This window comes from Pelophylax lessonae (assembly GCF_965119305.1).
Source record: "Pelophylax lessonae genome assembly, chromosome: 5".
NCBI classification, from domain to species: domain Eukaryota; kingdom Metazoa; phylum Chordata; class Amphibia; order Anura; family Ranidae; genus Pelophylax; species Pelophylax lessonae.
In genome coordinates, this window is record NC_138772.1 from 190,116,393 (window position 1) to 190,188,481 (window position 72,089).

Below are 72,089 nucleotides of genomic sequence, written 5' to 3' on the forward strand. Positions count from 1 at the left end.
GGAGTTCGGAACAGGCAGGAGGCAAACTGAAGCACCCTGCAATCCTCGGCGGTATGAGATGCGCCCCAAAAATTGGAAAGGTGTATCTCACACGTACCGATACAGACTATCCCGCAATTTAATTCTTTTTACCCCAAAGGGTGTAGATTGAATAGCGGAATAGAAAATATGATATAAAATTGGTGATTTTTCAATAGCACATGTGAACACAGCAGTGTCTTATATCAGTCAGCTCTGATGCAGGCTATGAAGGGGAAAAAAAAAGAAAATTCCCCTTTAAGTTTGTAATTTTTAAATAGATTCGTACAGACTATGCCACAATTTAATTTTTTTTAACCCAAAAGGGTGTATATTGAATAGTGGAATAGAAAAAAGTGTATACATTTTAAAATCACTCAATAATAGCACATGTGAACACAGCAGTGTCTTATCACAGTCAGCACTGAAGCAAAAACGCTGCACACAACTGACTGATAAAAATAGATTTTTTTCTCCCTCCTCCTCAGCGGGCAAAAAGATTGTGTTCACTGCACCACCCCACACACAGCAAAATCGATGTAGAACACTGACCCTGCCTATTCTCCAGCCTCGCCCTAAAATGATCGATAAGATCATTCACTGGCACTGCAAACCCCCCACACAGCAAAATCGATGTAGAACACTGACCCTGCCTATTCTCCAGCCTCGCCCTAAAATGCCCTAATAACTCGCCCTGCCTGCACTCCGACCTGACCCTGCATTCTTTTCGGACACAATATCATTTTTCACTGTCTGTCCCTAATCAGCAGCCAGCACGTATGATGTGTGCTCTCTCCCTAAACAACAGCAGAATGAAGCAGCGCGCTGGGGCTCTCGAACTTATAAAGACATGGTCACATGCTTCAGATGGCCAATCACAGCTAGTAATACATTAGTAGGCATGGCTGGGATGGCTTAAGGCACACCAGTTAAACGCTTGTTGATTGGCTGTTGAAAGCCCGCCATTAAAAGCGCGCCATTACATACAAACCCGGAAATAAAATGACCGAACACAGATTTTAAACCCGAACATACAGTAAAGTTTTCGGGTCCGTGTTCGGGTAACAAAAATCCAATTATTCGGTACGAACACGAATAATACAGTTCGCTCAACACTAATTACCACAAATATCACAACAAGCACGAGGTGGAGCACTCGAATTGAAGATTCATTTATTATATGTTTTATGTGCCATAGTTTATCACAGACTAAATAATCACTATTTCGCACAAATTGTCTATTATTATTTTTCACTAATGGTAGTCACCCATTTTTCACAAATATTGTTACAACAGTGCATATTTATATTTTATTGTATTGCTTGGATTATTATTGCATAACTGCAGTTATACATTGGCCATCCTTGAGCCATTTAGGAGGTACATTTAGTCAACTAGAAGAGCACTGTTCTTTTGCGTGAGTTTATTTATTATTTGGATTCTATCTATTTGGGTCACTGTATATATATGTTTTCCATATTTGTCATACCCACAGAGGTATAAAATTAACATATATTTTGCATGCAACCACACAATTGGTGTCACATATAATTTCCCACATTAATGTTGCACATCCAAAATAACTGTAGCAAATACAAGCAAATATATACCTTAAAATAAGGGACCCACCAATACCAGCGCCTTCTTCATATATTAATATAAATGTATGTATAGCTGTTATTTGTCATGAAAATAAAGGAGTATGTATTGTAGTAACATAAGGTGTGCACAGGATTCACCAGAAAGCTTCTTATACCAGTCAGTAGCTTTGACTTGCATACGTGGCATTCTGCTCAGATTGAGCCTACACTGCTTTAATGTTTCCCTGCAAGTGGAATTTTTGTGTCTGAACTGAAATTTGCAAGCCAATTATATGAAGATAACGAAATAACAAAGTAATGCTTGCTTCTCAATAAAAAAACATCCACTAAAGGGTTTTTCAATTTAAAATGAAAAAAAAAAAAAGGCCAATATTTGCCAGGAGCTCCTGCTAGTTAGCATTAGTGATGTCGCGAACCTAAAATTCGCCGTTCGCGAACGGCGAACGCGAACATCGGCAAATGTTCGCGAACCGGCGAACCGGGCGAACCGCCATAGACTTCAATAGGCAGGTGAATTTTAAAACACACAGGGACTCTTTCTGGCCACAATAGTGATGGAAAAGTTGTTTCAAGGGGACTAACACCTGGACTGTGGCATGCCGGAGAGGGATCACGCAAAAAAAAGTTCTTAAAAATTATAATTTTTTGATAGAGAGCCAATTATTGGAAAAATTAAAAAAAATAAAAATAAAAAATTTCTTTGGATTTAGCATCTGGGGGGTCTAAAAGGTGTACCTGTGAAGTTTCAGCTCTGTAGCATGTCCAGAACCCCTAAAAAACAGCATTTGTCTTATATTTTCAGGAATATGGCTTCTCTGCGGCTGGCTTTTTCTCTTGTAGGCATTTATCGGGCATTTTTTTAGGCAGGCATGTCATTTTTTGTATTTAGCATCTGGGGGGTCTAAAAAGTGTACCTGTCAAGTTTCAGCTCTGTAGCATGTCCAGAACCCCTAAAAAGCAGCATTTTTCTTATATTTTCAGGAATATGGCTTCTCTGCGGCTGGCTTTTTCTCTTGCAGGCATTTAGCGGGCATTTTTTTAGGCAGGCATGTCATTTTTTGTATTTAGTGTCTGGGGGGTCTAAAAAGTGTACCTGTCAAGTTTCAGCTCTGTAGCATGTCCAGAACCCCTAAAAAACAGCATTTTTATTATATTTTCAGTAATACGGCTTCTCTGCGGCTGGCTTTTTCTCTTGCAGGCATTTAGCGGGCATTTTTTTAGGCAGGCATGTCATTTTTTGTATTTAGTGTCTGGGGGGTCTAAAAAGTGTACCTGTCAAGTTTCAGCTCTGTAGCATGTCCAGAACCCCTAAAAAACAGCATTTTTCTTATATTTTCAGGAATACGGCTTCTCTGCGGCTGGCTTTTTTTCTTGCAGGCATTTAGCGGGCATTTTTTTAGGCAGGCATGTCATTTTTTGTATTTAGTGTCTGGGGGGTCTAAAAAGTGTACCTGTCAAGTTTAAGCTCTGTAGCATGTCCAGAACCCCTAAAAAACAGCATTTTTCTTATATTTTCAGGAATACGGCTTCTCTGCGGCTGGCTTTTTCTCTTGCAGGCATTTAGCGGGCATTTTTTTAGGCAGGCATGTCATTTTTTGTATTTAGTGTCTGGGGGGTCTAAAAAGTGTACCTGTCAAGTTTCAGCTCTGTAGCATGTCCAGAACCCCTAAAAAACAGCATTTTTCTTATATTTTCAGGAATACGGCTTCTCTGCGGCTGGCTTTTTTTCTTGCAGGCATTTAGCGGGCATTTTTTTAGGCAGGCATGTCATTTTTTGTATTTAGTGTCTGGGGGGTCTAAAAAGTGTACCTGTCAAGTTTCAGCTCTGTAGCATGTCCAGAACCCCTAAAAAACAGCATTTTTCTTATATTTTCAGGAATACGGCTTCTCTGCGGCTGGCTTTTTCTCTTGCAGGCATTTAGCGGGCATTTTTTTAGGCAGGCATGTCATTTTTTGTATTTAGTGTCTGGGGGGTCTAAAAAGTGTACCTGTCAAGTTTCAGCTCTGTAGCATGTCCAGAACCCCTAAAAAACAGCATTTTTCTTATATTTTCAGGAATACGGCTTCTCTGCGGCTGGCTTTTTCTCTTGCAGGCATATATATCAGTGGTGGGTGGGCAGTGGCACAGTACACTCTCTGTGGACCTGACAGCAGTCACTGGCACCCAGGCAACTGCAATTTAAAAAATATATATATATTTTTTTACTTTGCAAGCTGCTGTGCCACTTTATATATCAGTGGTGGGTGGGCAGTGGCACAGTACACTCTCTGTGGACCTGACAGCAGTCACTGGCACCCAGGCAACTGCAATTTAAAAAAATATATATTTTTTTTTACTTTGCAAGCTGCTGTGCCACCTAATATATCAGTGGTGGGTGGGCAGTGGCACAGTACACTCTCTGTGGACCTGACAGCAGTCACTGGCACCTAGGCAACTGCAATTTTAAAAAAAATATATTTTATTTTACTTTGCAAGCTTCTGTGCCACCTTATATATCAGTGGTGGGTGGGCAGTGGCACAGTACACTCTCTGTGGACCTGACAGCAGTCACTGGCACCCAGGCAACTGCAATTTAAAAAAAATATATTTTATTTTACTTTGCAAGCTGCTGTGCCACCTTATATATCAGTGGTGGGTGGGCAGTGGCACAGTACACTCTCTGTGGACCTGACAGCAGTCACTGGCACCCAGGCAACTGCAATTAAAAAAAATATATATTTTTTTTTACTTTGCAAGCTGCTGTGCCACCTTATATATCAGTGGTGGGTGGGCACACAGTGGCACTGCAGTGGGCACAGTACACTCTGTGGACCTGACAGTAACTGGCAGCCCAGGCAACTGCAATAATAAAAAATATATATTTTTTTTCAATTTATTGCAACAAGATGCTGTGCCACCGTATATATATCAGTGGTGGGCAGTGCACTGCAGTGGGTACAGTGCACTCTGTGGACCTGACACAGCACTCACTGCAATTATGACAGAGGAAAAAAAAAATATTTTTTAAAATGCAAGGTACTGTGCCTGTGCCACCCGAAATGAGTGTGGTGTGCACACAGTACAGTCTGTGGTAGGTCTGTGGCCTCTCACACACAGCGGGCAGGCAACTGCAGTGTACAATAGATATATATATATATAAAGAAAAAACTCTATTACCTTACCAGCCCTTAAAAGGGCTTTTGGGGACACTATATATATATGTATATATATATAAATAAAAAAAATCCTCAATTACCAGCCCTTAAAAGGGCTTTTGGGGACACTAGATAGATATATATATATATATATATATATATATATATATATATATATATATATATATATATAAGAAGAAACAACTCAATTACCAGCCCTTAAAAGGGCTTTTGGGGACGCTAGGTATATATATATATATATATATATATATATATATATATATATATATATAAAAAAACAAAAAAAAAACAAATACCAGCCCTTAGAAGGGCTTTTTGGGGTGCTGATATTACAGCAGTAGTGGACCAAGAACCCTGCAAGACCAGGAACACTGACTAACTGTCCCTAGCTTAACAGCAGCAGCAGCTCTCTCCCTACTCTCACTACACACACTGCTTCAGAATGATCTAAGATGGATGCTGCCCTTGCTTATTTATAGGAGGTGGGAGGGTGTGGGAGGGAGGTATGCTGATTGGCTGGAAATGTGTCTGCTGACTGTAAAGTTCAGGGTCAAAGTTTGCCTCAATGATGTCTTATGGGGGGCGGACCGAACATCGCATATGTTCGCCGGCAGCGGCGAACGCGAACATGCTAAGTTCGCCGGGAACTGTTCGCCGGCGAACAGTTCTATACATCTCTAGTTAGCATTCAAAATTCCTAGGTTATCTACAGTATATGCGAGACCTTCTGTGTTTAGTGCTACCCAGATCACTATGAGGACATATCTTGCAGAGAGATAAGTGACTGTGGATCCCTTAGTGGATGCCGTAAATAATAGTTATTGAAGTTTATTATAAGTAAATGTTGAACAACCCTAAATGCAATCTATAAACTAGTATGATCAAGTCTAACGCCTTATGTCTATCACTTTTTGCTAGTGAACTGCGTAATGCTTTGCTTTCCATTGTGTGGATAAAAGGAATGCTTAGTTGCCCTTTTATATCAATTACTGATACACATACAGATTCATATACTAAAGGAGTAGGGTCTATTCACTTAGCTTAGTAAATTAGATGAAGCTGTGTTTACCTCAATCAGTCAATCATTTCCTAGTATATGTGCCACTGTGCATCTTGCTCCGACAAGCTATCATACTCAATTTGTGTTGTTGGTGTTTGGATGGTCGTGGCCCCTGTTTCTCCTCGGGGTGGTCCAGTGCCCAAAACACCGCCCAAGCAGATATGCCCTGTGTGTGATGTTTCTTTGGAGTTTAGCAGTTTGTGCAAGCCTGATATATGTGGCAATGCCTCCGCAGTATCCCTGATGAAGCAGCTGTAGACCACAAAACGCATTGGAATAGACCAGCGGGGCGGTGTTTTGGGCACTGGACCACCCAGGGGAGAAACAGGGGTCACGACCAGCATCTGAGCATCTATTTGTACTTTATTCACACAATATATTTTTAATACACTGCTCAAAAAAATAAAGGAACGCTTTCTAATCAGAGTGTAGCATCAAGTCAATTAAACTCCTGGGATATTGATCTGGACAGTTAAGTAGCAGAGGGGGTTGTTAATCAATTACAGCTGTTTTGGTGTTAATTAAATTAACAACAGGTGCACTAGATGGGCAACAATGAGACAACCTCCAAAACAGGAATGGTTTTATAGGTGAAGGCCACTGACATTTTTTTACCTACTCATTTTTTCTGACTGTTTTTCACTAGTTTTGCATTGGACTAGGGTCATTGTCGCTACTGGTAGCATGAGGCAATACCTGGACCCTATAGAGGTTTCACAGGCAATCCAACTCCTCCAGAATAGCACATCAATACGTGCCATTGTCGGAAGGTTTGCTGTGTCCCCCAGCACAGTCTCAAGAGCATGGAGGAGATTCCAGGAGACAGGCAGTTACTCTAGGAGAGCTGGACAGGGCCGTAGAACCCATCTGCACAAAGCAAGGTTCATAAAGACATGGATGAGCGAGTTTTGGGTGGAGGAACTTGACTGGCCTACACAGAGTCCTGACCTCAACCCGATAGAACACCTTTGGGATGAATTAGAGCATAGACTGTGAGCCAGGCCTTCTCATCCAACATCAGTGCCTGACCTCGCAAATTCGCTTCTGGAAGAATGGCCAAACATTCCCCATAGACACACTCCTAAACCTTGTGAACAGCCTTCCCAGAAGAGTTGAAGATGTTAAAGCTGCAAAGGGTGGGCCAAATAAAAAATTAACCCTACAGACTAAGGCTGGGATGCCATTTAAGTTCATTTTGCCTCTAATGTGGTACAAAGCGTCTAAAGTCCACTCCTTGTAGAAAGAATTTCCCTTTTTTGGGGTTCCATATCCTAGAATAAATCCTGTTTTTTAACCACTTTACCACCGGAGGATTTTCCTGCTAAAAGACCAGGGGGTTTTTTGCGATTTTTTTACTGCGTGACTTTAACGGACAATTGCGCAGTCGTGCGACGCTGTACCTAAACGAATTTCACATTCTTTTTTTCCCACAAACAGAGCTTTCTTTTGGTGGTATTTGATAACCTGTGCGATTTTTTGATCACGCGCTATAAACAAAAAAAGAGCGTAATTTTTGCAAAAACAACAATATTTTTCACTTTTTTTTATATGAAATTCCCCCCCAAAAAAATGTAAAAATCTAAATTTTTAACATTTTCGGGCCAATTTGTTTTACGCTACCTATGTTTGGTAAAAAAAAAAATCGCAAAAATCGTATTTTGATTGGTTTGCGCAAAAGTTATCGCGTTTACTAACAAAGGGAAAGATTTTTGTCATTTTTGGTGTTTTTTTTTTAACGAGTAATGGCGGCGATCTGCGATTTTTTTTGCGGTACTGCGACATTGTGGCGGACAGATCGGACCCTTGACTGACATTTGACACTTTTGGGGGTACCAGTGACATTACTGCAGTAATCAGTGCTATATATATGCACTGTTACTGCAAAAATGACACTGGTAGGGAAGGGGTTAACAGTATTGGACAGGGAGGGGTTAAGTGTGTCCTAGGGGCGTGATTCTAACTGTGCAGGGACAGGTCTACTAGTGTAAAAACAAAGATCAACAGTTCTACATAGTAGAACTGTCTGATCTTCACTTTTACACAGGGAGAACTGACAGGCGGCTTGTTTACATAAGCCGCTCTGTCTTTCTCCCGCTGTACCGGCGATCGTAGTGTGACCGGCGGACATCGGGTCCGCTAGTCACACTCCCGCACTCCTCCGTGAACGAGCCGAGGCGGGCGCGCGCCCGCCCGCTATTGGCTCTAGAAGGAGTGACAGGCGAGCGACGTAGACCTACGTCACTCTGCCTGGCCGGGGCTGACTGCCGCAGTAAATATACTGTGCGCAGTCGGCAAGTGGTTAATTTACTTCACAAATGATTGGGTATCAAAGTGAACACAGGTTCACCTGATTTACTTACATGCACTTAGTAAAATTATAGCTTTTTCTCTTTTAAGTCAATCCCATTGTACTTATCATGATACTGTATATTGAGCTGCTAATATTTATTTTTAATGTTTTTTTTATTTAAAGTGTAATTTCTTTCAGTTACAAAGCTCAACTGTGCTCAGGAGTGTCCTGGACGGTGCAGGGGACCACTGCCCAGCGATTGCTGTCACAGTCAGTGCATAGCCGGTTGTACAGGACCCAAAAACACTGATTGCCTGGTAATGTGTATAACTTACACAATTTTTTTTTTTTGCTTTTTTTTTTTATACTTTGACATCTGTAAAGTATTTAGTCTTTCTGCTAAAGCCATTACAAGGAAGGCTCACTTTCCCTGATTCTGTTTACTTTGCATTAATAAGAATACAGTAGGAAAAGTGAGAGACTTCATGTTGGAAGATCAAAGTTGGGAATTATGTCAAGAGTTTTCCACTGAAGTCCCTGAAAAATATTTTTTTAAGTTTTTGGAGGTGGCAAGTCTCAGTGTTTAACCAAACACTGTTCATATCATAAATATCCTATACTTTGGTTGAACACTTCCTTTAAATAGAAATGTTGTATGGCTCTTTTCATTTTAACTGATATACAGTGCATTCAGAAAGTATTCACAGCGCTTCACTTTTTCCACTTTTTCCTATGGTACAGCCTTATTCCAAAAATGGATTAAACTAATTATTTTCCCTTAAAATTCAACAAACAATACCCCATAATGACAACGTGAAAGAAGTTTGTTTGAAATCTTTGCAAATTTATTAAAAAAAAAAAAAATCACATGTACATAAGTATTCACAGCCTTTGCTCAATACTTTGTTGAAGCACCAATTACAGCCTCACGTCTTTTTGAGTATGATGCTATAAGCTATAAGCTTGGCACACCTATTTTTGGCCAGTTTCTCCCATTCTTCTTTGCAGGACCTCTCAAGCACCATCAGGTTGAATGGGGAGCATCGGTGCATAGCCATTTTCAGATCTCTTCAGAGATGTTCAATCGAGTTCAAGTCTGGACTCTGGCTGGGCCACTCAAGGTCATTCACAGAGTTGTCCCGTAGCCACTCCTTTGTTATCTTGACTGTGTGCTTAGGGTCATTGTCCTGTTGGAAGAGGAAACTTCGCCCCAGTCTGAAGTCCGGAGCACTCTGGAGCAGGTTTGCATCAAGGATGTCTCTGTACATTCATCTTTCTCTCAATCCTGACTAGTCTCCCACTTCCTGCTGCTGAAAAACATCCCCTACATGATGTCACTACCATGCTTCACTGTAGGGATGGTATTGGCCAGCTAATGAGCGGTGCTTGGTTTCCTCCAGACATGACAATTGCCATTCAGGCCAAAGAGTTCAATCTTTGTTTCATCAGAACAGAGAAAATGGATTTTTGTAAGAACTTACCGTAAAATCCTTTTCTCTTAAGCTCATTGACAGACGTAGTCTTCTTGATTCTCAAGAGCTGGGTTATGTTGTCTCCGCAGGAGTAGGACTAGGCAGAATGACAAAACGTTCTGGCTCCACCTTAGGGGCAGTCCCTGAGGGTATATCCTCCCTCTCTCTGCTACAGGGAATCAGTTCTGTTTAAAGCAGTACAGAGAATTTAACCCAACCCAACTCAATGATAGAGGGGCGGGTACTACGTCTGTCAATGAGCTTAAGAGAAAAGGATTTTACGGTAAGTTCTTACAAAAATCCATTTTTCTCTATCGCTCATTGACAGACGTAGTCTTCTTGATTCTCAAGAGCTGGGACATCCAGAAGCAGTGCCACAAATGAGGGGTGGGATTGACAAAATCAAATCCAATCTAGAAGGCCCAACCGGTGCCAAACTAGAAGTTTTAAAGGCTCATTATAAACAAAGAATGAGACTAAAGAAAAATTTTCCAACGGAAAAAACCCTCGAGGTAGACCACTGGTCTCCTCAAATTGCGGCCTGCAAAACCTTGCGGCCAAACGAGGCATCAGATGATGCCATTACATCAACTTTATAATGTTTAGTAAAGGTATGCACCGACGACCAGGTAGCCGCCTTGCACACCTGGACCACTGACGCCTGATGGCGAAAGGCCCAAGACGCACTAAGTGCCCGAGTGGAGTGCGCCTTAACAGGGAACGGGGGCTCCCGACCCTTAATAGAATAAGCCTGTACTACCGTCTGTCTGATCCATCTGGAAATGGTCGCGGCAGATGCAGGCAACCCCTTTTTGGGTCCATCTGGGATCACAAAAAATGAATCCGTCTTGCGAAACGAGTCTGTCGTTTTCAAGTATACCCTGATCGCCCGGACCACATCCAAGGAGTGTAACGCAAACTCCCGAGGATGACTGGGCTTAGGACACAGGGAAGGTAATACAATTTCTTCATTCAGATGAAATTCTGAAACCACTTTTGGTAGGAAGGATGGATTCGGACGAAGAACCACCTTATCTCTATGAACCACCAGATATGGTGAACGACAAGATAATGCGGCCAGTTCTGACACCCTGCGTGCAGAAGTAATAGCCACCAAGAAGGCCACCTTCTGGGACAACGTGGGTAGAGGAATCTCCCTAATATCTTCAAAGGGAGGTTTCTGAAGAACCGACAACACTAAATTAAGATCCCAGGGGGGTAACGGCGCGTGCACTGGCGGAGCCAGATGTCGCACCCCCTGGATGAAATTCCGCACCAAGGAATGAGTAGCCAAAGGCTTCTGAAAGAAGATGGCTAATGCTGAGACCTGACCCTTGATAGTACTCAAGGCCAGTTTCTGCTCAACCCCTTGTTGCAGAAAAGCCAATATTCGACTAATCGAATAAGACCGAGGACGGAACCCCAAAGGTTCACACCATGCAATGTAGGACTTCCATGTGCGATGATAAATCTTTCTGGAAGTCGCTTTCCTTGCTTCAACTAGAGTAGGAATAACTGAAGCTGACAAACCTTTGTCCTTCAGCACCTGGGTCTCAATAGCCAGGCCGTTAAAGCCAGCGATCGTAAAGCAGGATGGAAGATCGGTCCCTGAGACAGTAGATCCTCCCTGAGAGGAAGTCTCCACGGGACGTCCGCCACCAGTCTGACCATGTCGGCGTACCAAGCTCGACGAGGCCAGTCCGGAGCTACCAGGATTACTGGGATTCCTTCCTCCTCTATTCTGCGAAGAAGTCTTGGCAGTAACGCGAGAGGAGGGAAGGCATATATTAGCTGGTATTGCCCCCACGGGGCGATCAGTGCGTCTGCGGTTTCTGCTAGAGGATCGCGGGAGCGAGCCACGAATCTCTGAACTTTCCTGTTGAATCGTGATGCCAACAGATCCACATCCGGGGTGCCCCACCATAGGCACAACTGGTGGAAAACGTCTGGATGGAGGGACCATTCCCCTGATCCAGGGTCTGACGGCTGAGATAATCTGCCTGCCAATTCTCCACCCCCGGAATGAACACCGCAGAGATTGCTGGAACAAATCGTTCCGCCCAGCGAAGAATGCAAGCCACTTCTTTGGCCGCTCGGGCACTCTTGGTGCCCCCCTGGTGATTGACATAAGCCACGGCCGTGGCATTGTCCGACTGGATCCGAACCGAGCTGCCCTGGAGCTGCTCGGTCCAGTGAATCAGACAAAGTCTGATCGCTCTCAGTTCCAATACATTTATCGGTAACCTGGATTCTTCCGGGGACCAAAGTCCCTGGACAGATAACTGACCGAGAATTCCTCCCCATCCGGATAGACTGGCATCCGTGGTCACTGTCGTCCAATATATTGGCAGAAATGACTTTCCCTGGCTGAGCATCGGAGACCGAAGCCACCATACCAGAGACTCTGGTCTGTTTGCTCAATCGGATCTGATTGTCCAGGGATTCCGGATTCCGATTCCATCTGAGAAGAATCTCTTGCTGAAGAATTCGGGTATGGGACTGGGCAAATGGGACGGCTTCGAACGAAGCCACCATCAACCCCAGAACCCTCATGCAAGTCCGAAGGGAAGACCAGCTGTTGGACAGTAACAACTGGACTGCAGATTGAATCTTTCGGAGTTTCCCTACCGGAAGAAAAACTCTTGTCCTGACTGTGTCTAGAATTAGACCCAGATATTCGAGCCTCAGGGTGGGAACCGGAAATGACTTTTGCTGGTTCACCAGCCACCCGAATTCCTGTAAAGAAATCATAGTAATTTCTATGTTTTGTAGCAAGGTCTGAGGAGACTCTGCATGAAGCAGAAGATCGTCTAGGTAACCTAGAATCGATATACCTCTTTGGAGCAGAAGTGCCAACATTGGGGCCAACACCTTTGTGAAGACCCGCGGAGCCGTGGCGAGACCGAAAGGTAACGCCACAAACTGATAGTGGTTCTCCTCTACGGAAAAGCGTAGAAAACGCTGATGTCCTGCGAAAATGGGAATGTGAAGATAGGCGTCCTTGATGTCTATGGACGCTAGGACATCCCCTGGATGCAGGAAGGCTGCTACCGTGCGAATGGACTCCATTCTGAATCTTCTTATGTTGACGAAAGAATTGAGTGCTCTTAAGTCCAGAATTGGACGCACTTTGCCCTCTTTCCTGGGTATTGTAAACAGGTTTGAATAAAACCCTTGAAACCGTTCTGTCCAAGGAACGTGGACTACCACTCCTTGTTGTAGTAAATCTGTGACTGCTCTCCGCAGATCTTCTAAACGATCTGCGGATAGTCGGATATTGGAAGGGAAGAATCGCGCCGGTGGGAGAGATCGAAACTCGATCTTGTACCCTGACCTTATGACTTCGCAAACCCATTTGTCCGGGATTCTGGAAAGCCATGGATCCGGGAACCGGCGAAGACGTCCCCCCACCCCAGTTATGGGTGGGGGCGCACCTTCAGGCTTTGGATGGTTTATCTTCAGGTCTGGAGGGGGCGGGCTTTTGCTTGCCCGACCAACGACCCCTGACGCCTCCTGCAGGAGCTTTGGAGGACTTAGTTTTTTCACCCGCTGGACGAAAAAACCTCTTGTGAGCAGAAAAAGAAGGCCCTCGTCTTTGACGAGTTCCTCTACCTTTAAAATTTTGCGGTAAAAAGGTGCTTTTTCCACCTGTGAGATCCTTAATGATCTCATCTAAGTTGGCTCCAAATAGACGCTCTCCTGAAAAGGGGATATTAGCCAATGCTTTTTTGGAACCTTGGTCGGCTAACCAACCTTTTAGCCACAGTGTACGCCTGAGAACCACTGCTGAGACTGATGCTCGCGCCATTAATGGAGTGGCGTCTAACGCCGCATCACATACAAACTGTAACCCCTGTATCATTTGTTCCAACAAATCTGATACCGCCTGAGGGACTTCTTCTAAGTCCCGGCGTAACCACTTGGTCCATTCAGTTACAGCCTGCGAAACCAGACCAATAGCAATTATTGGTCTGAAAGCTGATCCAATCAAGGAAAACATGGTGCGAGACATAGCTTCTATCTTGCGATCCACTGGATCTTTAAAAGACGGAGCGTCTTCTAAAGGAATAACCGTGGCTTTATTCAATCTAGCAATAGGTGAATCCACCACAGGTGGTTCTGTCCATTTCTTAATAAGGGTTTCCTCAAACGGATAACGCCTGTCAATGCGTTTAGAAATATTAAAAGTGCGTTTTGGCAGACGCCATTCTTCTTCGATTGGATTGCCAAAACATTTGGGCAATGGAAAAACCTTCGCCACTTTGATGCGCTTTTTAGTCCCAAAAGGGATCTCAGTTTCAGCTATTTCTGATGGAATACCCTGTAACCTTAAAGTCTCTTGAACAGATACAATGAGTGCGTTTACCAACGCTTCCTCTCGGGCTATGGCGGATGCCGAAACATCCTCCTCACTGTCTGAAGAGACAGGACCCGAGACACCAATACCAGATGAAGTACCTGCAACTGCAGAAATAGGCTCAGAGTCTGAATCCGAGGTTTCAGATAATAAGGGGTTAGGCGGGGGTCGCTTTCTTGCGCCCTGTCCCTGACAAGCCACTTCCACCCGGGACACAAAAGTTTCCATAATAGCTGACAAAGATTCAATTGTCAATGGGGTGCTGGAGGATCCCGCAGACCCCTCGAGGGGATCCGGAGGAGATACATGAGTGGCAGGGTCCATGTTAATACAGGACACCTTTGCCAGCAAAACAAAAAAAAACTTTTTCTTTTTTTTTTTTTTTTTTTGTGTGTCTCCCCCTAGCGCAATAGCGCCCCTCAGAGTACCTGCTTCTCGATCCCAGAGAGAGAGAGAGGGACCCCCAGGGCTCACCAACCGATGCAGTGCAGTTTCCAACAAACTGCAGTCAGCGTCTGTCTACACAGACTGGAAGGAGCTGTTTGCTTTTTCCCGGGCAGAAGGCGTGGCTCCGCCCCCTGTGTACGCCTTCCGGCGTTCCCAGCCCTCCACGAGGTAGCTGGGCTCACAAAACATGGCCGCCCCCATAGAAGAGACATAAGACTCCAAAAACATGGCGGCCGGCGTGACCTGAGGACATACATGCATTCGGTCTACGGCAAAATGGCGGCGGACCGCCGATATCGTCTTCCCAGCACATCCACCTGCACTCTGCTAAGAGGTGACATATGGATCTACAGAGATACACTGCACATAAGGTAGGATTATACCTCCTATGTCTGCTGTAATGTTACAGTCTGCTGGGTAGAGTGTTAGCTCTTGAACCAAGTCCACTTCCCACAAACACATGCTGTATTACAAGGGGGACTTGTAAGTATCAGATATATACTGACCATATATGGAGGGGCCCATAATATATACTGCCTCATAATGAGGAAAAAAGGGAACGTTTACTCACCATACCGAACCGACAGGCACCCTCTCTTCACAATACCCTCTCCACCGGGGTGGGGGTTTGTGGACGCCTCGACTCTCTGGTACCTGGCGTCCAAGCGAGACTTTTAACTCGCAAAGTCAGTCCCTTTACTGGGACTCCGTCGCGGCCGACCCAGCGCACTGGTCTGCACGCGCTCGTAGGCAGAAACCGGGGTGACCACTGGATCTCAACATCCAGCCCGTCGCCCGGCCCCGCATACTTACTTGAATATGTCGCGGCCGACCAAGCGCAATGCCATGGTCTGCGCGCGCTCGTAGGCCGGCTGGGGTGACCACAAGTGTCGCCCAGTCCGGCATTTTTTGCTTGAAGATCTCACAGGAAAAAACCACTGGAGAAAACTACCTAAAAAATGTCTTTTTCTTAAAGAAAAAAAGTCTTGCCAGGACCAAAAGATCCCAGCAAGGAACTTAGGTCCTTACTCCTGACTAGACAGAAAAAAACTGATTCCCTGTAGCAGAGAGAGGGAGGATATACCCTCAGGGACTGCCCCTAAGGTGGAGCCAGAACGTTTTGTCATTCTGCCTAGTCCTACTCCTGCGGAGACAACATAACCCAGCTCTTGAGAATCAAGAAGACTACGTCTGTCAATGAGCGATAGAGAAATTTTGTTTCTCATGGTCTGAGAGTCCTTCAGATGCCTTTTTGCAGGCTGTCTGAGGAATGGCTTCCGTCTGGCCACTCTACCATACAGACCTGATTGGTGGAGTGCTGCAGAGATGGTTGTTCTTCTGGAAGTTTCTCCGCTCTCCACAGAGAAAAGCTGGAGCTCTGTCAGAGTGACCATCGGGTTCTTGGTCACCTCCCTGACTAAGGTCCTTCTCCCCCAATTGCTCAGTTTGGCTGAGCAGCCCGCTCTAGGAGTCCTGCTGGTTCCAAACTTCTTCCATGTACCGATGATAAAGGCCACTGTGCTCATTGGGACCTTCAATGCTGCGGACATTATTCTGTACCCTTCCTTAGAGCTGTGCCTCGATACAATCCTGTCTCGGAGGTCTACAGACAATACCTGGGACTCCAATCAAGGTGGACTCCGATCAAGTTGTAGAAACATCTCAAGGTTGATCAGTGGAAACAGGACGCACCTGAGCTCAAATTTGAGTGTCATAGCAAAAGCTATCAATACTTATTATGCACATGGGATTTTTTAATTTTTTTATTTTTAATAAATTTGCAAAGATTGCAAGCAAACCTCTTTCACGTTGTCATTATGGGGCATTGTTTGTAGAATTTTGAGGAAAATAATGAATTTAATCCATTTTGGAATAAGGCTGTAACATAACAAAATGGGGAAAAAGTGAAGTGCTATGAATACTTTCCGGATGCATTGTAAATTACATCGTAGGAAATTTTTAGGTGAGACATAATTTATGAGTCTCTTCTTATATATGTTTACCTATTTACTTATAAAACTGGTGTTTGTTGGCTAGATTAGTGTAAAACAAAGTTATCAAAAATGCATAACTGCACAGTAACAAATATTTACAGTTGAACTCCAGGCAAACAGCTAAATATGCAGATGATATACATATGATATGATATACAATTTATCTTCCAAAGGATTTGTATTTCTGCTGTTCCAGTCCTGAGATTTACAAAGAGCTGCCACACCACACAAGCATGTCTGGTAGGGGAAGTAACACTTCAGATCTCCTCTCTACCCCACCTCTCTACAGTGAAAGAAGAAGCAGCACATCAATATGCTCATCTTGCATACTTCTTGCACTATAGGACAACTAATTAGTTACTTGTAGTGCTGCTTCCTCCTCCCCCCTGTCTAAGCTCTGCTGTTCAGTGATTGCAGGATGCTAATGCCATAGAGATGCATTCGTTTGTTTTTTTTTTTTTTTATCTGCCTTCTGTACAGCTTTAACATTTCCCTGAATAGTCTTCTTCAGCCTATTCTATTTTATCATTTTAAAGTATACAGTCAGGTCCATAAATAATGGGACATCGACACAATTCTAATCTTTTTGGCTCTATACACCACCACAATGGATTTGAAATGAAACAAACAAGATGTGCTTTAACTGCAGACTTTCAGCTTTAATTTGAGGGTATTTACATCCAAATCAGGTGAACGGTGTAGGAATTACAACAGTTTGTATATGTGTCTCCTGCTTTTTAAGGGACCAAAAGTAATGGGACAATTGGCTTCTTAGCTGTTCCATGGCCAGGTGTGTGTTATTCCCTCATTATCCCATTTACAAGGAGCAGATAAAAGGTCCAGAGTTAATTTCAAGTGTGATATTTGCATTTGGAATCTGTTGCTGTCAACTCTCAATATGAGATCCAAAGAGCTGTCACTATCAGTGAAACAAGCCATCATTATGCTGAAAAAACAAAACAAACCCATGAGAGAGATAGCAAAAACATTAGGTGTGGCCAAATCAACTGTTTGGAACATCCTTAAAAAGAAAGAACGCACCGATGAGCTCAGCAACACCAATAGACCCGGAAGACCACGGAAAACAACTGTGGTGGATGACCGAAGAATTCTTTCCCTGGTGAAGAAAACACCCTTCACAACAGTTGGCCAGATCAAGAACACTCTCCAGGAGGTAGGTGTATGTGTGTCAAAGTCAACAATGAAGAGAAGACTTCACCAGAGTGAATACAGAGGGTTCACCACAAGATGTAAACCATTGGTGAGCCTCAAAAACAGGAAGGCCAGATTAGAGTTTGCCAAACAACATCTAAAAAAGCCTTCACAGTTCTGGAACAACATCCTATGGACAGGTGAGACCAAGATCAACTTGTACCAGAGTGATGGGAAGAGAAGAGTATGGAGAAGGAAAGGAACTGCTCATGATCCAAAGCATACCACCTCATCAGTGAAGCACGGTGGTGGTAGTGTCATGGCGTGGGCATGTATGGCTGTCAATGGAACTGGTTCTCTTGTATTTACTGATGATGTGACTGCTGACAAAAGCAGCAGGATGAATTCTGAAGTGTTTCGAGCAATAATATCTGCTAATATTCAGCCAACTGCTTCAGAACTCATTGGACGGCGCTTCAAAGTGCAGATGGACAATGACCCGAAGCATACTGCGAAAGCAACCAAAGAGTTTTTTAACGGAAAGAAGAGGAATGTTATGCAATGGGCAAGTCAATCACCTGACCTGAATCCGATTGAGCATGAATTTCACTTGCTGAAGACAAAACTGAAGGGAAAATGCCCCAAGAATAAGCAGGAACTGAAGACAGTTGCAGTAGAGGCCTGGCAGAGCATCACCAGGGATGAAACCCAGCGTCTGGTGAGGTCTATGCGTTCCAGACTTCAGGCTGTAATTGACTGCAAAGGATTTGCAACCAAGTATTAAAAAGTGAAAATTTGATTTATGATTGTTAATCTGTCCCATTACTTTTGGTCCCTTAAAAAGTGGGAGGCACATATACAAACTGTTGTAATTCCTACACCGTTCACCTGATTTGGATGTAAATACCCTCAAATTAAAGCTGAAAGTCTGCAGTTAAAGCACATCTTGTTTGTTTCATTTCAAATCCATTGTGGTGGTGTATAGAGCCAAAAAGATTAGAATTGTGTTGATGTCCCATTATTTATGGACCTGACTGTATGTGAAACCCTCACCTTATAAAATAGCCCATTCTCTTTAAAATGGAAATTAAAGGCAAAAAAATTATGTGTAGATCTAAAAAGATTTACAAATACTTCCCCCCCTTTTTTTTTTATAAGTGATTACATACTCTATATTCTCAGCTGCATAAGGAGTTCAGAGAGCTGGGGGAGGAGAAACAGCAGAACACTGGTATTCCCACTGCTGTGCGCTGGAAAGGGGGGGCATGTCATTGAAAGAGAGCAGGCTGAGTTCCTAGCACAGAGAACTGACAATGCTTTGCTCTCTTGCCTAGTATGGTCTGTTTTTCATAGGAAAGCAGAGGGACTGGTAGAATTACCAGGGATTTCACACAATGGAAGCAATACAAAGAGAACAGGAAACTATCAGGAATATGAAATGTTGGGTTTAAATATTCTTTAAACTATCTTACAATCTTTTTTTTTTTTTCCTAAAAGTTTTGCCGCAAATTCCGTGATGGCGACACATGTAGGGAGAGCTGTCTTCCACCTTATATATATAACCCAATCATGCACCAATTGGAACACAATCCTGGAGGAAAGTTTAGTTTTGGGTACTCCTGTGTTTCTAAATGTCCATGTAAGTAACATTCTGAGATCAGGTAAAATTCGCTGCCTCACTTTGCCACTGAAGTGAAGTAGAAGATATGTTCCTAACAGTGGCGGCTGGTGCTCAAAATTTTTTTTGGGGGGGCGCAAAAAGAAAAATGTAATAGGTATTGCAAAAAACGCTGTAAAAATTGCGTGACTTTGAGGTCATGGTACAGGCATGGCACAGGTGATGGTACAGGCATGGCACAGGCATGGCACAGATGATGGTATAGGCATGGCACAGGTGATGGTACAGGCATATCACAGGTCATGGTACAGGAGAGGGTATAGGCATGGCACAGGTCATGGTAAGGGCATGGCACAGGTCATGGCACAGATGATGGTACAGGCATGGCACAAGTCATGGTATAGGCATGGCACAGGTCATGGTACAGGCATGTCACAGGTCATGGCACAGGTCATGGCACAGGTCATGGTACAGGCATGGCACAGGTCAAGGTAAGGGCATGGCACGGGCATGGCACAGGTCATGGTAAGGGCATGGCACAGGTGATGATAAGGGCATGGCACAGGTGATGATAAGGGCATGGCACAGGTGATGATAAGCACATGGCACAGGTCATGGTACAGGCATGGCACAGGCATGTCACAGGTCATGGTAAGGGCATGGCACAGGTCATGGTACATGCATGTCATAGGTGATGGTATAGGCATGTCACAGGTCATGGTAAGGGCATGTCACAGGTCATGGTACAGGCATGTCACAGGTGATGGTATAGGCATGGCACAGGTCATGGTACAGGCATGGCACAGGTCATGGTACAGGCATGGCACAGGTCATGGTAAGGGCATGGCACAAGTGATGGTATGGGCATGGCACAAGTGATGGTATGGGCATGGCACAGGCATGGCACAGGTCATGGTAAGGGCATGGCACAGGTCATGGTACATGCATGTCACAGGTGATGGTATAGGCATGTCACAGGTCATGGTAAGGGCATGTCACAGGTCATGGTACAGGCATGTCACAGGTCATGGCACAGATCATGACACAGGCACGGCACAGGTGATGGTAAGGGCATGGCACAGGTGATGGTAAGGGCATGGCACAGGTGATGGTATGGGCATGGCACAGGTCATGGTAAGGGCATGGCACAGGTCATGGAACATGCATGTCACAGGTCATGGTAAGGGCATGGCACAGGTCATGGTATAGGCATGTCACAGGTCATGGTAAGGGCATGGCACAGGTCATGGTAAGGGCATGGCACAGGTCATGGTAGGGGCATGGCACAGGTCATGGTAAGGGCATGGCACAGGTCATGGCATAGGCATGGCACAGGTCATCATACAGGGCTGGCACAGGTCATGGCACAGGTAATGACACAGGTCAATGCACAGGCATGGCACAGGTCATGGTACAGGCATGCCACATGTCATGGTAAGGGCATGGCACAGGTCATGGTAAGGACATGGTACAGGACATGGTAAGGGCATGACACAGGTCATGGTAAGGGCATGGCACAGGTCATGGTATGGGCATGGCACAGGTAATGGCACAGGCATGTCACAGGTTATGGTATAAGCATGTCACAGGTCATGGTAAGGGCATGGCACAGGTCATGACACAGGCATGGCACAGGTCATGGTACAGGCCTGGCACAGGTCATGGTAAGGGCATGGCACAGGTGATGGTATGGGCATGTCACATGTCATGGCACAGGTCATGACACAGGCATGGCACAGGCATGGCACAGGTCATGGTACAAGCATGGCACAGGTGATGATAAGGGCATGGCACTGGTGATGGTAAGGGCATGGCACAGGTCATGGTAAGGGCATGGCACAGGTCATGGCACAGGCATGTCACAGGTCATGGTAAGGACATGGCACAGGCCATGGTAAGGGCATGTCACAGGTGATGGTATAGGCATGTCACAGGTCATGGTATAGGCATGTCACAGGACATGGTAAGGGCATGTCACAGGTCATGGTACAAGCATGTCACAGGTCATGACACAGGCATGGCACAGGCATTGTGCAGGTCATGATACAGGCATGGCACAGGTGATGGTAAGGGCATGGCACAGGTGATGGTAAGGGCATGGCACAGGTGATGGTAAGGGCATGGCACAGGTCATGGCACAGGTCATGGTACAGGCATGTCACAGGTCATGGCACAGGTCATGGTACAGGTCATGGTAAGGGCATGGCACAGGTCATGGTAAGGGCATGGCACAGGTCATGGTAAGGGCATGGCACAGGTCATGGTAAGGGCATGGCACATATCATGGCACAGGCATGTCACAGGTGATGGTATAGGCATGTCACAGGTGATGGTATAGGCATGGCACAGGTCATGGTAAGGGCATGGCACAGGTCATGGTACAGGCATGTCACAAGTCATGGTAAGGGCATGGCACAGGTCATGGTACGGGCATGGCACAGGTCATGGTACGGGCATGGCACAGGCATGTCACAGGTGATGGTATAGGCATGTCACAGGTCATGGTAAGGGCATGGCACAGGTCATGGCACAGGCATGTCACAGGTGATGGTATAGGCATGTCACAGGTCATGGTAAGTGTAGCGGAGAAGTAGTTCAATCTACAGGGTCTCCGCTGGTAGACAGGAAAACAGGTAATATTCCAAATAGGCAGGTACAGCATGCAACAATCCAGGTAGCGTTATACCATTCTTCCCTCCCAAGGACTAGACGACACATACGCTGGGAGTCAAAACTCGAATGCCGTGTTTATTGAAAACACAAGGGATCTACACTCTGCCAAAACCCCTCCCTCTTCGAGACATTCCACACACAAAGCTGAACATCCCATAATAACCTTACTCTGCCAGACAGGAACAATAGGAAAATAGAATGCAGGTATTTAACAATAACAAACCCCCACCCATCTCCTGAGGGACACTGCTCCCTCACTCTTTCAACACAAACCCCACTCTTAGTGTCCATTCTGCTACACTGCTCCCCCTTAACCACAAGCCAGCATACACAGTCTGATCCATAACGGATCGGCTTGTGGATGTCCAGGGAGTACTCACAGATCATTTTTCCAGTTCAGTCTGTCGCGATAACCCGTCAGCATTGCCATTCTGTTTTCCGGGGCGGTAGTGAATAGTAAAGTCATACGGTTGTAACGCCAAACTCCAGCGCAACAATCGGACATTGTCCCCTGCCACTTGGTTTAGCCATACCAATGGGTTGTGATCCGTGAGTAGGGTGAACTGTTGTCCATACAAGTAGGGCTGAAGCTTCATTCCCTGGGGAGAAGCTCTCTGCTCAAGTAGGTTACGGGTTGTTCTCCGCCATCTTCTCCAACCGGGCTTAATACTGTTCTTAATCCAAACATTGAAGCGTCTGGACCTCCAGTAGGTCTCTGGGATGTTGGCCTGGGATCTGGACTGGCAGGAACGTTGAGGGCAACTGGCCTAGTTCGTTCCCCAGTAAGATGTCTGTGGGGAGATCCCGTATCAACCCCATATGAATCAGACCTGACCCGGCACCCCAATTCAAGTGGACCCTCGCAGTGGGTAGTCGTTGTACTGCTCCCCCTGCCATCCGTACCACTGCTGAGCCTCTGGTTCGGGCGGCATCTGGGACCAGGTGTCACTTGACCAAGGTGAGAGTGGCTCCCGTGTCTCGGAGACCTTGAGCGGGCATTCCATTTAACTGGACCGATTGTAGATGGTGCTGTTGGTTCTCCGTAGCGGCTTAGACCGGGTTAGCTTCATGAAGGGTACCCCATTGCTCCTCGGTGTGTTTGAACCTGGGTACGACTGGGGGAACCTCTGTGAGATAGTAGGGGACCGTTGTCTGTGCTGAAGGGGTGACCCTGGTCGGATCCATGCAGCTTGGTTCCTGCTCTGGATACAGTCTCGTCGATAGTGCCCAAACTGCTTGCACCTGTGGCACTGTACCCCACTGCGGGACAGGTATCTGGGTGTCTGGTGTCTGGAGGAGTTTCGCCCCCTCTGTGGTAGTAGTGGTCCTGTGGTGCGAGCCTGCTGCCGGGTCACAACCGGATAAGCTTTGTGGATGGTAGATTGGGGAACAAAAGCTGAAGTCATCTCCCCCAGGTTGTTGCCCAAAATAACATCTGCGGGTAAATCCTGCATAATGCCCACCTTCACATTCCCATTCCCCTCTCCCCAATTCAGGTGTACCTTGGCAGTGGGGATCTGGTAGATCGCTCCCCCGGCTACACATACTGCCACACACTCCCCTGTGAGGTTGCCCTTGGGTACTAGGTGGTTGCGGACCAGCGTTATAGTAGCTCCAGAGTCTCGCAACCCCTGTACCTTTCTCCCCTCCATCTGTACCTCTTGTCGGTGCCCTTGGCGGTTGTCAGAAGCCGCTTGGATAGGGTTGACTTCATGTAGCGTACCCAGAGGTTCCTCGGTGGAAGCTGGGATCTCGGGTACTCTGTAGGGTTCCGCTTGGGCACAATGAACCGCTGCTCGGTTGTTGGGTGCCGGGGTATTCCAGCTGGGCCGGGGTCGGTTGCGGGGGCAGTCCCGCTACATATGTCCCTGCTGGTTGCAGGTGTAGCATCGTATCGGGGGGCGAGCCTGATACCTGGGGGGTGTAGGTGTTATCGCTTACCCCCGGGCGTGCTGGGACGGCTGCGGTTACAGTTGGTACTGGTGCTGTAGGTCCATAGGCTGCTCTTGGTTGAGTGAGCTGTTCCTGGTATCTTGGAACTCATCCACTAACTTGGCTGCGTCTTGTAGAGTGCGTGGTTTCCGATCTCGCACCCAATTCTGCAGATGAGCGGGTATCCCGTTAAAGAACTGCTCCATTACCATTAGCTGGAACAGGTCTTCTAGGGTGTTGACTTGGGTGGCTTCCAACCATCCTTTTGCCGCTCATTGTAGACGGTGCGCCCATTCTGTGTGAGTGTCTCTGGTGAGCTTTTTAATGTCTCGGAACTTTAGGCGGTAGGCCTCTGAGGTAATCGCATACCTAGCTAGAATGGCCTGCTTCACCTTGGCATAGTCTGTACTGTCCTCGTCCGGTACGGCACGGTATGCCTCTGCTGCGTGACCAGATAGTCTCCCTGCCAGTAGGGGTACTCGATCCTCCGCACTGATATTGTGCAGGTGGCATAACCTTTCAAAATCTTGTAGGTAATCATCTACCTCGCCGTCGGTTTCGGTATAGCTTTTAAACGCCTGGTATGGAATCTTGGGCTTCCCCTGGGTAACGTGGACAGGCGTTGGAGCTCTCTCCCCGGCTCGCTGACTTGCTTGGTGTTTGACCACCAGGTATTCCTGTACGTCCGCCATCAGCCAGTCGAGTATTTCTCTTGAGTGGGGCTCTGGGTAGTAGGCCAGTCTGCTCTGTAGCTCCTTGTCAAATGCGCTGCGTTCTGCCTCCTGTGGGCCCGCTGCAGGGATTGCTCTGTCTCTCTCCATGAGCTCTGCTACAAGGGTCGCTTTTGTTTTGTGGCTGGCGTTTCCCCCTCTAGCTTGCAATAATTCCTTCAATGTAGTTCTTTTCAATGCTGCATAGTTCACCTCCATTCACCAAGCGTTCGTATACTTTGACATATTTCCCGAATGCTGGTTTTATCCGAATGGCTCGTTCCGTTGTGCTGCTGCCTCTCCTCTTTGTTTGGTAGTTACTGCCGATCGTGGATCTGCTGTGCGGTTTGCAATCCCGTCGCTTGCCACCAGTTGTAGCGGAGAGGTAGTTCAATCTACAGGGTCTCCGCTGGTAGACAGGAAAATGGGTAATATTCCAAATAGGCAGGTACAGCATGCAACAATCCAGGTAGCATTATACCATTCTTCCCTCCCAAGGACTAGACGGCACATAGGCTGGGAGTCAAAACTCGAATGCCTTGTTTATTGAAAACACAAGGGATCTACACTCTGCCAAAACCCCTCCCTCTTCGATACATTCCACACACAAAGCTGAACATCCCATAATAACCTTACTCTGCCAGACAGGAACAATAGGACAATAGAATGCAGGTATTTAACAATAACAAACCCCCACCCATCTCCTGAGGGACACTGCTCCCTCACTCTTTCAACACAAACCCCACTCTTAGTGTCCATTCTGCTACAGTAAGGGCATGTCACAGGTCATGGTAAGGGTATGTCACAGGTCATGACAAACAGGTTACATATAGTTACATAGTTAGTGAGGCTGAAAAAAGACACAAGTCCATCCAGTTCAACCTATGATGTGTGTGTGTGTTTGCTTTTAACCATACATTGTATACCCCTGTATGTTGTGGTCTTTAAGGTGTCCATCCAATAGTTTTTTGAAACTATCAAGGCTCCCCGCTGATACGACTGCTTGCGGAAGAGAATTCCACATCCTTACCGCTCTTACAGTGAAGAACCCCTTACGCACTTTAAGGTTAAACCGCCTTTCCTCAAGTTTTAGTGAGTGGCCACGTGTCTTATTGTATTCCCTTACTCTGAATAGTTTGTTCCTTATGCTAGGGTCGCCAGTACAGTATTTGTACATTGATATCATATCCCCCCTCAATCGTCTCTTCTACAGAGAGAATAAGTTCAGTGCTTGTAGTCTTTCCTCATAGCTGATGTCCTCCATTCCCCTTATTATTTTTGTTGCCCTTCTCTGGACTTTCTCCAGTTCCAGCACATCCTTCCTGAGGACCGGTGCCCAGAACTGGACAGCATACTCCAGATGTGGCCGGACCAGAGTTTTGTAGAGTGGAAGAATAATCTCTTTATTTCTGGAGTGAATCCCCTTTTTTATACAACCCAGTATTCTGTTGGCTTTGCTTGCAGCGGCTTGGCATTGCATGCCACTTCCAAGCCTGTTGTCTACCAGTACCCCCAGGTCCCTTTCCATCCTAGACTCACCCAGAGGTTCCCCCCCTAGTGAGTAGCTTGCTTTCTGGTTACTGGCCCCCAAGTGCATTACTTTACATTTTTCTACATTAAATCTCATCTGCCATGTAGTTGCCCACCCCGTTATTTTGTTCAGGTCTGCTTGCAAGATTTCCACATCCTGCATAGAAGATATTGGCATGCCTAATTTAGTATCATCTGCAAATACTGAGATTGTACTAGATATCCCCTCCTCTAGATCATTTATGAATAAATTAAACAGGATTGGTCCCAGGACAGAACCCTGGGGGACCCCACTTTCCACACCCGCCCAATCCGAGTACTCCCCATTAATCACCACCCTCTGGACTCTCCCCTGGAGCCAGTTCTCTATCCAGGTACTCACCTTATGGTCCATACCTACCTTCCTTAGTTTGTACAGTAAGCGTTTGTGGGGAACGGTGTCAAAGGCCTTTGCAAAGTCCAGATACACCACATCCACAGGCTTACCTTTATCTAAGTGGCAGCTCACTTCATCGTAGAAGGTTAATAGATTGGTTTGGCATGAACGATTTTTCATGAATCCATGCTGATTACTACTTATAATACCGTTTTCATTACTAAAGTCTTGTATGTGGTCCCTTATCATCCCCTCCAAAATTTTGCAGACTACTGATGTTAGGCTGACCGGCCTATAGTTACCCGGGATATATCTCGGCCCCTTTTTAAATATTGGTGCCACGTTGGCTTTTTTCCAATCAGCTGGCACCATACCTGTCTGTAAACTATCCTTAAAGATCAAGAATAATGGTCTGGCAATCACCTGGCTGAGCTCATTAAGAACCCTTGGGTGCAAGCCATCCGGTCCCGGGGATTTATTTATGTTAAGTTTCTCTAGTTTAGCTCTAAGTCTATCCTCTGTTAGCCATGGCGGCACTTCCTGAGGTGTATTATTTAGTTCGGCCTTACAAGCTGGGTTCGTGTAGCCCCCCGATTCCTTTGTGAAGACTGAAGAAAAGAAATTATTTAACACTTCCGCCTTTTCTCTGTCCTCAGTGGCCATTTTTCCTTTATCATCTTTTATGGGGCCAATGTGTTCTGGCCTCGCTTTCTTAATGTTTATATACTTAAAGAACTTCTTGGGGTTCTTTTTACTCTCCTCCGCTATATGTCTCTCGTGTTCTATTTTAGCCGCCCTGATTTCATCTTTACATTTCTTATTACACTCTTTGTAGTGCTTAAATGCTGCCAATGACCCCTCAGTCTTGTATTTTTTGAAGGCCTTTTCTTTAGCTCTAATATACATTTTTATGTTGGAGTTTAGCCACCCAGGGTTTAGTTTTGCTCTTTTAAATTTATTTCCCTGTGGAATGCACTGGCCCACCCCCTTGTTAAGTATGCTCTTGAAGCACTCCCATTTTTCCTCCGTGTTCTTTGTTCCCAGGGTTCTATCCCATTTGATATTTTCTAGCAGCGAGCGCAGTTTAGGGAAATTGGCAGGCATGTCACAGGTCATGTCACAAGCATGTCACAGGTCATGGTCATGTCACAGTCACAGGTCATGTCACAGTCACAGGTCATGGTACAGGCATGTCACAGGTCATGTCACAGTCACAGGTCATGTCACAGTCACAGGTCATGGTACAGGCATGTCACAGGTCAGGTCATGTCACAGTCACAGGTCATGTCACAGTTACAGGTCATGGTACAGGTATATCACAGGTCAGGTAATGTCACAGGTCATGTCACAGTCACAGGTCATGGTACAGGCATGTCACAGGTCAGGTCATGTCACAGTCACAGGTCATGTCACAGTCACAGGTCATGGTACAGGCATGTCACAGGTCAGGTCATTTCACAGTCACGGGTCATGTCACAGTCACAGGTCATGTCATCGCGCTGCAATCACTTACCTGCTCTCCTGGGCTGCCTGCGAGACGTCCACGCTCCTCTCCTCGAGTCCTCTTCTTCCTTCTTCTGATGGCGGCGGGATTCGGGAACCGGTCTGGCGGGAAGGTGACGTCCACGGCACGCTGCTCCTCTCCTCGTCCTTCTTCTTTCTTCTTTGATGGTGGCGGGCAGGCAACACTGGTCCGGCGGGAAGGAGATCGGGCGGTGACGATGCGTGACTGTCGCACGCACTGGCACCGCCCCCAATGACGGGGTCAGGATGTCCTGAATGATGATTGGTCCAGGCTGCCACTGGTTCCTAAATTGATTCCTCTTCAGGGTCCTAACTTGGCACCCCCTTTCTCACTTTCCGTGCATGCTAGCCCCTGTCCACTGACTCTCCACTGGAGTGGTCTCCTTCCTGGGCAGACCCCCGGCAAGCTTCCCGGTACTCAGACACCGTTTTTCCCAGGGTTGTTCTGCCTTCAGCTTCACTTGTCAGTAACCTGAACCTCCTGGCTCAGCATCACACACTTGGTCCACTAGGCCGACCACCTGTAACCACCTTCCACATCAGACAGGAGGAGAGACAGCCGTCACCCTCCTCCTGGGACCTGGCTTCCCGCCAAAGACACCCTGTCACATGTGCCCTTGGCTTTTATGACCTATCCCAGGATGCACCACTGTTGTGTCAACCCACTGGAACAGCCACAAAAGCCTGTGTGTCACTGGCTGGGTTTCCTCTACTGTCCAACAGGCTCCCCTATTGGATACAGTGGGGACACTCCCTTAGACCAAATGAATCACACATGGACACATGCAACAGGCCTAACTACTGATCAGGCTGCCCTGTGAAGCAGGCAGAGCAAACTATACTTTTTCCTAGCACCTACCTAGGAGGGTGCGACAACCACCCCCCACCAAAATGAGCCATATCCCCATTGACTCTGGGGCAGCCGCCCCCTACAAAAAAAATCCCTACTGGAAAAACAAAGGAGTATCCAACAAACCTGGAGAGGTGGAAAAGAGAGAACAAATGTACCTAATAAATTACGTTGAAAAATATAAATACCCTGTTTGTACAAATATGATACCATTTTGGGGTTCATTTAAAACAATGCACCCCCCAGCAAGCAAAAATCTGCTCTGGTGAACTAACATGGCATCCTAACTATCTGTCTCTAACAGTTCTAGACAACCTGCAGAGGGAAAAAAGAAAAGGTGAGACACTGCATCATATGTACACTTACACAACTATATACCTAACTTATTTTAAGATGAGAAGAGCCTCCCCTCGAAGGCTCCCTTCTCATCCAGCATCCCTATCTAGATAAATTAGTAGACATCCACTTGTCAGTCTTGACATGACGCTCAGTATTGCTCCTTCAAGGTTATCCTGAACCCTATCACTGACTGTCTACTAATAGTCCAACGAAACGGGTGTCTGCAATGTTCTCTTCACTGCAGTGGTCAACACTCATTTTCCCCCCTATCAGATACTTGGTTGCCGGAGCCTGGACAACCCATCAGTCCCGCAGGGGTTTGTAGATAGCTTCCTCAGGGGCCCCTGGCACCAGGGCACCCCCCACCAAAAGGCTCCCAGGGTACCACCCACTTCTTCCAGGCAGTTACCCTCAGAGTTCCGCTGTAGGCCCATTGGTCCAAAGATAGTTCACTCGAGACTCTGAACATATTGTAATCGATGATCCCAGCTTGATGGCTCAAGGGGTCTCCGGAACAGCATACTACAGTCTTTTTATTTCTCCTGAGAGGGTCTGCCCTCTAGTACAAGTCCACTAGCCATTGGTATCTTGAATTGTCCCCAGCCCCTTTCTGCAAGGATAGAAGGGGAAGGGGTAATGGACATAGAGCAGAAGTCCCAACAATAACTGGACTTGAATGTTCCTTTGCTGTAGCATATATTGTCTTCTTTTTCCAGATACTAAGCATAGGCTAGCCGGCCTTAATTAAACTTGGTGTATATTCTTTAGCAGTAGAAATCTGGATGGGGAATCTTCCCATCCTTTTCCTGAATTCGGATCGACCAGGCCTGACCCGATTCATATGGGCGGCGAACCTCCACTCTATCCAAATAGATCGCCCGCCCATGGTTCCATTGAGCTTTCACAGATAGGAAAGTCTTCCACAAGTCCAGCCTGGACTGATTGCGGTATGACTTGGGTACAATTAGGAAGTCCCATAAAGCTTCATCACACCAGGACTCTATTTTGGCCTCTATCTCTAGCATGACTTCCCGAGGAGCATAGGGATAGTCTTACCCATACTCTAAGGCCACCTTTCTATGTATCCACCTCTGCATCCTGGAAAATCTGCGGTGGGTCTTCCGATTACCTCTCCCAGCTGGGGAGTATATGGTCTCTTCTCTTTTGATGAAGGAGGCATAGGCCTCATTTTGATCCCGAGCCTGGGCATAGTTCCTAGGTGGGGATAGATCTGGGACCCGATTAGCGTAGGCCTTGCAGAACCCCAGATTCCTGGTGCACTGTCCCCACACTACCACACCATTCAGTCTCTTCCTCAGACTTCCAAACATCCAATCCCTCCTCCAAGGATCTGAAATGATTCTGGAAGCTGGAAGACCCCACATCAATGACCCCGGCCTCCTCCTCGCTGCTCACACTCACACTAGCAGCCCTTGTCACCGCTGGCCATTTTCTCTCCTCTGCCTGTGTGGGAGCAGACTTCTTCTCTGCCGCTGCACTTTTCACTCCACCAGGTGGCCAATCCCCGGCCCGCACTACTTGCATGCATCCTGGCTCGGACATTTGGGTCTCCTTCCATGTGCACGCTGGACCACTGACAGACTGCATGGACTTCAACTGCATCATGAACCACAGCACTCCTCTTCCACGGCCCAGGAGAGGCCCCGACTTCACAGCCGACAGAGCATGAGTGACCCGGTCTCCCATGTCACACTCAATTTTCTGGGCCGACCTTCACTCTTCTCTGCCCGCAACAGCAGATTGTCGCAGTGCCCGCACTGGCCCCAAGCTTGCATCCGCATGGTAACACTCAGAAACTGACTATTTACCAGACCCAAGTGCTCTATGCCTCCTCCGGTGCACAAAGCCAGTCTTCCGCCGGGCACCATCCGCACCCCTGTATCCCACAGGGTGGGTTTCTTCGGCTCTCCGGTCTGCCATCACCCTCCTCCTGGGACCTGGCTTCCCGCCCGAAAAACACCCTGTCACATGTGCCCTTGGCTTTTATGACCTATCCCAGGATGCACCACTGTTGTGCCAACCCACTGGGACAGCCACAAAAGCCTGTGTCACTTGCTGGGCTTTCCTCCACTGTCCAACAGGCTCCCCTATTGGATACAGTGGGGACACTCCCTCAGACCAAATGAATCACACATGGACACATGCAACAGGCCTAACTACTGATCAGGCTCCCCTGTGAAGCAGGCAGAGCAAACAATGCTTTTACCTAGCACCTACCTAGGAGGGTGCTACATGTAGATGATTTTATTGTTTCTTCTCAATTTAAAATATTCCATGACACCACCCAGCACATTTTTTTATTTATGAAAACTGTCCAAATCTCATGACCTCATTAAATAAAAAATCTGTATACCTTTCTATAAAGGAAAATGTTTTTTTTCTTGCATGTGACCAATCCTGCTCAGTACACCCATTTAGTAGGCAGCCAGAGTCCCACACTAAGCCCAAGAACTGAACTGGTCTGTCCTTGGGCTTTCAGACCTTGCAATCCCCTATAACTGTGCTCTAAAGAAGTACAGTGCAAAACAGAGGGGTTGATTTTCTAAAGGATTAGGGCTGATCGTCCAGCAAAGTGAAATTTCACTTAGCAAAGTGAAATTTAGAAAATAAGGGGAGTTGTCGTCAAATTAAGTACACAGTCATAAGCAAGGGAAATTTAAAATAAGTCAAGAGTTTTGCTAGCACATGATTTGGTAAAAACAAATGCGGACTAACAAACTTCAGGTGAGAAGAAAAAGCACTCTAAATTATCAACTCTGATTCCTACGTTTACACAGTTATGTCTGCAAGAGATCCATGTCTTTATGGACCTTGTTTGTGCACTGGTGCGCAGTCATGTTGAATCAGGAAGGGGCCATCCCCAAACTGTTCCCACAAAGTTGGGAGCATGAAATTGTCCAAAATGCCTTAGTATGCTGACGCCTTAAGGAGGAAGTAAACTCCTTTTTTTTGTTTTTTTTCCCCCCTGCAAAGTAAATGCTTAATGTGCTAGTATGCATCGCATACTAGCACATTATGTGACACTTACTTGCAAACGAAGCCCGCGTTGTCCCCGTTGCCGGCCGCATCCATCTTCACCCGTCTTCCTTCTGGGTCATTGGACTCCGGCTGTATTACTGGCCAGAGCCGTGTGACGTCAATCTCGCGCATGCACACAAGAGCCATCGGTCACGGTACAGGGCTCTGAAGAAACGGCACAGGTGGCCGTTTCTTCAGAGCACATGCGTCTAAGAGGTCATTGGCTGCATGAAATGCAAATATCTCCTAAATGGTGCAAGTTTAGAAGATATTTACAGCACCTATAGGTAAGCCTAATTATAGGCTTACCCATAGGTAAAAGTCATCAAAGTGGGTATACAACCACTTTAAGGGTTCCCTTAACTGGAACTAAAGGGCCAAGCCAAAACTCCTGAGAAACAACCCCACAAACAACTAATGAGTCTTATATTTTGCTTAACCACTTGGCGCTGAAAGACAGCTACAGCGCAGGATTAAAATGCCAGGAGGGCGTACATGGATATCCTTCCATTCTTGCGCTGCTTGCGCGCTCCCTTGGGACTCGGCTCATCACAGATCCGGATAAATGGTCAATCGCAGCGGGCCCTTTACCACATGATCAGCTGTCAGCCAATGATAGCTGATTACGGAAATAAAAAGAAGTCAGTTATTGGCTTTTTTTCCCCTCACGCTGTCAGTGTTACCCGGCTTCTGTTAGAGGGACATCAGTCCCCTTAGGGCCCACCAGTGCTGCTAATCAGTGCCCTCCAGTGCTGCTAGTCAGTGCCCACCAGTGCCATCTCTCAGTGCTGCTAATCAGTGCCCATCAGTGCCTCATCATCAGTGTCACTTATCAGTGCTGCCTACCAGTGCCTATCAGTGCCCATCAGAGCCACCTATCAGTGCCCATTCGTGCTACCTATCAGTGCCACCTATCAGTGCTCTCTATCAGTCCCCATCAGTGCCATCCCAGAGTGCAGCCTCATCAGTGATAACAATTTTATTATGGGTACAGTGTTGCATGACTGCGCAATTGTCATTCAAAGTGTGAGAGCGCTGAAAGCTAAAAATTGGCCTGGACAGGAAGGGGGGTATAAGTGCCCACAAAGAAATGAAACTTGTATGATATTGTTTTAATTAAAAGGCTTTGTTTAGTGGGGGGGGGGGTTATAAAATGTGTTCATTGTCAGTATTAGTAAACGATGAATGCAACACAGACTGGAAGCAATCCAGTGCGCTGTTATAATTACATGAAGCTTTGTCACATTTTTCTGCCTTAGGCTCAACCTTGGCCAGAGTTTTTTGAAACTTTGATGCCCAGGCCAAGTTTGTCAGCATCAGCATCCTTAACCATGCAATTTGTGCCATCTATATGTCTTTCCTTTTGTGTTATGTGTTTACATATATTTAAATGCTATAAATATTTATGTATGTGTGCATTTATTTATCTATTCATTTAATAGATAATTACCTAGCAACAGATCTTGGGTCTTGTGTTAAGACATGCCAATCGGGTTCATATGAGGTCGAAGAAAATGGTGTCCGCAGATGTAAAAAGTGTGATGGAATGTGTGCAAAAGGTAATACATTTATGAAACATTTATCATATATAGATTTATCATTATTATATATCATTTAAAAAAAAAAATATAAAAAAAAATTGCAATTCAGAAAAAAAGCTAAATACCTGGTAAATACAGGGCCAGCCCTACCATGGGTCCCGCTCGGTCCATTGGACCAAGGCGGTACTTTGAGAGGAGCGGCAAATTGAAGCCCAAGATTTTTTTTCCAGTAGTTTTGTGTGTCATTGGTTTGTAGCACATTACAGGCTGCATTTCCCCATCTCATCCTGCTGCTCGTAGTGCAAACTGATGAGCATGTTAAGGCGGAGTGTCTCCTCCAGAGAACGTCGTGGTCCTCGCGTGATCGTGGTGTGCGCAATGATGTCAGACATCAGTGCACTCCATCTCATGCAGGGCAGGCTGGATCCTTTAGGGCTGTGGCCGTAGCAGACACAGGAATGACAGGAGGACTGAGGACAGACAGTGGGTGTTTGGTGGACCAGTCCAGGGGTGAGTTATAAGATAACAGTATATATACTTTTCTAAAAACTTTTATTTATATATATTTATATAAAATAATGGATGTAGGGTCCTTTTGGTGGGCGTGATTTTTATTTTTTAATTTTTTTAGGGGTGGGGGGGGGGCAGCATTTTATTCTTGAAACCAGGCAGCACAATGTCATTGGCCAGCCATATGTTTACACCTTTATCTGTTATATATTTTGTAATTATTTTATATCAGTCTCATGATAAACCCACCTCTGCCACACAACCAGGAAGGTGACACCCATATTCCTTGGTTGGTTTGCATTTTTTTTTTTTCAAAAAGCTTTATTGAACAGGTACACAATAAATAAGAGTACAACAGTTGGATCATTACTATCAACATTCTCGGTGATCCAGTAGTAACTGAATTGGTAACAAAACCAAAGATACATACTATAACATAACAAGGAACTTATCAGGAAGAGAATTCAGAAGCAAATGTATCGGGGTTGTTGAGTTGAATCCATTAAAGGATATTATGAATTTCAGTAGAATTGTTTTCCTCTGTAAAGTATAGGTGGATTATATTTATAGAATCTCTATGTAGGATCGGATCACTAAAGTATCACGGAGGTAATTTTATATGGAGCTTTATGTAAAGGAAATAATGGGGGAACATGCCCGCATGTTCCCTGGATGGAGGGGGGGGGGTAGGTGAAGGAGGGAGGAGGGAAAGGGGGAGGGGGGTGGAGAGACAAGTAAGGATAGCATCTGCGTCAGATTTATGAACACTTGTCACATGCGAATGCACAAAGACGTATATTCCATTAAAAGATCATTTTGATTCTATTCGGATGATTCAAATATCTGGGAGTATGTATCTGTATTTTTAAATGTTAACCAAGGTTGCCAGAGCTTAGCAAATTTGAGTGGAGTGTCGTGAGCAATTGCGATGAGCTCTTCCATCTCGGACAATTTTTCAACTTGTGACAACCATTCTCTGATGGAGGGAGTAGTAGCCGTTCCCCAGTGTCTAGGGATACATAGTCTTGCAGCATCAATTAGGAAAGTAGTCAATGATTTATAAGATGGAGGATTGTAGTGATGATGTTGGTGTAGGAGAAATTTATTTGGTGAGCAATCAACAGGAATATTCGTAATCTGGAAGAGTAGCTTGTGGATGTTTGACCAGAATTTGGCAATAAATGGGCATGACCACCATATATGTAGCAGGCCCCCTCCCGATTGGAGGCATCTCCAACATTTGTCGTCTGCGGTGATATTAGCTTTGTGTAAGAGGTGAGGCGTACGATACCAGCGGGATATTAGTTTGTAATTGTTTTCTTGCGTTGTTACATTAATGGACTCTTTGTGGACTATATGAAATATCATCTTCCACTGACACCTGGCTAGGTTAATATGCAAGTCTGATTCCCATTTAGAGCAAAAGAGACTATCATCTTCTTTGACATTAACCCAGAGCAATGCGTATATTTTTGAGATCAAGTGTGATTCAGGGTTAGCGTCAAGACATAGTTTCTCAAATTGAGTTAGTTCAAGCGCGTTTCTATTATCTTTGATGAAAGATGTGGTAAAATGACGAATTTGAACGTAGTCCCAAAAGGAAATATGTGAGGTTTGTGGTAGAGCTTTCAGCGATTCATATGACAGTGCTTTACCTCTGTCAATAAAGTGTGAAATTCTTAAAGATTTGATATGTATAGACTGGTAGAGGTGTTGGTCATTAAGGCCTGGTAAGAAGTCAGGGTTGTTTAGAATGGGTGATAGCAAACCCGGGTTCGAGGAAATTTTGCTTGTAGAGCAAGTATGTTGAAAACACTTGAGTAGCTCCAATTAGTGGGTGATTTGATACATCTGGTGAGATATCTTTAGATCTAAGCCATGGAAAGACAGAAATGGGGACATTGGAGAACAAGTTCTCCAATATAACCCAATCTTTGGACTTGGCATGTGTGTGCCATTCCACCACTCTTTGAAGATGAGAGGCTTGATAATACTTGTACATATCTGGCAATCAGATTCCTCCTTTCAATTTAGGTTTCGTGATTTGTTCAAATTTAATTTTGGGAGCTTTGCAAGCCCATATGAAGTGTCTACATAGAGTTCGAATTCTCCGAAAAACATGTAAGGGAATGTGTACAGGGATCGTCTGGAACAGGTAGAGTAATCTAGGCAACACATTCATTTTAAATATCTCTGCCCTTCCGAACCAAGAAAAATGAGCTTTGTGCCAATCTCGTAAATCTTGGTCTATTTTTTTCAGGAGCGGGGTAAAATTGAGATCAATAATAGAATTGAGCTTGGAAGGGAGCTGTATGCCAAGGTATGTGATTAATTCTGATGTCCAGTGAAAGGGGAAGTTTGCTTTACAGAGATTTATTTGGGTGGTGGGAAGAGTTACATTAAGAGCTTGGGATTTGGAGTAGTTAATTTTTAGATTAGAGATCTGATTATATAGGTTGAGTGTTTTTAGAAGGTGTGGCAAAGTTATGTGAGGATTTTTTAGAAGCACATCGTCAGCAAATGCGGCTATTTTATATGTTCACTGTCCAATTTCAATTCGCTGAATGTTGACATTGGAGCGGATGGAGCGGAGAAGGGGCTCCAGAGTCAGTATAAAAAGAACTGGGGACAATGGACATCCTTGGCGAGTGCCATTTGTGATTAGTGATGTCGCAAACCTAAAATTCGCCGTTCGCGAACGGCGAACGCGAACATCGGCAAATGTTCGCGAACCGGCGAACCGGGCAAACCGCCATAGAGTTCAATAGGCAGGCGAATTTTAAAACACACAGGGACTCTTTCTGGCCACAATAGTGATGGAAAAGTTGTTTCAAGGGGACTAACACCTGGACTGTGGCATGCCGGAGGGGGATCCATGGCAAAACTCCCATGGAAAATTACGTAGTTGACGCAGAGTCGGGTTTTGATCCATAAAGGGCATAAATCACCTAACATTCCTAAATTGTTTGGAATAACGTGCTTTAAAACATCCAGTGTGTGAATACGATCAGGTATGATGTTTTATCGGTCAAGTAGTGTAAGGGTTACGCCCGCTTCACAGTGACAGACCAAACTCTGACAGACCAAACTCCCCGTTTAACAGTCAGTCAGTCCATTTGCACAACCGCAAACTCCCCATTTGCACAAGGTTGGATACCAAGCTAGCCATGTCCCGTTCCTTGTCCTCACTGACATCATTGAAGGTCTCTTCCTCCACCCAGCCACGTACAACACCAAGGGTCCCCGAAAGGTGAGAACAAGCCCCCTGGGACGCCTGTTGTGGCTGGTATTCCACCTCCTCAAAGCCACCTTCCTCCTCTGACTTCTCTTCTTCAGACTCCTCTCTCTGCGTTGCCACAGGTCCAGCAATTGACAACGACAAGGCTGCTTCTGGTGGTGATGGGGACCACAACTCTTCCTCTTCATGCTCATCTACAGCCTGATCCAGTACTCTTCACAGGGCACGCTCCAGAAAAAACGCATATGGGATGAGGTCGATGATGTTGCCTTGGGTTCGACTGACCACCAGGGTTGTCACCTCCGCAAAAGGACGCATGAGCCTACAGCCATTGTTCATGAGCATTCAGTAACGCGGCCAAAAAATACCCAGCTCCGCAGAAAGAATGAAAGAAAATGAATGTTTTTTCTATGAAAAATTATCCTGCGGATCGCTTTTGGTCTGTTCACAATGAAGCAACGACCTTATCATCTGGGGTGTGCCAACACACTCCTAGAGGTGATCGCTTCATTGTGATATGCAAGCCCCTTCACCACGACAAGGTAACGATCACGAAGGGGAATTGACACATGTATGTGCCTTTTTTTTAGTTTTTTGTTTTTTTGCAGCCACAGTGTAGCACCAGAGGCCAGAAAAATTAGGCATGTACACATGCATGAAAAAGTAGGTATTGTTGCAGCCGCTGCTGTAGCAGCGGCCTGAAAAATTGAGGTTTTCAAGGCAGAAAGTGCACTAAAACATTGCGGCTTGAACCGTAGTTGGTGGCGGAGACGTCACGTAAGTCATCCGGCATGCAGAGAATGATTAAATACATTAAAAATTTTTTAGCCCAAGGCATCTCAGTCATCACCAGGCCTTTTTTAGTCAAATGCATCCCCCACTGTCAGTCCCTTCGGGATCCATGCCTCATTCATCTTAATAAACGTGAGGTAATCAAGACTTTTTTGACCTAGGCGACTTCTCTTCTCAGTGACAATACCTCCTGCTGCGCTGAAGGTCCTTTCTGACAGCACACTTGAAGCGGGGCAGGCCAGAAGTTCAATGGCAAATTAGGATAGCTCAGGCCACAGGTCAAGCCTGCACACCCAGTAGTCAAGGGGTTCATCGCTCCTCAGAGTGTCGATATCTGCAGTTAAGGCAAGGTAGTCTGCTACCTGTCGGTCGAGTCGTTCTCTGAGGGTGGACCCCGAAGGGCTGTGGCGATGCATAGGACTAAAAAAGCTCCGCATGTCCTCCATCAACAAGACGTCTGTAAAGCGTCCTGTCCTTGCCAGCGTGGTTGTGGTGGTAGGAGGAGGATTACTTTCACCTCTTCCCCTGTTGGATTCCCGTTGTGCTGTGACATCACCCTTATATGCTGTGTAAAGCATACTTTTCAACTTATTTTGTAGCTGCTGCATCCTTTGCGACTGCCGGTAATTGGGTAACATATCAGAGACTTTCTGCTTATACCGGGGGTCTAGTAGCGTGGCCACCCAGTACAGGTCGTTCTCCTTCAGCCTTTTTATACGAGGGTCCCTCAACAGGCATGACAGCATGAAAGACCCCATTTGCACAAGGTTGGATGCCGAGCTACTCATGTCCAATTCCTCGTCCTCACTGATGTCATTGAAGGTGTGTTCTTCCCCCCAGCCACGTACAACACCACGGGTACCAGATAGGTGACAACGAGCACCCTGGGATGCCTGCTGTGGTTGGTGTTCCTCCTCCTCAAAGCCACATTCCTCCTCTGACTCCTCTTCCTCACACTCCTCTTCCAGTGTTGCCGCAGGTCCAGCAAGCGATGGCAAGGCTGTTTCTGGTGGTGGTGATGGTGACCACAACTCTTCCTCTTCACGCTCATCTACGGCCTGATCCAGCACTCTTCGCAGGGCACGCTCCAGGAAAAAAACATATGGGATGATGTTGCTGATGGTGCCTTCGGTGCGACTCACTAGGTTTGTCACCTCCTCAAAAGGACGCATGAGCCTACAGGCATTGCGCATGAGCGTCCAGTAACGTGGCAAAAAAATACGTGGCAAAAAAATACCCAGCTCCGCAGAGGCTGTCCTAGCACCCCGGTCATACAAATATTCGTTGACCGCTTTTTCTTGTTGGAGCAGGCGGTTGAACATTAGCAGTGTTGAATTCCAACGTGTCGGGCTGTCGCAAATCAAGCGCCTCACTGGCATGTTGTTTCGCCGCTGAATATCTGCAAAGTGCGCCATGGCCGTGTAGGAACGCCTGAAATGGCCACACACCTTCCTGGCCTGCTTGAGGACGTCCTGTAAGCCTGGGTACTTCTGCACAAAGCGTTGCACAATCAGATTCAACACATGTGCCATGCACGGCACATGTGTCAACTTGCCCAAATTCAATGCCGCCAACAAATTGCTTCCGTTGTCACACACCACTTTGCCGATCTCCAGTTGGTGCGGGGTCAGCCACTGATCCACCTGTGCGTTCAGGGCGGACAGTAGTGCTGGTCCGGTGTGCTTTCAGGCAAGTCAACCCCAAGACAGCGTGACACTGTCGTATCCGGCATGTGGAATAGCCCCTGGGGAGCTGGGGGGGTGCAGTTGGTGTGGAGCAAGACGCAACAGCAGAAGAGGACTCAGCCGAGGAGGTTAGCAAAGAGGATGGAGTAGGAGGAGTAGAGGAGGTGGCAGCAGGCCTGCCTGGAAGTCGTGGCAGTGTCACCAACTCCTCTGCAGCAGAGCCACGCATTTCATGCTTGGCAGCCGCCAGCAGGTTTACCCAATGCGCAGTGTAAGTTATATACCTGCCCTGACCGTGTTTTGCAGACCAGCTATCAGTGGTCAGATGGACCCTTGCCCCAACACTGTGTGCCAGACGTGACATGATTTCCTTTTCCACAATAGAGTACAGGTTGGGGATTGCCTTTTGTGAAAAATAATTTCGGCCAGGTACCTTCCACTGTGGTGTCCCAATAGCGACAAATTTTTTGAAGGCCTCAGACTCCACCAGCTTGTATGGTAAAAGCTGGCGGGCTAAGAGTTCCGACAAGCCAGCTGTCAGACGCCGGGCAAGGGGGTGACTCTGTGAGATTGGCTTCTTACGCTCAAACATTTCCTTGACAGACACCTGACTGTGGGCAGGTGAGCAGGAACTGCTGAAGGTGAGAGGCGGAGGGGCGGGTTGTTGATAGGGGGCTTGGAGGACAGCAGTGGTTGACGTGGCTGAAGATGCTGGACCAGGAGGAGGATGGTGGCTTTCAGTTTGTGTGCTGCTTTTACTCATGTGTTGATCCCATAGGCGTTTGTGATGTGAGATCATGTGCCTTCGCAAAGCAGTTGTACCTAGGTGGGTGTTTGACTTCCCACGACTCAGTTTCTTTTGGCACAGGTTACAAATGGCATCGCTGATATCAGAGGCAGACACAAAAAAAATGCCACACTGCTGAGCTTTGCAAGGACGGCATTCTGGTGGTGGCAACAGCTTGCGTTGATTGGCGCGCTGTCTGGCTGACCCCGGGTGCCGAATCTACATGCTGTCTGACTGCGCCACTAGCTCCTTGCGATGACCTCCTCCCCCTGCTTCCAACTCGTCTCCTCCTCCTCTCTGTCTCCCCATCTGAACTTTCCCCCTCTTCTTCTGCTCTTCGAGCAGGCACCCAGGTGACATCCACAGACACATCGTCATCATCAGCCGCTTCACTTGACAACTCAGCAAAGGCAGCAGCAGCAGGTACAACATCATCATCATCATCACAATGTACGTCCATGTGTATAATGCTGCCTGACTGAGACATATCCCCGTTATCTACATCCTCTGGCACTAATAGTTGCGCATCACTTATTTCTTCCAACTGATGTGAAAATAACTCCTCTGACGGATCAAGTGAAGCGGCTGTGGTGCTAGTGTTGGTGGTGGTGCCGGCGGGCTGGCGAGTGGTAAATTGAATGGTGCCCGAAGCTGAGCTGGAGGAGGATGGTGCATTAAGGTTCCGAGCGGAAGCTGTAGACGATTGGGTGTCCTGTGTAAGCCAGTCAACTATGTCCTCAGAATTTTTTGAGTTCAGGGTCTGTGGTGGCCTCTGAACACTGGGCATTATTCTAAGGCCTAAGGAAATCACAGCACCACGACCACGACGGCCCTTGCAGGGTGGCCTGCCTCTGCCTGTCATTTTTTTTTTAATGTGTTGTACTATGAGTGCAAGGTGCTGTGCCACCCTCTAGGAGTGTTGGGCAGTGGGTACAGTACACTCTGTGGACCTGACAGTCACTGGCACCCAGGCAACTGCAATTATAAAAAAAATATATATTTTTTTACTTTGCAAGCTGCTGTGCCACCTTATATATCAGTGGGTGGGTGGGCAGTGGCACAGTACACTCTCTGTGGACCTGACAGTCACTCTGGCACCCAGGCAACTGCAATTATAAAAAAATATATATTTTTTTACTTTGCAAGCTGCTGTGCCACCTTATATATCAGTGGTGGGTGGGCAGTGGCACAGTTCACTCTCTGTGGACCTGACAGTCACTCTGGCACCCAGGCAACTGCAATTATAAAAAAAAATATATATTTTTTTACTTTGCAAGCTGCTGTGCCACCTTATATATCAGTGGGTGGGTGGGCAGTGGCACAGTACACTCTCTGTGGACCTGACAGTCACTCTGGCACCCAGGCAACTGCAATTATAAAAAAAATATATATTTTTTTACTTTGCAAGCTGCTGTGCCACCTTATATATCAGTGGGTGGGTGGGCAGTGGCACAGTACACTCTCTGTGGACCTGACAGTCACTCTGGCACCCAGGCAACTGCAATTATAAAAAAAATATATATTTTTTTACTTTGCAAGCTGCTGTGCCACCTTATATATCAGTGGTGGGTGGGCACACAGTGGCACTGCAGTGGGCAAAGTACACTCTGTGGACCTGACAGTCACTGGCAGCCCAGGCAACTGCAATAATAAAAAATATTTTTTTTTTTCAATTTGCAACAAGATGCTGTGCCACCGTATATATATCAGTGGTGGGCAGTGCACTGCAGTGGGTACAGTGCACTCTGTGGACCTGACAGCACTCACTGCAATTATGACAGAGGAAAAAAAAATATTTTTTAAAATGCAAGGTACTGTGCCTGTGCCACCCGAAATGAGTGTGGTGTGCACACAGTACAGTCTGTGGTAGGTCTGTGGCCTCTCACACACAGCGGGCAGGCAACTGCAGTGTACAATAGATATATAAAAAAAGAAAAAACTCTATTACCAGCCCTTAAAAGGGCTTTTGGGGACACTAGATATATATATATATATATATATAAAAATTACACAAATACCAGCCCAGGGCTTTTTGGGGTGCTGTCAGGATGCTGTCCTTACAGCAGTAGTGGACCAAGAACACTGCAAGAGCAGAAAGACCAGGAACACTGACTAACTGTCCCTAGCTTAACAGCACCAGCAGCAGCAGCTCTCCCTACTCTCACTAACACACACTGCTTCAGAATGATCTAAGATGGATGCTGTCCTTGCTTATTTATAGGAGGTGGGAGGGTGTGGGAGGGAGGTATGCTGATTGGCTGGAAATGTGCCTGCTGACTGTAAAGTTCAGGGTCAAAGTTTGCCTCAATGATGTATTATGGGGGGCGGACCGAACATCGCATATGTTCGCCCGCAGCGGCGAACGCGAACATGCTAAGTTCGCCGGGAACTGTCCGCCGGCGAACAGTTCTGTACATCTCTATTTGTGATGTGGAAGCCTTTTGACAGGAGGGCATTAACTCTCACTTTGGCTGAGGGATTAAGATATAGAGCCATTATAAATGTTATCATGTTATCGCCTAGGCCTAAAGATGTTAATACCGCTTTAAGGTAATCCCAATCTAACCTGTCAAAAGCCTTCTAAGCATCAAGAGAGAGGAAGGATCCAGGTATTTTGTTTTTGGTTAAATAGTGGTGGATATTAATTGCCTTGAGGGCATTATCCCTTGCTTTTCTTCTAGGTACAAATCCCACCTGATCTGTGGAAAGCTTATCAGAAATAAAGGGGAGTAATCTGTTAGCTAGGATTTTTGCATACATTTTTACATCCACGTTAAGGAGTGATATTGGGCGATAGTTCTGATGGAGGGATGAATCTTTTCCTGTTTTAGGAATGACAGAGATATGTGCCTCAAGTAGGGATGGGTTTGTTCTAGTTGCATTTGGAAGAGAGTTGAATGCTTCCAAATAAGGTTTAGCTAATAGATGTGAAAAAGTTTTGTAATATACGAGCGCAAAGCCATCAGGGCCCGGACTCTTACCTAGTTTCATGTGTTTGATCGCATTTGAGAATTCATCACTAGGAAGAGGGCCATCAATAGCTGTAGCTTGCTGCTGGGTTGGGGGGGGGGGGGGGGTGTTAAATTTTTTAAGGAATTGTGTAATTTTCCAAAGTTTCGTGTTTTCCGCAGGGGAGTTTTTTGGGTTAGGATTCAAATTATAAAGTTTAGAATAGTAGTCTGCAAATTCATTTGCAATGTCTTCATTTGTTGATTTTTTGTCACCTGAAGAAGAAGTTAAAGAGTGAATGGTGGTAATAGCTTTTTTCTTTGCTAATGCCCTGGCCAGGTATTTACTGCTTTTGTTCCCAAATTCGTAAAACAGTTCCTGAGAGAGGGTAAAATGTTTCTTGAATTTTCTCATCATGAATTCCCTTAGTTTTAGTCTCGTCTCTTCCAACTCATGGAGGACGTTCTGCGCTTTGGAGCGTTTATGGGATATTTCAAGGGCTTTGATCTTATTTAGTAAGGTTGTTGTCTCTTTTTGCATTATTCTCTTTTTAGTTGTTGCCATTTTAAGTAAGATTCCCCTCGTGGAGCATTCATGAGCTTCCCATTGCGATAAGGGAGAAGAATCCGGAGTGTCATTTAGTGTAAAGAATTCTGATATGGGCGGATAGTTCCATATTATTCGAGCTGTCTGCCAGAAGCGTTGGATCTATGCTCCATGTTTTAGAGAATGGTATGTTTATAGGAAGAGTTAAGGTGAGGGTAATCGGATGGTGGTCTGATAGAAACATAGGCTCGATTTAAGAATTGGTAATGAGTGAGATATCTTTTTGCGAGAGAAAAAAGAAGTCTATCCTAGAATAACGATTGTGAGGGGCCAAAAAGAAGGTGTAGTCTTTCATTGTGGGGTCTGTTAATCTTCAGGTATCGTGGAGTGTGAGATCTTGAAGATGTATTTTAATTTTCCGTAGAGCTGAGTATGTGGTAGAAGCGGTCCCAGTAGAAGTGTCTTCTAGAGGATTCAGTGGAACATTAAAATCACCTCCAAGAATGGCAATACCCTCCTGGAAGGAGTCAAGGTACTGCCAACATCTTTGCCAATCAGCGAATTTGCGCATTGGCACGAATATGCATGCGCGCCCAAACACGGGCAAACACAGTCCGGACTGTGCGTGCGCCAATGTGCACGCGCGTACGCCGTGCATAATGGCGCTTGGCGCCAAACGGCCTATTTAAAGCCAGCAACCACAACAACTAGTTGCTGGATGATCAACAGCCTCCCGTGTTCCCTGTGGCTGGTAAACCTGCTGATCTTGACCCCCTGTTCCCGACCCAGACTGTTTGACTTTGCTTCTCCTGGCTCCTGACCCCTTGGCTTGCTCTTGGATTCCTGTTGTCTTCTCCAATACTTGACCTCGGCTTGGCTCCTGACTTCGCTCCAGCATTCTCCCAGTTTGTTCCTGTTTGTACCTTGTTACTGCCTGGATTGCCCAAGTGTTCCGGACCTGCTTGGAACTTCACAACAAGTTTGTTCCTGCTTCCATCTGGTCATCCCAGCCGGCAACCCATGCTACTTCGGGCACAGCACTCCCTGTCCCACTTCCAGGGGTACTCTTCTGCACCTAGCCGCAAGGGGAAGCCCTCTCTACACTCCGGCTTCAGATCAGGTACGTGACAGTAGCAGATATGTCCCCGAAAAAGGACACCTGCCCTTTGTTAGGGCAATATATATTGGCTACTGTAATGGGTTTGTTCCAAATATGGCCCTTGAGGAATATATATCTGTCCTCCGGATCTACGATAGAGTCAGTAATTATTAGTGGCAGATTTTTAGAGATTAGAATGGAAACTCCTTTCGTTTTGGCTAGGGGGTTAGTTGAATGGAGCATGGTGGGATAGTCTCTAGAAGTAAACTTAGGAATTTTACCTGATCTGAAATGTGTTTCTTGAAGAAACACAAGATCAGATTTCAGTTTTTTCGTATATTGTAGAAGTTGGGACCTCTTCTCTGGCAAATTCAGGCCTTTCACATTAATGGAGAGCAATTTAATAGAAGCTTTCTTGTGACTGTGGTCTTGTGAAAGATGAGAGTTTGCTAAATATCTTAGCAGTGGTGTCACTGTATCAATAGGGGGAATGCTATCTATAGCAGTATCTAGATCACCTTGTTTGTCTCTAGGAGGGTAGGGGTTAGGAGGTTGGAGTAATAGTTTAGAAGATGCGTTTACTTGGGGAGAATGTAGGAGAGAGAGTAAAGTGGAAAGGTAGGTATGTATAAAGGAGGGGGAAAGACCAAAACGTGCAACTAGTCCAGCTAGGCACTTCACTTGTTGGTATAGGTAGTTCAGAGGAGGACTGTTTCTCCTACCAAACTATGTCATGAGGAGGAAGAAGACTGGGCGGAGCAGGAACAATGATTCTAAGTAAGTACCTAGAATAAGTGTGCACGATGCACACAGCACCTCTATAATTGAAGGACATTACTTGTTTTATGTTTGTCTCACAGTAAATATAGTAAGGTTAGGTGGGTATGACAGGTGGATGTCATAGAAGTATGCAAAGGTATACTAAAATGCATAGTAACAATAAGAAAGAACATAACTATAAAGAAAAACCATTAACTGAAAACTTTGTCAGTAACATCACATTCTTATCCAAACACTTCCCGAATCTTATGTTATTAGGATTAAAGATTTTTGAAACGTGGGACCAACTAGTTTAACTTTTAATCTTTGAAGAGACTAGAGATAAGATGGTTAAAAAAGAACATACCTTGTTAGAGCCGTATATCATGTGGGAAGTTGAGCTCTTGTAACCATATGGTGCCATCTAGTGTCATTGTACAATAGTGTCAAAGAAACAGTTTAACTGTATAATAAGGTAAGAGAATGTGGATCTATTAATGATTAGAATAACTCTATTAAAGCAATCTTAAAAGAAGCAGAAACTCTATATGTTCTATCAACATACATTCTGACAAGAGCAATTGAAAAGAGAAAAAAAAAAAAAAACAGAAAAAAACAAAAAGACCAGATGAATAACATTCCCTTAATGTCAATTCTTCTTAGTGTCAAAGATATATTATTAAACCACTTTAAGTGGAAAAACCCATTGTATATGAAACTCAACAAGGGTGGTATATATATATATATATATATATATATATATTAGACTCTTCGTTACTCTTTCATAGCTCTAATATGGCAAAATAAAGAGTGTTAAGTAGACCAACGTATGGCAGTTGTATGCTATATACTTCCCTCTGCAAAATATTAATGATATCTAACCTTAATCCACAAGAAGAAGGGAGATTGAATTCAGTGGTTTAACCTCACATTATACAACTTTTATGTGGTTATTGGTCTATTCTGGGTTTCCTGTGCACCGGAGATGGAGGGAGGCTATTTCTCCCTTGGGTGCGATGAAAGGCTCATGATGGTGAGTCGGGTTGAGAAAGCCTTCTCCTTCTTGAAGAGCCAGGGGACCTATTATCTGGAATCTCCATACATTCTTCTCGTCTCATTCTTAGTTGATCTGGGAAGAAGCTCCAATCAGGGATAGGCATTTGTGGGATATTTAGGGCATCACAAAAGGGGACAATATCTTCTGGAAAACTTAGATGAGCTAAGCGACCCCTGGGACCAGCTGAGAGGCAAAAGGGAAATTTCCACTTATATGGTATGTCCCTTTCTCTAAGGGCGTCCAGAAGAGGGCGTAGTGACTTTATTTTTTGTAATGTTATTTGAGACAGGTCTTGAAACAACTTGATCTCAGTACCCTGGAACAGGATTCTACCTCTCAATCTAGCTTTGTTTAGAATTTCTTCTTTGAGCTGGAAATTCACTAAGCATCCAATAATATCATTCGGTGGATCAGTATCGCTGCCTTTGGGCCTGAGTGCTCGATTTAACCTTTCCATCTCAAGGATGTTGTCTAGTGGTCTCTCTAACAAATCGTTAAAGATGGCTAGAACTGTTTGATTGAGATTTGGGGGTTCAATCGACTCTGGAAGTCCTCTTATCCTGATGTTATGTCTCCTTCCTCTGTTCTACAGATCCTCTATGTGTCTTTGCATATCTTTAATTTGGGAAGCTTGCGAGTTAAGGGCTCTTTGTGCATCTGTGATTTCAGAGTCATGTCTGTCTGTGGTATCCTCCACATATTCTAGTCTAGTGGTAATATTTTGCATGTCCCTGCGTAGATCAATAATTAGAGTTGAGTGGACACCTGGATGTCCATGTTCGGCGGGTTCGGCCGAACTTGAAAAAAAAGTCCGGGTCCGTGTCCCAGACTTTTTCCGAACTTTACCCGGACACCGAACCCCATTGAAGTCAATGGGGACCCGAACTTTCAGGCACTAAAATGGCTCTAAAACACCAATGGAAAGGGCTAGAGTGCTGCAAATGGCAGCAAAACGTAGTTAAGAGCATGACAAGTGCTCTGCAAACAAATGTGGATAGGGAAATAACTTAAAACAACAAAAAAAACAGAAAAATAAAACAATGTTCTTCATCTGTGAAGGACGAGGCCCATATGGAGTAGGAGGGAGGTTGAGGTGGTGGTGGATGTGGCGGTGTCATAGGCGTGCGCACAGGGTGTGCCGGGTGTGCCTGGGCACACCCTAATCACCTAGGGCACATTAGAATTATCTTTATGTTTGCCAGTGAGGAGATGGGAAAGATCTCCCTCGGACCTGCTCTGCCATAAGAGAAGTGCCACACACTTCTATTTCACTTTGCCAGCAGGGAGAGTAATGTACCGGGGCCATATACACGTAGGCAAACACATGCATGTGTATTTAAACTTTGGGGTGCACACCCTAATGCAATAGGCTGCGCACACCTATGGGCGGTGTAGGTGGAAGCGGCGGTGGAGGAGGACGAGGTAGACAACACTGCTTTTTTTCAGTCATTTTAAATGAGGGTACACCCCAAAAGAGTGAGAAAGATCAAAAATAGAGCAATGGATGGGTAAGGTCGGTATCCATCTCTATTCTGCACAAGGTACGGAAAAGTCCTGTGGGATCCATGCCTGGTTCATTTTAATGAACGTGAGCTTGTCCACATTGTCTCTGGACAGGGGCTGTGCTTGTCTGTGATAACGCCCCCAGCCGTGCTAAATACACGTTCAGAGAATACACTGGCTGCAGGGCACGCCAGCACCTCCAAGGCATAAAGGGCAAGCTCAGGCCATGTGCCCAATTTGGAGACCCAGAAGTTGAAGGGGGCAGACCCGTCATTCACTACATGTAGGCGTGTGCACACATACTGCTCCAACATGTTGGTGAAATGCTGCCTCCTGCTAAGACGTTCCATATGAGCTGCTGGTGCTGCTGTTTGTTGTGGCGTGCTGACAAAGCTTTTCCACATTTCGCCCATGCTAACCCTGCCTTCAGAGGTGCTGGCGGTGCCCTGGTTGCGTTGGCGACCTCTTCCTCCTCCTCCTCTGCCTTGGCCTTGTGCTTCCACTGTGGCCCCGCTGTCAGGTGGGAATGCCAGCAACATCGCGTCTACCAGCGTGCGCTTGTACTCGCGCATCTTGCGATCACGTTCCAGTGAGTGAATTAAGGACGGTACGTTGTCCTTGTAACGGGGATCCAGTAGCGTGGCCACCCAGTAATCAGCACAAGTTAGAATGTGGGCAACTCGGTGGTCGTTGTGGAGACACTGCAGCATGTAATCGCTCATGTGTGCCAGGCTGCCCAGAGGCAATGAAAGGCTGTCCTCTGTGGGAGGTGTATCGTCTGTGTCCTCTGTATCCCCCCAGCCACGCACCAGTGATGGCCATGAGCTGGCCTGGGTGCCACCCTGCTGTGAACATGGTTCCATCTCCTCCTCCATCTCCTCCTCCTCATCCTCCAGAACTGTGCCCCTGCTGGACAATTGTGTCCCTGGCGTTTTTGGGTGCAGGAACCCACCCTCGGAGCCACTTGCGAATGACTGCCCTGAAAGCCTTGGAAATGTTACCTCTTCGTCCTCATCCTGTGCCACATACTCTTCCATCATTGCCCGAATCGTTTTTTGAAGGAGGCATAGAAGTGGGATAGTTAAGCTGACAACGGCATCATCGGCACTGGCCATGTTGGTGGAGTACTCAAAACAGCACAACAAGGCACACAGGTCTCACATGGAGGCCCAGTTATTGGTGGTGAAGTGGTGCTGTTCCGCAGAGCGACTCACGCGTGCGTGCTGCAGCTGAAACTCCACTATGGCCTGCTGCTGCTCGCACAGTCTTTCCAGCATGTGCAAGGTGGAGTTCCACCTTGTGGGCACGTCACATATGAGGCGGTGAGCGGGAAGGCCGAAGTTACGCTGCAGTGCTGACAGGCGAGCAGCAGCAGGGTGAGAACGCCGAAAGTGCGCACAGACGGCCCGCACTTTCTGCAGCAGCTCTGACATATCGGGATAATTTTTAAGGAACCTCTGCACCACCAAATTCAGCACTTGCGCCAGGCAAGGGATGTGCGTCAAACCGGCGAGGCCCAGAGCTGCTATGAGATTTCGCCCGTTATCGCACACCACCAGGCCGGGCTTGAGGCTCGCTGGCAGCAACCACTCATTTGTCTGCTGTTCCATGCTCCTCCACAACTCCTGCGCGGTGTGTGGTTTTCCCCCAAACAGGCAAGTTTTAAAACTGCCTGCTGTCATTTACCCCTGGCTGTGCTGAAGTTGGTGGTGAAGGTGTTACGCTGATCGGATGAGGAGGCGGTAGAGGATGAGGAAGCGGAGTAGGAGGAGTTAGGAACAGGAGGCAAGCTGAAGCGCCCTGCAATCCTCGGTGGTGGAAGGACATGCGCCAAATTGCTATCTGCCTCAGGCCCATCCGCCACTGCATTTACCCAGTGTGCCATTAGGGAGATATAACGCCCCTGACCATGCTTACTGGTCCACGTATCGGTAGTTAGGTGGATCTTGGCACAGATGGCGTTGCGCAGTGCACACCTGATTTTTTCCCCAACTTGGTTGTGCAGGGAAGGGATGGCTTGCCTGGAAAAGTAGTGGCGGCTGGGCACGACGTACTGTGGGACAGCCACCGACATAAGGCTTTTAAAACTGTGCGTCTCCACCAGACGGAATGACAGCATTTCAAAGGCCAAGAATTTTGAAATGCTGGCATTCAGGGCCAGGGATCGCAGGTGGGTAGGGGGGTACTTCCTCTTCCTCTGAAGTGTTTGGGAGATGGAATGCTGAACGCTTCCACGGGACATTGTGGAGATGGTTGGTGACCCAGGTGGTGGTGTTGCTGACAGATCGTCTGTTTGCGGGGTGGCAGGTGCCGGTATCACTACAGAGGTGGATAAAGAGGCCGAGACTGCAGCAGAAGAGGAAGCAGGAGGAGCCAGAGACCTTTCTTGGTTTTGAAGGTGTCTACTCCACTGCAGCTCGTGCTTTGCACTTAGATGCCTGATCATGCAGGTTGTGCTCAGGTTGAGAAGGTTTATGCCTCACTTCAGGCTCTGATTGCACAGGGTGCAAACCACTCGTGTCCTGTCATCAGCACATTTTCTGAAGAACTTCCACGCTAGAGAACTCCTTTGAGCTGGCTTTGGTGTGTTCGGTCCCTTGCTGCGTTGGGCAGTAGCAGGCGTAGTGTCTAGGGCACGGCCGCTCCACTTCTGCACACTGCTCCCTCTTCTGCTGTGCTGGTGGCTCTGTGCGACCACCGCCTCTTCCTCCAAACTACTCAGGTCACCTGCATGACCTTCATTCCATGTGGCGTCGAGGACCTCATCATCCTCCACATCATCTTCCACCCAGTCTTCACCCCTGCCCTCCTTGTCGGTCTACACAATTCTGAGTGCCGCAGCAGTTGGCACCTGCGTTTCGTCATCATCGGAGATGTGCTGCGATGGTCCTTCCATGTACTCATCTTGAGAAATAAGTGGTTGGGCATCACTGCACTCAATCTCTTCCACTTCTGGGGCAGGGCTAGGTGAATGGCCCTGGGAAACCCTGCTGACAGAGTCATCAAAAAGAAGAAGAGACTGCTGCATGACTTGGGGCTCAGACTGCTTGCCTGATTTGCAAGGGGGTGAGGTGAAAGACGGTTGGACATCGGCTGCAGGTGCCAACTCTGACCTTTCTGCAGTAGACTGGGTGGGAGACAATGTGAAGGAACTGGAGGCACTGTCAGCAGCAAACCAATCTACTATCGCCTCTACTTGTTCTGGCCTCATCAATTCTAGAGGCGCATGATGCCCTACCAAATACTGCTGCAGGTTCTGTCGCCTACTCACACTTGAGGAAGGTGTTTCACTTGTGCGTGTAGCTGGCACAGATCGACCACGTCCTCTCGTTGCAACAGGAGCTCTACCAGCAGCACCACAACCCAGGCCACAGCCCCTATTCGACGGTCTCCTCATATTTCTGTAATTTATGATCTTGCCCTAGAAAGGTGTGTGACGAGACCAATCTCGCCACTGGGCGTTGGAGAAGCCTGGTTGCTCGCCTCCTGCAATGGGACTATGGACCCTCTCATCAGCCCAGCCTAAACGTAAACCCCATGGCAATTTGACTGTGGTTGTGGCATCTGAGCGCTGTTTGGATATGTTGAGCGCTCAGATCCAGGCTATCTGGGGATGGGTTGAATGTAGGGGTTCTGTTCAGTAGACTGGGAGTTATGAATTTTTGTGTCTTTTTGTGTTTCTTTAAACATGTGGCTAATGGAGCCTTGCCTCTCTCCTGGAAGCCAAAACGTATTCCTGTAAACTGTAAGGAACAGGAAGCCAACTCCTAATATGGGCATTACAGGAAGTTCTGAGGAGACGGGCGGTCTATTGACACTCAGAGTAATGTGTATTGAGGGCTCATTACGGAACCATTGTTCTGTGTCTGACTATTGTGTACATTGATTGCCCCCTGGGGCTTCTGTCTCCTTGCATTGGTCAAAGCTATCTGACCAATCCCTGTTGACTCATTTTCAAGCCCTCATTTGCATATGCTGGAGAGGACCTTAGTGAGAACTGCAAGTACTTTACAATTGACCAATGGGAAAGCGGTTGTTGGGGGAAGGATGTTCCAATTTCTGTATAAAAGTGTGCTCTGTTCTTCCAATAAATGTTTTTCCTGTTTTACCCTCATCTCGGAGCTTTGTCTCGTTATTGGGGGAATCTGCTGCAGGGATTGCTATGGTCTTTCATACTCCCTTAGAGAATCACTAAGCTCTTGTAAGAGCTTGTGTAAGAGCTTGTTCGTGCTGCACTCTCTGGGGAAAGAGAGGTTCACCCACAGGAACCTGGGGCCTTGTCGTTGGTCCAGGGTGGGTAGGAGATGCCAAGACCCTAACCAAGATGCGGCGGTTCGTGGAGTCTGAAGTGCTTACGGTGTCTGGTGGAGTGCTTGGAGCCCTCGGGAAGCACTAGGAGCATCTGTCAACGGAGGTACCTGCTCAGGGGTGCCCTGTTCCATAACAAGGTGTTTATTGAATAGCGGAACAAAACAACAACAGTATCGCACGGGTGTATCTCACAGTCAAATATGCAAACTATGCCGCAATTTAATTTTTTTTACCCCAAAAGGGTGTTTATTAAATGGTGGAATAGAAAAACAGTATACAAATACAATGGGTGTATCTCATAGTCAAATATGCAAAGTATGCCGCAATTTAATTTTTTTCACCCCAAAAGGGTGTATATTGAATATCGGAATAGAAAAAAGGATATAAAACGGTGTATCTCACACGTACAAACACAGACTAGGCCCCTAATGAAGAGGGGTGACCAGCGCTACGGATTTCAAAATATGAAAAAAAGGGGGGTGGAAAAAAACGAATAAATAAAATAGTAAGGTGTAAGCTGCCCCAATCAAACCTTGAAATCAAGGTGAAAGTGATAAATAAAATGTGACGATTGATGTTGGCGCTACCTTTATGAATACCCCAAAAAAACGTGAGTGGGGATGAAAGGGTGTAAAACCCACAAATGGTGAAATGTGCCAAATGGTGTAATAAATGATAGTCAGAAATGCGAGTCTGGGTGTTTATTACAAATTAAATAATAGTGCTGAAAGTAAAACACGTGAGTGTAATAAACTCACTACCATGCATAGGGTGAAAAAAAGATTGGTGATTAATAAATAAAACGTGCCACACAAAGTGTGATGATAAACTGAAAGTGCAAAATCCGTAGTGGCCACTAGGTGGCGTTTCTTCGGAATACAACCTGTATGATGATGAGGGGTTCTCTTTCGGAAAATGATGCAAACAATGGCCGCTGGCGGGAGGCCTAGATGCTCATATAAGAAGAAACCCCATAGTGAATAGTCACATCATACATAGCATAAAGCAAGGTGTAGATAACTCACTCGTAAGATGATCGAGATCAGAGTACAGTGTGCCCCGGGATGCTTCCGCTTTCCACGGCCGACAACCGGAAGTGACGTATGACGTCGGAGACTCCGCCCTACGCGTTTCGTCAGAATTGACGTCGACTGGAGCTCCAGTCGACGTAATTGTGACGAAACGCGTAGGGCAGAGTCTCCGACGTCATACGTCACTTCCGGTTGTCGGCCGTGGAACGCGGAAGCATCCCGGCGCACACTGTACTCTGATCTCGATCATCTTAAGAGTGAGTTATCTACACCTTGCTTTATGCTATGTATGATGTGACTATTCACTATGGGGTTTCTTCTTATATGAGCATCTAGGCCTCCCGCCAGCGGCCATTGTTTGCATCATTTTCCGAAAGAGAACCCCTCATCATCATACAGGTTGTATTCCGAAGAAACGCCACCTAGTGGCCACTACGGATTTTGCACTTTCAGTTTATCATCACACTTTGTGTGGCACGTTTTATTTATTAATCACCAATCTTTTTTTCACCCTATGCATGGTAGTGAGTTTATTACACTCACGTGTTTTACTTTCAGCACTATTATTTAATTTGTAATAAACACCCAGACTCGCATTTCTGACTATCATTTATTACACCATTTGGCACATTTCACCATTTGTGGGTTTTACACCCTTTCATCCCCACTCACGTTTTTTTGGGGTATTCATAAAGGTAGCGCCAACACCAATCGTCACATTTTATTTATCACAGACTAGGCCCCGATTACAATTTTTTGTACCCTAAAGGGAGGATGAAGAAGAGGAGTAGAAGTTCGGAACAGGAGGCAAACTGAAGCTCCCTGCAATCCTCGGCGGTGGAAGGAGATGCGCCAAACAAATTTAAAAAGGTGTATCTCACACGTACCGATACAGACTATGCCGTAATTTAATTTTTTACACTCCAAAAAGGGTGTATATTGAATAGCGGAATAGAAAAAAATTTATAAAACGGTGTATCTCACACGTACAAACCCAGACTAGGCCCGATTACAATTTTTTGTACCCTAAAGGCAGGATGAGGAGTAGGAGGAGTTCGGAACAGGCAGGAGGCAAACTGAAGCACCCTGCAATCCTCGGCGGTGTAAGATGCGCCCCAAAAATTGGAAAGGTGTATCTCACACGTACCGATACAGACTATGCCGCAATTTAATTATTTTACCCCAAAGGGTGTAGATTGAATAGCGGAATAGAAAATATGATATCAAAAGGTGTATCTCACACGTATAGACCCAGACTAGGCCCCGATTACTATTTTTTGTACCCTAAAGGCAGGACGAGGAGTAGGAGGAGTTCGGAACAGGAGGCAAACTGAAGCACCCTGCAATCCTCTGCGGTGGAAGATGCGCCCCAAAAATTTGGAAGGTGTATCTCACACGTACCAATACAGGCTATGCCGCAATTTAATTCTTTTAAAAGGAGTTCAGAAAAGGAGTAGGAGGAGTATAGAAAATATATGATATAAAATTGGTGATTTTTCAATAGCACATGTGAACACAGCAGTGTCTTATGTTTTATGTCACGGTCAGCCCTGCAGCAGGCTATGAAGGGAAAAAAAAAGAAAATTCCCCTTTAAGTTTGTAATTTTTAAATAGATTAGTACAGACTATGCCACAATTAAATTTTTTTAACCCAAAAGGGTGTATATTGAATAGTGGAATAGAAAAAAGTGTATAAAATTGAAAATCACTCAATAGCACATGTGAACACAGCAGTGTCTTATGTCACGGTCAGCTCAGCAGCAAGCAGGCTATGAAGGGGGAAAAAAAAAAATCCCCTTTAACTTGTAGTAAAATATAGCTGATGAACGCTGCACACAACTGACTGATAAAAATAGATTTTTTTCTCCCTCCTCCTCCTCAGTGGGCTCAAGTGAGGGCAAAAAGATTATTCACTGCACCACCCCCCACACAGCAAAATCGATGTAGACTGTCCCTAAAATGCTCAAAAAGATCGTTCACTGCACCATCCCACACACAGCAAAATCGATGTAGACTGTCCCTGCCTAATCTCCAGCCTGTCCCTAAAATGCTCAAAAAGATTGTTCACTGCACCACCCCCCACACAGCAAAATCGATGTAGACTGTCCCTGCCTAATCTCTGCAGCCTGTCCCTAAAATGCTCAAATAACTTTCCCTACCTACACTCCGACCTGTCCCTGCATTCTTTTCGGACACAATTTTTCACTGAATCACTGTCTGTCCCTAATCAGCAGCCAGCACGTATGATGTGTGCTCTCTCCCTAATACTACAGCAGAATGACGCAGCGCGCTGGGTCTCGAACTTATAAAAACATGGTCACATGCTTCAGATGGCCAATCACAGCTACTAATACATTAGTAGGCATGGCTGGGATGGCTTAAGGCACACCAGTTAAACGCTTGTTGATTGGCTGTTGAAAGCCCGCCATTAAAAGCGCGCCATTACATACAAAACAGGAAATAAAATGACCGAACACGGATTTTAAACCCGAACATGCAGTAAAGTTTTCGGGTCCGTGTTCGGGTAACCAAAATCCAATTATTTGGTACGAATCCAAATAATACAGTCCGTGTTCGCTCAACACTATCAACAACGAGTGGGACACAATCTTGAAGTGGAACGAAATTTATTGGATATTTCAAGCTTTGTTAACAAATAAAAAACTGAAAAATTGGGCATGCAAAATTATTCAGCCCCTTTACTTTCAGTGCAGCAAACTCTCTCCAGAAGTACAGTGAGGATCTCTGAATGATCAGTGAGGATCTCTGAATGATCCAATGTTGACCTAAATGACTAATGATGATAAATAGAATCCACCTGTTTGTAATCAAGTTTCCATATAAATGCACCTGCACTGTGATAGTCTCAGAGGTCTGTTTAAAGCACAGGGAGCATCATGAAGAACAAGGAACACACCAGGCAGGTCCGAGATACTGTTGTGGAGAAGTTTAAAGCCGGATTTGGATACAAAAAGATTTCCCAAGCTTTAAACATCCCAATGAGCACCGTGCAAGCGATAATATTGAAATGGGAGTATCAGACCACTGCAAATCTACGAAGACCTGGCTGTCCCTCTAAACTTTCAGCTCATACAAGGAGAAGACTGATCAGAGATGCAGCCAAGAGGCCCATGATCACTCTGGATGAACTGCAGAGATCTACAACTGAGGTGGGAGACTCTGTCCATAGGACAACAATCAGTCGCATACTGCACAAATCTGGCCTTTATGGAAGAGTGGCAAGAAGAAAGCCATTTCTTAAAGATATCCATAAAAAGTGTAGTTTAAAGTTTGCCACAAGCCACCTGTGAGACACACCAAACATGTGGAAGAAGGTGCTCTGGTCAGATGAAAACCAAAATCGAACTTTTTGGCAACAATGCAAAACGTTATGTTTGGCGTAAAAGCAACACAGCTCATCACCCTGAACACACCATCCCCACTGTCAAACATGGTGGTGGCAGCATCATTGTTTGGGCCTGCTTTTCTTCAGCAGGGATAGGGAAGATGGTTAAAGTTTATGGGAAGATGGATGGAGCCAAATACAGGACCATTCTGGAAGAAAACCTGATGGAGTCTGCAAAAGACCTGAGACTGGGACGGAGATTTGTCTTCCAACAAGACAATGATCCAAAACATAAAGCAAAATCTACAATGGAATGGTTCACAAATAAACATATCCAGGTGTTAGAATGGCCAAGTCAAAGTCCAGACCTGAATCCAATTGAGAATCTGTGGAAAGAACTGAAAACTGCTGTTCACAAACGCTCTCCATCCTACCTCACTGAGCTTGAGCTGTTTTGCAAGGAGGAATTTCAGTCTCTCGATGTGCAAAACTGATAGAGACATACCCCAAGCGACTTACAGCTGTAATCGCAGCAAAAGGTGGCGCTACAAAGTATTAACTTAAGGGGGCTGAATAATTTTGCACGCCCAATTTTTCAGTTTTTTTATTTGTGAACAAAGTTTGTAATATCCAATACATTTCGTTACACTTGATGATTGTGTCCCACTTGTTGTTGATTCTTCACAAAAAATTACAGTTTTAGATCTTTATGTTTGAAGCCTGAAATGTGGCAAAAGGCAATCTGATGATTGTAGAGTCCGGCGGGAGCCTAGCAACCTCACGATATCCCACAGCAGATTCTGTGTAATCTGCTGTGTCCTCCTTCCTGATTCTGTTCTGGACACTCCCTGGAATCAGGAAGAAGGACACAGCAGATTACACTGCGGCTTCAGATGACCACATCCAATATGGCCGCGCCCAGACAGCGTCTTTAAAATGGTTTCCATTGGTCTATATGTACATTGGCATCTGTAGACTCTACAATCATCAGATTGCCTTTTTGGAACTACAGGCTGATTCCTTACTAATATCTGGTAAGGAGCATTTATATTGGTGGTGGCTCATTTAAGGGGTGAGTTCCCCCTCTCTGTATCCCTCACTGGTGGAGAATATAAGATTCCTTGTTGCACATTTTTCTCCTTTATGCTGGATGTTTTGAAGTGCACACCCTCTTTTTTTCTGGTAAGAAGTATATACACGAGTTGTTAATAAGCACAGTGGTGGTTTTTCTTCCTTGACGCAACACTCTGCATCTTTTGTGAGTGCAATACCTCTTTATATTGTTCATCATCATCTTTGGGGTTTTATGCTATGGCATTTATTTTGGTCATTTCATGTTCATTACCATGCACAGTAACCACACCTTCATTTGAGTTATTCTGACGCCGTCAATACACCACATCAAACGGCTCACACAGGACTAGTTCTTGCTGTTGGGATTATCCACTGTCTTCACTACATCTGGCAGACTGTGATCAGCAATTTTGCATAATACTCACCAGCTTCTAGTAAGCGGAACAGCAATCAGTTGTGGATTTTCTTGCTTAACCTGATTTACCCTTCACCTACTGGAATTCACAAACTTTTTTAATTGATTTATGTTTATTTGGACTTTTTTCACTTAAGACTTTTAACCTATATCTAAAATATAAAATAATAGGTGCAGCGCTAGAGAACAAGCATATAAAAGTTCCAAAAAAATCTGTGTGTAGTCCTATTCGGTTTAAATCAGCAAATGTCTGTGATTCCAAGATGGTATTGCTGGATTAAACATATCACCACCACCAGATGTCACCAAACACACTGACCCTTACCGTCAGGCTGATAAGACTGCACCAGATAAATAATCTCCACGCTGGTTCATCCAAACTTAACCACAGATCTCCATAAGTTCTCAGGAACATGAATGGCAGATGAGTCACAGATCCTCATATGGCCCCAAAAATAGTGAAAAGGCTCATAGTGCAGTAAGTTAAATTAAAGTAGTGCTTTATTAAATAATAAAATACACTCACATTCCATCAGGATGGCTTCAGCGTATAAACAGTGTGGGTTATTTCCTTCCAAGAAGATGGCTGCTGCGTCCTCCAGTGCAATGACATCACACGTTCTGTAGCCCCCCCGACACAGCGTTTCATCAACAATGATGTCGTCAGGAACATAGTTTGCAGATGGCATTGCGCACATTTATGTACCCAGGACGGAACAAGCGGCACTCAACTAATGGAGAACATCCGCCGGATGTTCATTATTCTCTGGAACAGAACTAGAATTAGTCTATTATGGGCAGCAAAATTGTTAAAGCCAAAATTAAAATACAATAAGCCCAAAGATGCCTAAATAAATAGGAACAATATGGGGCAAATCTGCATATTTGGCATGAAAATTTTTCTTTTTTTATATTATATGTATACGGACCCAGCTACACCATATACCATATACCAAGCCCACATAATCACAGGGAGCATAAAAAATCCTTTGTGATATCCAAGGGAGTACTCTCAAAGCCAGTCAGCATTTAATCATTAATGTGACAAAGGAATATAAAGCTAAATTAGAATATGCAAAATATGTAAATATAACAGCGCCATCTCCCTAAGGAAAGAAACAATCCCACAGAACAGCACATTACAGCGCCATCTTGTGGAATAAAAGTAAAAATACATAAATCAACAACACAACAAATATACACAAGATGTATGTGCAAATTGAACAAATTCCAAATGTTAAAATTATGATTAAAACATAAATAAATGAGGAATCAGAGAACCAAAAGAAAAATTAAGAAAAAATTAACTATTGGATATAAAGGCGTTGACGTCCCACTCCACATTCATACCATGTGGAGCGTATGTCTTTGCCCTATAAATCCATCTAGCCTCAAGCTTGGAAATCTCCCTGACCATATTACTCCCACGCCAGTTTGCCACAAAATGCTTAATCCCAATGAACACCAGGGTCCTTGTTGTGGCACAAGGCATAGTGCTTTGAAAGGCTGTGGCCAGGGAAACCTTTGTGGATGTTGGCCACATGCTCATTGAGTCTTGTGACCAACATCCGCTTGGTCCGACCTATGTATTGCAGACCGCAAGGACAACAAATAATATACACAACATATTTAGTTGTGCAAGTAATAAATTGCTTGATAGCAAAACTCTCCTGTGTAGTAGATGACACAAAGGAGGTAACTTTCCTTGGACGGTATGCATTCAGAATACAGATGGGGCACTTCCGACAGGGAAAGTAACCCACTAAATTCTGAAAAAAAACAGAAGGCTTCCGTGGCGGGTTGACAATGTTCGGGGGAACCTGTAATCTTAGAGGTGGTACCCCCCTATAAATGACCACTGGGTTATCTGTGAGCTGTGGTCCCAAAACTGCATCAATACGTAGCACACTCCAGTGCTTCCGCAGGATCCACTTAACTGCAAAATGCTGGTTAGAGAATGTAGTGAGAAAGGAGAAATTAAAATCTCGATTAATCACTCTACTCCTAGGGGCCAGCAATTCCTCGCGGTCCCTACTGCCAGCATCCATCATGGCTTGTTGTACTTCCTGTGGGTCATAACCCTTTTCGTGAAACCGAGATTTTAGAATCTCAGACTCATTCAGGAAGTCCTCATAATTAGTACAATTTCTCCGCAATCTGGGAAATTGACTCCTAGGCACCGACCTAAGCCATGATGGGTGATGGCAGCTAGAAGTGTTAATGAGACCATTTCTATCCGTTGCCTTGAAAAAAGTTGAAGTAAGGATAGAACCCTCCTCAATCTTGATCCTCAGATCCAGATAGTGTATCTCCTTATCACTAACCTCATATTGCAGGCAAATACCTCTATAATTACTATTGAGTTCAAGGAAGAACCCCTGTAAGGACTCAACACTGCCTTCCCAAAGGAGGAGGATGTCATCTATGTACCGCCTCCAGAGCCGTAATTCTGGTCTGGGGTTTCCATAGATTACGTCCTCCTCCCACTTGGCCATAAATAAGTTAGCCATACTCGGGGGGAACTTAGCCCCCATGGCTACACCCTTATTCTGCGTGTAGTACTTTCCGTCAAACCAAAAGAAATTGTGTGACATAAAGTACTCAAGCAGAGACAATATAAATTGTTGCTGTCTAGGGTGTAAGGAGGCCCCCCCTGACAAAAAATGTTCCACTGCTGCACATCCGTGTTTATGCGAGATAACAATGTAGAGAAAGGTAACATCAGCTGTTACGAGCAAAAAGCCTTCCCTTCACTGTACCTCCAGATAACCCAGTGGTCATTTATAGGGGGGTACCACCTCTAAGATTACAGGTTGCCCCGAACATTGTCAACCCGCCACGGAAGCCTTCTGTTTTTTTTTCAGAATTTAATGGGTTGCTTTCCCTGTCGGAAGTGCCCCATCTGTATTCTGAATGCATACCGTCCAAGGAAAGTTACCTCCTTTGTGTCATCTACTACACAGGAGAGTTTTGCTATCAAGCAATTTATTACTTGCACAACTAAATATGTTGTGTATATTATTTGTTGTCCTTGCAGTCTGCAATACATAGGTCGGACCAAGCGGATGTTGGTCACAAGACTCAATGAGCATGTGGCCAACATCCGCAAAGGTTTCCCTGGCCACAGCCTTTCAAAGCACTACACCTTGTGCCACAACAAGGACCCTACGGGTACGGTGTTCATTGGGATTGAGCATTTTGTGGCAAACTGGCGTGGGAGTAATATGGTCAGGGAGATTTCCAAGCTTGAGGCTAGATGGATTTATAGGGCAAAAACATACGCTCCACATGGTATGAATGTGGAGTGAGACGTCAACGCCTTTATATCCAATAGTTAATTTTCTCTTAATTTTTCTTTTGGTTCTCTGATTCCTCATTTATTTATGTTTTAATCATAATTTTAACATTTGGAATTTGTTCAATTTGCACATACATCTTGTGTATATTTGTTGTGTTGTTGATTTATGTATTTTTACTTTTATTCCACAAGATGGCGCTGTAATGTGCTGTTCTGTGGGATTGTTTCTTTCCTTAGGGAGATGGCGCTGTTATATTTACATATTTTGCATATTCTAATTTAGCTTTATATTCCTTTGTCACATTAATGATTAAATGCTGACTGGCTTTGAGAGTACTCCCTTGGATATCACAAAGGATTTTTTATGCTCCCTGTGATTATGAGGGCTTGGTATATGGTATATGGTGTAGCTGGATCCGTATACATATAATATAATAAAAGAAAAATTTTTATGCCAAATATGCAGATTTGCCCCATATTGTTCCTATTTATTTAGGCATCTTTGGGCTTATTGTATTTTAATTTTGGCTTTAACAATTTTGCTGCCCATAATAGACTAATTCTGGTTCTGTTCCAGAGCATAATGAACATCCGGCGGATGTTCTCCATTAGTTGAGTGCCGCTTGTTCCGTCCTGGGTACATAAATGTGCGCAATGCCATCTGCAAACCATGTCCCTGACGACATCATTGTTGACGAAATGCTGCTACGGACGGGCTACTGAACGTGTGATGTCATTGCACTGGAGGACGCAGCGGCCATCTTCTTGGAAGGAAATAATCCACACTGTTTATACGCTGAAGCCATCCTGATAGAATGTGAGTGTATTTTATTATTTAATAAAGCACTACTTTAATTTAACTTACTGCAAAATGAGCCTTTTCACTATTTATGGGGCCATATGAGGATCTGTGACTCATCTGCCATTCATGTTCCTGAGAACTTATGGAGATCTGTGGTTAAGTTTGGATGAACCAGCGTGGAGATTATTTATCTGGTGCAGTCTTATCAGCCTGACGGTAAGGGTCAGTGTGTTTGGTGACATCTGGTGGTGATGATATGTTTAACCCAGCAATACCATCTTGGAATCAGACATTTGCTGATTTAAACCGAATAGGACTATACACAGATTTTTTTGGAACTTTTATATGCTTGTTCTCTAGCGCTGCACCTATTATTTTATATTTTAGATATAGGTTAATAGTCTTAAGTGAAAAAAGTCCAAATAAACATAAATCAATAAAAAAAGTTTGTGAATTCCAGTAGGTGAAGGGTAAATCAGGTTAAGCATGAAAATCCACAACTGATTGCTGATTGCTGTTCCGCTTACTAGAAGCTGGTGAATATTATGCAAAATTGCTGATCACAGTCTGCCAGATGTAGTGAAGACAGTGGATAATCCCAACAGCAAGAACTAGTCCTGTGTGAGTCGTTTGATGTGGTGTATTGACGGCGTCAGAATAACTCAAATGAAGGTGTGGTTACTGTGCATGGTAATGAACATGAAATGACCAAAATAAATGCCATAGCATAAAACCCCAAAAATGATGATGAACAATAGAAAGAGAGGTATTGCACTCACAAAAGATGCAGTGTTGCGTCAAGGAAGAAAAACCACCACTGTGCTTATTAACAACTCGTGTATATACTTACCAGAAAAAAAAGAGGGTGTGCACTTTAAAACATCCAGCATAAAGGAGAAAAATGTGCAACAAGGAATCTTATATTCTCCAACCAGTGAGGGATACAGAGAGGGGGAACTCACCCCTTAAATGAGCCACCACCAATATAAATGCTCCTTACCAGATATTAGTAAGGAATCAGCCTGTAGTTCCAAAAAGGCAATCTGATGATTGTAGAGTCCGGGATGAGCCTAGCAACCTCACGATATCCCACAGTAGATGCCAATGTACATATAGACCAATGGAAACCGTTTTAAAGACGCTGTCTGGGCGCAGCCATGTTGGATGTGGTCATCTGAAGCCGCAGTGTAATCTGCTGTGTCCTTCTTCCTGATTCCAGGGAGTGTCCAGAACAGAATCAGGAAGAAGGACACAGCAGATTACACAGCATCTGCTGTGGGATATCGTGAGGTTGCTAGGCTCCCCCCGGACTCTACAATCATCAGATTGCCTTTTGCTACATTTCAGGCTTCAAATATAAAGATATAAAACTAATTTTTTGTGAAGAATCAACAACAAGTGGGACACAATCATCAAGTGTAACGAAATTTATTGGATATTTCAAACTTTGTTCACAAATAAAAAAACTGAAAAATTGGGCATGCAAAATTATTCAGCCCCCTTAAGTTAATACTTTGTAGCACCACCTTTTGCTGCGATTACGGCTGTAAGTCGCTTGGGGTATGTCTCTATCAGTTTTGCACATCGAGAGACTGAAATTCCTCCTTGCAAAACAGCTCGAGCTCAGTGAGGTAGGATGGAGAGCGTTTGTGAACAGCAGTTTTCAGTTCTTTCCACAGATTCTCAATTGGATTCAGGTCTGGACTTTGACTTGGCCATTCTAACACCTGGATATGTTTATTTGTGAACCATTCCATTGTAGATTTTGCTTTATGTTTTGGATCATTCTCTTGTTGGAAGACAAATCTCCGTCCCAGTCTCAGGTCTTTTGCAGACTCCATCAGGTTTTCTTCCAGAATGGTCCTGTATTTGGCTCCATCCATCTTCCCATAAATTTTAACCATCTTCCCTATCCCTGCTGAAGAAAAGCAGGCCCAAACAATGATGCTGCCACCACCATGTTTGACAGTGGGGATGGTGTGTTCAGGGTGATGAGCTGTGTTGCTTTTACGCCAAACATAACGTTTTGCATTGTTGCCAAAAAGTTCGATTTTGGTTTCATCTGACCAGAGCACCTTCTTCCACATGTTTGGTGTGTCTCACAGGTGGCTTGTGGCAAACTTTAAACTACACTTTTTATGGATATCTTTAAGAAATGGCTTTCTTCTTGCCACTCTTCCATAAAGGCCAGATTTGTGCAGTATGCGACTGATTGTTGTCCTATGGACAGAGTCTCCCACCTCAGCTGTAGATCTCTGCAGTTCATCCAGAGTGATCATGGGCCTCTTGGCTGCATCTCTGATCAGTCTTCTCCTTGTATGAGCTGAAAGTTTAGAGGGACAGCCAGGTCTTCGTAGATTTGCAGTGGTCTGATACTCCTTCCATTTCAATATTATTGCTTGCACAGTGCTCCTTGGGATGTTTAAAGCTTGGGAAATCTTTTTGTATCCAAATACGGCTTTAAACTTCTCCACAACAGTATCTCGGACCTGCCTGGTGTGTTCCTTGTTCTTCATGATGCTCTCTGCGCTTTAAACGGACCTCTGAGACTATCACAGTGCAGGTGCATTTATACCGAAACTTGATTACAAACAGGTGGATTCTATTTATCATCATTAGTCATTTAGGTCAACATTGGATCATTCAGAGATCCTCACTGATCATTCAGAGATCCTCACTGTACTTCTGGAGAGAGTTTGCTGCACTGAAAGTAAAGGGTCTGAATAATTTTGCACGCCCAATTTTTCAGTTTTTTATTTGTTAACAAAGCTTGAAATATCCAATAAATTTCGTTCCACTTCAAGATTGTGTCCCACTCGTTGTTGATAGTGTTGAGCGAACACGAACTGTATTATTCAGGTTCTTACCAAATAATTGGATTTTGGTTACCCGAACATGGACCCGAAAACTTTACTGTATGTTCGGGTTTAAAATCCATGTTCGGTCATTTTATTTCCTCTTTTGTATGTAATGGCGCGCTTTTAATGGCGGGCTTTTCAACAGCCAATCAACAAGCATTTAACTGGTGTGCCTTAAGCCATCCCAGCCATGCCTACTAATGTATTAGTAGCTGTGATTGGCCATCTGAAGCATGTGACCATGTCTTTATAAGTTCGAGACCCAGCGCGCTGCGTCATTCTGCTGTAGTATTAGGGAGAGAGCACACATCATACGTGCTGGCTGCTGATTAGGGACAGACAGTGATTCAGTGAAAAATTGTGTCCGAAAAGAATGCAGGGATAGGTCGGAGTGTAGGCAGGGAAAGTTATTTGAGCATTTTAGGGACAGGCTGCAGAGATTAGGCAGGGACAGTCTACATCGATTTTGCTGTGTGGGGGGTGGTGCAGTGAACAATCTTTTTGAGCATTTTAGGGACAGGCTGCAGAGATTAGGCAGGTACAGTCTACATCGATTTTGCTGTGTGGGGGGTGGTGCAGTGAACAATCTTTTTGCCCTCACTTGAGCCCACCGAGGAGGAGGAGGGAGAAAAAAATCTATTTTTATCAGTCAGTTGTGTGCAGCGTTCATCAGCTATATTTTACTACAAGTTAAAGGGGAATTTTTTTTTTCCCCTTCATAGCCTGCTTGCTGCTGAGCTGACCGTGACATAAGACACTGCTGTGTTCACATGTGCTATTGAGTGATTTTCAATTTTATACACTTTTTTCTATTCCACTATTCAATATACACCCTTTTGGGTTAAAAAAATTAAATTGTGGCATAGTCTGTACTAATCTATTTAAAAATTACAAACTTAATTTGGAATTTTCTTTTTTTTTCCCTTCATAGCCTGCTGCAGAGCTGACCGTGACATAAAACATAAGACACTGCGACACTGCTGTGTTCACATGTGCTATCACCAATTTTATATCATATATTTTCTATTCTGCTATTCAATCTACACCCTTTGGGGTAAAAAGAATTAAATTGCGGCATAGTCTGTATCGGTACGTGTGAGATACACCTTTCCAATTTTTGGGGGGCATCTTACACCGCCAAGGATTGCAGGGTGCTTCAGTTTGCCTCCTGCCTGTTCCAAACTCCTCCTACTCCTCATCCTGCCTTTAGGGTACAAAAAATAGTAATCGGGGCCTAGTCTGGGTCTGTACGTGTGAGATACACCTTTTGATACCATATTTTCTATTCCGCTATTCAATCTACACCCTTTGGGGTAAAACAAATTAAATTGCGGCATAGTCTGTATCGGTACGTGTGAGATACACCTTTCCAATTTTTGGGGCGCATCTTACACCGCCGAGGATTGCAGGGTGCTTCAGTTTGCCTCCTGCCTGTTCCGAACTCCTCCTACTCCTCATCCTGCCTTTAGGGTACAAAAAATTGTAATCGGGCCTAGTCTGGGTTTGTACGTGTGAGATACACCGTTTTATAAATTTTTTTCTATTCCGCTATTCAATATACACCCTTTTGGGAGTGTAAAAAATTAAATTACGGCATAGTCTGTATCGGTACGTGTGAGATACACCTTTTTAAATTTGTTTGGCGCATCTCCTTCCACCGCCGAGGATTGCAGGGAGCTTCAGTTTGCCTCCTGTTCCGAACTTCTCCTAATCCTCTTCCTCATCCTCCCTTTAGGGTACAAAAAATTGTAATCCGGGCCTAGTCTGTGTTTGTACGTGTGAGATACACTGTTTTATATCCTTTTTTCTATTCCGCTATTCAATATACACCCTTTTGGGGTGAAAAAAATTAAATTGCGGCATACTTTGCATATTTGACTATGAGATACACCCGTTGTATTTGTATACTGTTTTTCTATTCCACTATTTAATAAACACCCTTTTGGGGTAAAAAAAATTAAATTGCGGCATAGTTTGCATATTTGACTGTGAGATACACCCGTGCGATACTGTTGTTGTTTTGTTCCGCTATTCAATAAACACCTTTCTAGGGCAAGATCATAAATTACAGAAATATGAGGAGACCGTCGAATAGGGGCCGTGGCCTGGGTCGTGGTGCTGCTGGTAGAGCTCCTGTTGCAAGGAGAGGACGTGGTCGATCTGTGCCAGCTACACGCACAAGTGAAACACCTTCCTCAAGTGTGAGTAGGGGACAGAACCTGCAGCAGTATTTGGTAGGGCATCATGCGCCTCTAGAATTGATGAGGCCAGAACAAGTAGAGGCGATAGTAGATTGGTTTGCTGCTGACAGTGCCTCCAGTTCCTTCACATTGTCTCCCACCCAGTCTACTGCAGAAAGGTCAGAGTTGGCACCTGCAGCCGATGTCCAACCGTCTTTCACCTCACCCCCTTGCAAATCAGGCAAGCAGTCTGAGCCCCAAGTCATGCAGCAGTCTCTTCTTCTTTTTGATGACTCTGTCAGCAGGGTTTCCCAGGGCCATCCACCTAGCCCTGCCCCAGAAGTGGAAGAGATTGAGTGCCGTGATGCCCAACCACTTATTTCTCAAGATGAGTACATGGAAGGACCATCGCAGCACGTCTCCGATGATGACAAAACGCAGGTGCCAACTGCTGCGGCGCTCAGAATTGTGGAGACCGACAAGGAAGGCAGGGGTGAAGACTGGGTGGAAGATGATGTGGAGGATGATGAGGTCCTCGACGCCACATGGAAAGAAGGTCATGCAGGTGACCTGAGTAGTTTGGAGGAAGAGGCGGTGGTCGCACAGAGCCACCAGCACAGCAGAAGAGGGAGCAGTGTGCAGAAGTGGAGCGGCCGTGCCCTAGACACTACGCCTGCTACTGCCCAACGCAGCAAGGGACCGAGCACATCAAAGCCAGCTCAAAGGAGTTCTCTAGCGTGGAAGTTCTTCAGAAAATGTGCTGATGACAGGACACGAGTGGTTTGCACCCTGTGCAATCAGAGCCTGAAGCGAGGCATAAACCTTCTCAACCGGAGCACAACCTGCATGATCAGGCATCTAAGTGCAAAGCACGAGCTGCAGTGGAGTAGACACCTTCAAAACCAAGAAAGGTCTCTGGCTCCTCCTGCTTCCTCTTCTGCTGCAGTCTCGGCCTCTTCATCCACCTCTGTAGTGATACCGGCACCTGCCACCCCGCAAACAGACGATCTGTCAGCAACACCACCACCTGGGTCACCAACCATCTCCACAATGTCCAGTGGAAGCGTTCAGCTTTCCATCTCCCAAACACTTCAGAGGAAGAGGAAGTACCCCCCTACCCACCTGCGATCCCTGGCCCTGAATGCCAGCATTTCAAAATCCTTGGCCTTTGAAATGCTGTCATTCCGTCTGGTGGAGACGCACAGTTTTAAAAGCCTTATGTCGGTGGCTGTCCCACAGTACGTCGTGCCCAGCCGCCACTTCTTTTCCAGGCAAGCCATCCCTTCCCTGCACAACCAAGTGGGGGAAAAAATCAGGTGTGCACTGCGCAACGCCATCTGTGCCAAGATCCACCTAACTACCGATATGTGGACCAGTAAGCATGGTCAGGGGCGTTATATCTCCCTAACGGCACACTGGGTAAATGCAGTGGCGGATGGGCCTGAGGCGGATAGCAATTTGGCGCATGTCCTTCCACCACCGAGGATTGCAGGGCGCTTCAGTTTGCCTCCTGTTCCTAACTCCTCCTAATCCGCTTCCTCATCCTCTACCGCCTCCTCATCCGGTCAGTGTAACACCTTCACCATCAACCTCAGCACAGCCAGGGGTAAACGACAGCAGGCAGTTTTAAAACTTGCCTGTTTGGGGGAAAAACCACACACCGCGCAGAAGTTGTGGAGGAGCATGGAACAGCAGACAAATGAGTGGTTGCTGCCAGCGAGCCTCAAGCCCGGCCTGGTGGTGTGCGATAACGGGCAAAATCTCATAGCAGCTCTGGGCCTAGCCGGTTTGACGCACATCCCTTGCCTGGCGCATGTGCTGAATTTGGTGGTGCAGAGGTTCCTTAAAAATTACCCCGATATGTCAGAGCTGCTGCAGAAAGTGCGGGCCGTCTGTCCGCACTTTCGGTGTTCTCACCCTGCTGCTGCTCGCCTGTCAGCACTGCAGCGTAACTTCGGCCTTCCCGCTCACCGCCTCATATGTGACGTGCCCACAAGGTGGAATTCCACCTTGCACATGCTGGAAAGACTGTGCGAGCAGCAGCAGGCCATAGTGGAGTTTCAGCTGCAGTATGCACGCATGAGTCGCTCTGCGGAACAGCACCACTTCACCACCAATAATTGGGCCTCCTTGCGAGACCTGTGTGCCTTGTTGCGCTGTTTTGAGTACTCCACCAACATGGCCAGTGCCGATGACGCCGTTGTCAGCTTAACTATCCCACTTCTATGCCTCCTTCAAAAAATGATTCAGGCGATGATGGAAGAGGATGTGGCACAGGATGAGGAGGAGGAGGATGAAGAGGTAACATTTCCAAGGCTTTCAGGGCAGTCATTTGCAAATGGCTCTGAGGGTGGGTTCCTGCACCCACAAACGCCAGGTACACAATTGTCCAGCAGGGGCACAGTTCTGGAGGATGAGGAGGATAAGGAGGAGGAGATGGAGGAGGAGATGGAACCATGTTCACAGCAGGGTGGCACCCAGGCCAGCTCATGGCCATCACTGGTGCGTGGCTGGGGGGATACAGAGGACACAGACGATACACCTCCCATAGAGGACAGCCTTTTGTTGGCTCTGGGCAGCCTGGCACACATGAGTGATTACATGCTGCAGTGTCTCCACAACGACCGCCGAGTTGCCCACATTCTATCTTGTGCTGATTACTGGGTGGCCACGGTGCTGGATCCCCGTTACAAGGACAATGTACCGTCCGTAATTCACTCACTGGAGCGCGATCGCAAGATGCGCGAGTACAAGCGCACGCTGGTAGACGCGATGCTGCTGGCATTCCCACCTGACAGTGGGGCCACAGTGGAAGCACAAGGCCAAGGCAGAGGAGGAGGAGGAAGAGGTCGCCAATGCAACCCGGGCACCGCCAGCACCTCAGAAGGTAGGGTTAGCATGGCCGAAATTTGGAAAAGCTTTGTCAGCACGCCACAACAAACAGCACCAGCAGCTCATATGGAACGTCTTAGCAGGAGGCAACATTTCACCAACATGGTGGAGCAGTATGTGTGCACACGCCTACATGTAGTGAATGACGAGTCTGCCCCCTTCAACTTCTGGGTCTCCAAATTGGGCACATGGCCTGAGCTTGCCCTTTACGCCTTGGAGGTGCTGGCGCGCCCTGCAGCCAGTGTATTATCTGAACGTGTATTTAGCACGGCTGGGGGCGTTATCACAGACAAGCGCAGCCGCCTGTCCAGAGACAATGTGGACAAGCTCACGTTCATTAAAATGAACCAGGCATGGATCCCACAGGACTTTTCCGTACCTTGTGCAGAATAGAGATGGATACCGACCTTACCCAGCCATTGTTCTATTTTTGATCTTTCTCACTCTTTTGGGGTGTACCCTAATTTAAAATGACTGAAAAAAAGCAGTGTTGGCTACCTCGTCCCCCTCCACCGCTGCTTCCACCTACACTGCCACATCCACCGCCACCTCAACCTCCCTCCTACTCCATATGGGCCTCGTCCTTCACAGATGAAGAAAATTGTTTTATTTTTGTTTTGTTTTTTTGTTGTTTTAAGTTATTTCCCTATCCACATTTGTTTGCCGAGCACTTGCCATGCTCTTAACTACGTTTTGCTGCCATTTGCAGCACTCTAGCCCTTTCCATTGGTGTTTTAGAGCCATTTTAGTGCCTGAAAGTTCGGGTCCCCATTGACTTCAATGGGGTTCGGTGTCCGGGTAAAGTTCGGAAAAAGTCCGGGACACGGACCCGGACTTTTCTTTCAAGTTCGGACGAACACGGACATCCAGGTGTCCGCTCAACTCTAGTTGTTGATTCTTCACAAAAAAATTAGTCTTATATGTTTATGTTTGAAGCCTGAAATGTGGCAAAAGGTCGCAAAGTTCAAGGGGGCCGAATACTTTGGCAAGGCACTGTAAATAGACCTGACCTGGCAGCCATTTCACATTCTGCTTTTTGTCGGTGTAGGGAGAGGTTGGCTGTTTGCACCAGGGACAGATAGTCAGTGACACAAATCGCTCTGTTAAGATCCACAAAAGTCCTTTTAAGGGCTGGTATTTGGTATAGGTGTACTGTCTCTTTTGTCCATGTAGGGTAGGGAGAGGTTTGCTGTGTGCCCCAGGGACAGATTGTCAATGACACAAATTGCTCTGTTAAGGTCCACAAAAGTCCTTTTAAGGACTGGTATTTGGTATAGG

At 45.7% G+C, this 72,089-nt stretch overlaps 1 pseudogene across 1 annotated transcript; it reads right to left on the bottom strand.

Moving 5' to 3' along the window:
• Window positions 1–19,223: 19,223 nt before the first annotated feature.
• LOC309555584 lies at window positions 19,224–24,699 on the bottom strand (annotated as a pseudogene). The gene is made up of 2 exons: window positions 23,100–24,699; window positions 19,224–19,234 (listed from the first exon to the last, which is right to left on the bottom strand). The product of its transcript is annotated as an uncharacterized misc_RNA (transcript).
• Window positions 24,700–72,089: the final 47,390 nt, after the last annotated feature.